Source organism: Dendronephthya gigantea, unplaced genomic scaffold, assembly GCF_004324835.1.
Source record: "Dendronephthya gigantea isolate DGI-Jeju-01 unplaced genomic scaffold, DenGig_1.0 000009F, whole genome shotgun sequence".
NCBI classification, from domain to species: domain Eukaryota; kingdom Metazoa; phylum Cnidaria; class Anthozoa; order Malacalcyonacea; family Nephtheidae; genus Dendronephthya; species Dendronephthya gigantea.
The window spans coordinates 267,852-328,195 of NW_021163019.1; the positions used below are offsets into that span (position 1 = coordinate 267,852).

Consider the following 60,344-nt stretch of genomic DNA (forward strand, 5'->3'; position numbering starts at 1 on the left):
CAAGGTGTCATGTTCGATTCAGTTCTCAATGGGTGATGGTCATGGCCATTCCTGAAAAGGTTGAGGTGTCGATTTATTCTCGGTAGAAATACATAGTGTAAACAAAATATGTGCAACTCATTATCAATCTCCAAATAACCATTTTCTTCAAGAAAGCAGAAGACATAGTAAAATATGAATGTACAACTATGAAAGATGTCGCGCCAGAGTCTTTCAATACGTTGATTATGGCAGCTCTTTCCTGCTATGAAACTGCCACGATCAGGGCCTCGCGCAGGGTTTGACAGCATATACCATGCAACGTCAACATTTTCTACGCCTTGATCCCCTCTTACTCTTTCTGGAAGACCAAACTGGTTAACTGCTTCAAGGAAAAGGTTGAACACTGTGTTTGCTTTGTTGTTTGTACTAGCTTTTAGAAACATAATCTGCCTAGAATATCCATCAACGCATCCGTGGATAATAAACCTCCATCGAATCAGTTTATGGTTGCCATCCAAATGCCATATTGACAAACAGCCAGGAACAAAATATCTTCTTCGGTTAATGAAATTCAACTGCATTGATATCAATATAATTCCCTCAGGGTCAATTCTCCAAAGTGATGATGTGACACGCTCCCATTGCAAATTTATTCCTCTTGCTGTTAAGAATCCCTTCATTCTTCTTATGGCGCAATTTGGAAATTCTCTATAAATATCTGACACTATTTTATCAAGGTCGACATTTGTGATATCAGTGTACTTGGGTAATTCTTCCCTTAAATTAAATTCTTTAATTCTCCGACTTACTGTCTTGGAACTAACGCCTAACATTTCCGCAATTTTAACTAGAGTAAAGCCATAGCTAAGAAGAAGTTTGAGTGTTTCTTTAGGAATTTCAAATGCTGGTCTGCCAGCTGAATCTTTGGATATTGTAGCTGGTTTTATTGTTGACATAGTCGAACACGAATTAGATGCGGCAGTTTCTTCGCTCAATGTATTAAAGGCAAAAATAAGTGTGTCAAGTAGATGCTCAGAGAATACTTGCTGCCATAAACCTTGTTCGTCACTGCTTATTCCAATTTGAATAACTTGCTCCAACTTGTATAATACATGTTCAATGTAACAGCGATCATTATTTAATGATACTCTCTCCAAAAGCCTGACGATTTCAGTCAGGGTACTACAAATAAATTGCCTCAAATTATCACGTGGAGAAACCAGAGAACTAACGGCTGTTGACATACTATTGATTATATTTAATTTTAAGAATAATATAATCAAATATTCACTTTGAATTAACTTTCATACATAAAAAACAAGACGCCGTTCTGGCGTTAACTCCGGCGCACGTGCCAGTCTTCAATATAGAGCTTCTGAACATAAACAATACAGTTCGCGTATTGTTTCGCATACATATTCGCATTTAGATGCCTTGCGAACCTAAATGTTCGATCGCAAAATTCAGAAGCACATCGCAGTATAGAAGTTCAATTGTTCAAAAATGTAAATAAACCGCATGATACATTCGCTTCGTCTTACACTTTGCCTTTGGAATTCGCGCTTATATATAGTTGTATTAAATCTTCGATCCTGTGCAAACTACGCGACGTGTCAACGCGCCCATACACGACCACATCATCTTGTTAAACGGCGAAATAGCAGCGATATTATTAAAATAGGACCGAGTCTACATGTATTAAATATATTCTTACCCCAATTCAATCTAAACTTAATCGAACAGCATAAAAAGAACGGTTTATTTGTTCCTCTTGGAGGAATTGCCATATCATGCGAGCGAAATCGAATCGCGCATTGGAAAATTAGCCAAAGCTGTGCACCACAACTCTTGGGAGATAAGACTGGGACGTAGATAAATACGATCACATACACTATTCAAATACTAGTATATTTCGCGCCATTACAGACTTGCGACGACGAAAAATAATAAAAAAAAAAATAAAAAAAAAAAAAACAAAAACAAAACAAAACCGGGGCGAATTTTCAACTCCGTCGCTGACGCCGGAGTAATAAAACGAAGACTATATCCTTATAGGAGATAAAGTATCACCTCTTAATGAGTAGTTGATCCGCTGACCACGATGTATCGTAAGATTCAACACGACGAAATGAAACCGCTGTACGCGAAATATGAACGTACCGACACGAAGAATTGAAACTTGACACGAGTTTACGATGTGCGACTCGACGAAATGAAACGCGATTCGTCGATGTGACTTACGAAGGGAAGACATGAAACTGCGTGTCGAAGACGTGAAACTACGAGTCGAAGAAGTGAAATGCGGTTCGACAAACGATGATCGAGAACTTGTTCCGCCCTTCAAAACTGAAAACTGGCCCTACAATATGAATACGAATTTTGTCCCTTCCCTAACTCCATAGTGTATCTACATAAATAATATGCAAATATATGTCACATGCGTTGCCATTTGCCTTTGCATTCCGAGCCTATCGGCTTTCTACTTATAAATACTTATGTGCTAAAGCTTGTAATTGCGAATTATCTGACAATATTCTTTAAACTTTAACGTTGGACTATGTTTTATATATATTCACTCCCTGAATGATTTCTATATTAAGCGATTGAATTTTGATACGGCATGTCACAACACAATCTCATAATTTATAATTGTACATGTACAATACAAACATATGGTAGCATACAGGTGAAAATATTTGAAAGTTTCTCATTTGGCTTAGGGTTGTACAAATACTTTCGTTAAATATGATTCAGCTACAACTTTGAACTAAAAAAGACAGGGCTACACAATAGCCCTGAAAATCGTAATGAGCGTGATAACTCTGGATAACTCTAACATTGACCTTATCATGATGCTAATAAGCTTAACATTTGCCTTATCATTTGATAATTTTGAGCAAAGCTCTCTTTATTATTGTATAAATGTGTACCAAATGGCACTGAATAGTTACAATGCATATCGATTAATTATATTTATGATGATTCCTCTGATGTAAAGCCATAATATTTAAAAAATATAGCATCTTAACATTGACCTTATCATTATGCTAATTAGCTTAACATTCACCTTATCATTTGATAATTTTGAACAAAATTCCCATTATTTTTGTAAATGTGTACTAAATGTCACCATATAGTCACAAGACATATCGATGAGCTATATTTATAAAGAATCTTCCAATGCAAAGCCATAATATTTAAAAAATATAACATCTTAACATTGACCTTATCATTATGCTAATTAACTTAACATTCACCTTATCATTTGATAATTTTGAGCAAAACTCTCTTTATTATTGTATAAATGCGTACCAAATGGCACTAAATAGTCACAATGCATATTGATGACTTATATTGATAACGATTCCTCTGATGTAAAGCCAAAGTATAGAAAAAATATAGCATGTTAACATTGACCTTATCATTATATTTTGTTGTATAATGTTCACTCCCCCCTGGTAAATGGTTCTTTTGCAACAAATAGACTCCTTAAGTAGATAAGTTGAAAATAATGGGAAAATAAAAGTGGCATCTTAACATTCTACTTATCATGTAGTGTGGACGCGGACGGGGACGGGGACGGGGACGGGGACGGGGACGGGGACGCGGACGCCAAGACTATAGCAATAGCTCTCTTGCACTAAAGTGCAGGCGAGCTAAAAACAGCATTAGCTAGGTTTTTAATCGAAACCCCAACCTTTGGATCAAAATCCAGTGGATAAGGTAAACCAGATGTGACAACAGCACGACCGTTGATATCACTGAAGTCAACACCTTCGCTGACCTAAATGTGAGAAGCACACGAGTTTCCTGTAAAAAATCTGAGGCTCGTATCAATTCTTTTTACGATCTGCTGTCAGGATGTGTTTGACTACCGGGTGTCCCAAAAAAAAGTACCTATTTTTAATTCAACATAACTTGTAAGCGAACTGAAGAATTGCAATCAAATAATCCATATTAAGTTGAGTAATGTCTAACTTAAAGTTTGATATATTACATATGAAGTTTGAACGAGTAGTGTCTGAGATATATTCGCGTTTAAAGTCGCAGCAACGCTTTGAAACTTGTCAAAAATCAGGAAAAAATGGCCTATTAAACTTGTTTCAACAATACCGGTTCGTAACATGGTGTCTTAAGAACTTACTGACTGAGAGTGAGGTCTGTACGGTAAAATATCAAACCGAGGTCGTGCCGTATCAGACCGAACAATCGAAGTCAGTAAGTTATTTATTGCTGCCGCAGCGAGGTCGCCTGAGCGACCGAGCAAGGCAGCAGTCCCTAATTTATGTAGTAGGGGAAGCAAATTTACGAAATAGCGCACTGCATTGTGGTAAAAGATCTCCTACCACAATGCAATGCGGTCGGGTATACTATAAAACGACTCCATGCTTTATACGGTCAGTGTTTCAAATTCAAATTGTTTTTGGAAGGCAGACCAGTGAGGCAGACACTGAGTTAGCCGTGAGATTGTGCTCGCATGACGCATCACTGTTGTATAAACGGACACCAAAAGCGACGTGGTGAACCATACCGTTACTTGGCAATTGGAGTCTTGTGCTTTTGGTCTTTTACAAATACTTGCGCGTTTGGAATTTGAACTTTAATCTATTGTGATTTTAAGGTGTCGTATAACATTTGACTGTCACTTGTTTTATAGCTTTGTCATTTCGATTTTTTTAAAAGGTTTGAAACATATTTTCTTTTACTTTTATCATTGGGGTAAACCTGTGTGGCGTAACTAAAGCATGTATAAGTATTTAACTTTTAAGTTAGTTCTTTGATTGTTTCATTTAAGGGGCTAAAGCCTTAGGGTTTTAGTTTCACAAATACCTCGCGCATTTGGAATTTGACCTTTGATCTATTGTAATTTGAAGTGTCGTATAACATTTGACTATAATTTGCGTAACCATGGTATGAATTTTTAACAAGCAAGTATTTTGCGCATGCTATTTCTATAAGAGTATAGGCAGCAATACTGCCTTTAGGTAACCTAGTTATATGACTTAATTTGGGAAAACCATAAACACGAATAATAATTCATTTCGAATTGCTGTTGTTTTTCCCGAGGGCAATAAAAATGGAGCGTATTGCCCGTGGGCAATATGGGAAAATCCCGCCTCGTCAGCAGCCAATCAAATTGCAGGATTTACAAAAACAAACACTAGTCATATAATAATGTAACTTATTTTATAGTTGTTTTCTTATTCATCTGCAAATTCATGTTCACCAGCAGCAACACACTTTCTTGCCCGTGTGAGCATGCCATCAAAAGACCTTTGAGTCACGTGGGCGTCCAAATTGCGACATGACCCAAGTTTTGAGGTTGTTGGTCATGAGGAACTTCCCAAATCTACTGCTTTAAATACCCCCAGAGGACGAAATCACACACGGTCAGGTCAGGGGAGCGTGGAGGCCATGGCCAATCGCCGCGTTTACTCATGAGCCGACCAGGAAATTGCCCCTGTAGATATCGGATTGTTGCGTTGCTTGTGTGACACGAGGTGCCGTCCTGTTGCCACCACATTGAGTTTCTGTCAATGTTGTGCACTGGAAATTCTCTCTGAATCACGTTGTAGCGAATTATACGCATGTACTCTCTCGTATCAAGGTTTGCACGCGTAAAATGCGGACCAAGAACAACGCCTTGTCTGGTCAGCCCAACCCAGACCATCGCTTGTTGTGCGCCTTGCATATGACCAACGTACTGGTCGTGTGGGTGCCCTTCACCACGTGCTGCGTATTTCCTCATGTTTCGAGAGTTTATCTCGGAATTCAAGCTGAAGACAGCCTCGTCTGACAATATAAGCTTGTCAAGAAAATCGGGATTTTCGGCAACGGTGTTCAGGATTCGGTTGCAGAAAGCCAGGTGTTGTGCTGGGTCGCCGTGTCTGATTTTTTGCCTTCGAATTATCACGTAAGGGTGAAATTTGATGTCGAAGTGTACAATACGCTGGAATGTGCTACGGCTTAATCCTAGGCCATTTCTTCGACACGACCTATTCCCGTTGTCCAGGAGGGATTCACGTACTAACTCGACGTTTTCTGCAGTTCGTGCCGTCCTTGGTCTGCCACTTCGTCCCTTGTTTAGGTCAAGACAACTACCTTCCTCTAGAAACTTGCGATAAATTTTGACCACACTTCGTCTTGTAGGCCTCGGGTCGTTGTTCCATCGCTCATCCCATCGTTTTAACACTTCATACGCGTTATTCGTTCTTGCATACTCTAGGCAAACCCAAACGCTTTGATCTTTTGTCAAGCCAGGCATGTTTTATTGCGATATCACGTTTGTCGCGATGACTTTAGAAAACTACGCTTCTTGCTTGGGTTCGTAAGTGGTTCTTAAGTTCATCAGGTCCCAAGGGACATAAAATAATGATGCAAAAATGAACAATAACTGGAAACTTACATGTTAAACCTTACAAATTCAGAAAGTCGTATTAAGGACTTAACAAATTTTCTGAAAAAACTAAAGAATAAGTTACAAGAAACCGTGTTACGAACTGGTATTGTTGAAACAAATTTAACAAGCCATTTTTTGCTGATTTTTGACACATTTCAAAACGTTACCGTGTCTTTAAACGCGAATATCAATGAAACTACTCGCTAAAACTTCATATGCAACATATCAATCTTTAAGTTAGACATTACTCACCTTAATATGGATATTTGATTGCAATTCTTCAGTTCGCTTACAAGTTATGTTGAATTAAAAATAGGTACTTTTTTTTGGGACACCCGGTAGTATGTTTCGATCATAGTTTCATGTCCATAGTTCGTTTCATGTCCAAGCTCCACGATATTAATCCTAACTTTTATTTCTAAACCTCACCCTAACCCTAACCCTAACCCTAACCTAACGGTCCTAACCCTATAAACCTAACCGAAAATGTTAAAAAAACTTTAGTTAAAAATTAGGGGAAAATATTGTCGCGGAGCGGATCCGAACCCGTGTTCAAGAACGAGGCGAACGCACACCTTACTTTTTGAGCTAATCTGCAATCGCTGAAATTAGTTCTAAACAACACATTTTATATTTAGCTTATAAAAACTAGACTGCCGGTCAAATAGTATTTTCTAATACCTGACCGGCTGCCGGCCATATAGTCACTATGTATTTTTTATTGCCTTGATTTTAATGCATTATAAAGAAATACTTTTTCTCTTGTTGCATGGTATTTGATAAACTATATGATTATGGCCTACATTTCAATAAACCTATATGTTGCCAGATTTTTACCAGTTAGATTGTTGTTAGATATGTTGCAAGTTTTGAAATTATATACATTAAAATTCTATTTGTCACAATTAAATCACAATAATATCAATAGCATAACCATCTCCCAAACATCCAGAAGGCTTGTCGTAACATGATACATCTCCTAAAGAAGATTTCTATGATATTTCCTGACAAAAGTGGACAAAATTTAGGATAATTAGTTAGTCCATGAATTAACTGCATGTAAATCTATACAGAGGTATTAAGCAATATAACATGTATAAATACTCACAAATGGCTTTCAGGCATAATTTATAATGTGAACTTAAATTGTTGATATGAGCATTCATTTTGTTTGTACTCTATATATAGGTCGACAGTGAAGATCTAAAGTATTTTGGGGAAAATGAGTTCGAAATCTTCCAATCATCCTGATTGACCAGGAAGGTATTTACATTGTTATTGAAAAACATATTTTGATGTGGGCAGCAGTTGAAAAGATAGCTGATGCAGTTGTTGCCTTCCTGGCTTCATTCTATTTGTTGGACATCGACTATCCAAAACATCATGAAATAGAATTGCCAGTCCTGCAAGTTATAATTCTAAAAGACACTCAAGTGCCACAGGACATCAGTTTAGCTTGTATAAGCATGTTAAGGTCATATAAAGAAGTAGGTTGAACTTTTGTTAAGTAAAATATCCATGTATATTATTACTCATATTATAAAAGCATATAAAATTATTACTAGGATTTTCAGCTATTTTTAATAGTCAAAATTGTCTCATTTGAACGTATTTATTCTCAAAACAAGGATGTTTTTCTTGAAATAAAATTTTTTTCTTATATGTAAAAAATATTTTCTCATTTTTTAGGTGTAATTTTATCTAACTTAGACATTATAATTTCTTATGAAAGATGTTTTCTTAAAACAAGAAAATAGGTTTTAAGAAAAATTTTCTCATTCTGAAAAAAATTCTTGCTCAGAAAATATTTCTTGCTATTCTCCCACTTTCTTATAACAAGAATATTTTTCTTAATATAAGTAAATATTTCTCAAATTAAGTTAATTTTTCTTAAAAAATAGTTACTATATTTCTTGTTTTAAGATTATTTTTCTCCAAAATTTCTTGTTTTAAGAAAACATTTTTTCTTAAAACAAGAAAATATTTTCTTGATATGTTTTGTTAGCGAGAAATTATTTCTTGCTATTCTCCCATGAAAATTTTTCTCATTTCAAGATAAAAAATCTTGAAATGAGTTTTTTTTCTCAAAATAAGAAAGCGACTTTTTGCTGTGTATATATACAATACTACACGGTAAACTCTCTATAAGAATAGATTTGCACGGACGCAAGTCTTTTTCTTCCCAATCTTTGTGACATGCAACTTCCTTCATACTAGTGGCTTAATCCTAAAATATTGGGAATGTTATGATATAGATAGAAGGAACATAAAACGTATCTTATTTAGTGAATTTATAAACATAATTCGTGAAATCTTTTCCGACACCAGACCAGCAGTCGTTAGAAGCACAATATTTGTCATATTCAATCATACTTCTCGCTCCCCAACACTCTCCGTAAAACTGCACAGCAAAATACTAAATAATAAAATAATCAATGCTTGCATGTTGATTCGAAAGTGGAAGCGAAATTTATATTTGGTTAACGCAATGCAGTATTATTATTAAGTGTATGAGAGGGATTGGGTCAGAATGCAGGATATCTCTACCATAATATCCATGTTGTGGATGGTCCAGTTATAATTGACTTTATTCAGGCCTGAGACAAACATGAAAGCCTTGCACTGCCACTGGTCTGGTATTTTATAAATACCTTGTATCCTTTGTCATAAGCAACACAGCCGCATTCTCTGACGGTCTTTTGCATGTCATACCAGTCTATTTTATCCCGGAGATTCGCAATCAAGTCTGGCAAAGCTCTTTTATAACGATCGTTAAAGCATCCCAAGTGTTGTACACCTAAATATATACAAAGAGCTGTGTTTAACGTTTGACTTGTGTGTTGATTTCAAGAACCGAAGAATTGTCATTTGAACAAAGAGCTTTTGTAAAGCTCGTTTAAGATAAGCTTACTGTAACAAAGTATCTTTGTTTCAAAACATGAGCCCCTCTTTACTGTAGAAAGTTCACTTAATTAAATATGTATCTTTGTTAATGGACACAAAAGTCATTGATGTGTACTTAATTTTATATTTAAAAAATTACAGTGAGAGTCAGTTGTTTATCTAATGTCCTAAATTCTGATCAATGGCCTGTCAACTCGGTTTAAATCGCATAGAACTCTTGTTGACGTTTGACCAAGCATTGATAGTTCATCAAAAAAATCCCTGATGCAGAAAAATTAACCTTTGTTTGCCAACTCGCATTCTCGTTGATTTAATGTTTCAAATGCAAAACCACTGTTAGCATTAAAAAATGATTCTAATTTCTATCATCGCGAGAATCGTGTTTTATTGAAGGATCAAGGCATTGTTGGTCTTATCAAAGGCCTTCATCTTTCGGAAGAACCAGTCGGGGTCGCTTAAGTAGTTTCAGAGTCAATCAGAGATGTACATTAATTTGAGTACCATTGATGAAAATGATCATATTTAACCCAGAGTGTAGCGACTTACCACAGAGCATTTCCTTGAAATGGATGTCATCCAAAGCCATGTCAGAATAAAAAGATCGGCCACGAATTGCCTCAAATTCCACCTAAATGAAAATTTGTGACGTAATTTTTCAAAAATTTGTCACGTAAGAATGTGAACAAGCAGTAGTTTTTCACAGGAATAATAGAACCGTTTTAAGTAAACATTCGAAGATCAAAGATGCTTGGAAAGTATCGAATGATATTGGATGATTTTGGTCATTGCCCCACATTTACTCCGAAATAAAACTGCTACCTGGGACTACAAGATTGGGTCTTAATTACCGGGGCGGTAGAACAAATTTACTTTTGGGCCAGGGAGGGCCCCCCGCCCTCCTGTGTCTCTCGCTCCTGGTTTAGAATGGTGACCTGTTATTCCTATACCCTCATGCATGGACAAACTAACCAAAGCACAAACTAATCCTACGAAGTTGTATCGATCGATGTATTTCAATACATGGGCAATTTGAAGATTTTAGGGGAATATTTTTATCAGCTTCATTATCAGCTGCTCTTTTACTGGACTGAAATGACTGTATACAAGTAAAAGCAGTTCAATTAGAGCATTTCTTTCAAAATCAGGTGTAAGACAATGCGATACTTCCATGGATGGCCAAAAAGTAATGTTCAAGAGTAAAAAAATTATCAACTAAAACGAAAATATCATACAAACCTGGTAACTAGTCATAGACACGTTAGATATTATTGCGCTATCTAATATCCATCTGTTTCCCTGATCACCTTTCCGATCCCATATTATCCTCTTAGAACCCACAGGGTCTTTAATGTACACGCTGAGTTCTCCCATTGAGCGACCATACATACATGATAATACCAGGAAATGCAATGACATTGCGAGGGTGGAAACTGTTTGCTTGTTAGGAGTGCTGTGTCGTTCTCCTTGGCGGGGAAGCTGAACTTGGTAAAAATGTAATGGCCTGGAAATTTGACGATGATGGAAATTATAGGTAAGGCTGGATAGTCTTGGATAATGGTGGATAATCATGGATATTTGTGGGATAATAGTGGATAGTGAGGATCAGGTGCACCGATTAGTAACAATAGACAATAATGAATAACGTTTGACAATGATGGGTAATGATGGCCGATGATGATGGGTAATGATGGTAGAGATGGCCGATGAGTTGGGATAAAAAAGGGGATGACAAATGATGATGATGGATCCCTGAAATTTCTTACCCGTGCCAGTAGTATGGTCTTGATTTGGATCAGTGCTTCCGGTTGGTGTTGATCCTTTATGTGCTTGCCAGAAGTAATCCATGTTTTTATAACGGGTCCAATGACAGTAACTACCGCGCGTAAAATCACAGTTATCTACAAAGAAATAAAATAATATTCCATCATTAGTTTAACGAGACTTCGCCTGAGCAGCTAAAACGCTCTTCAAATATGATGGGCAGGCAGAGACAAGATGTTGTCTAACCAAGCTGAAATGAACTGATCCAAAAAACAAACCTGGGTTGCATGTACTGTTGGCGTAGCAATCTTTTTCTTCTTTCGCAACCCCTGGGCAGTCTTTTCCCGCCATGCATCTGAAAATTTTCTGGATCGATTATGCTTGCAATTTTCATCGGGATAATATCTATCTAAGAGGACCAGCGACCCAAATGACCACCAACAGGAGCTGAAACGAGAAAATAAACGCGTTTAACGAGGATAGGCGAGCTCAGAGGTTGCATTTCTGGAAGGCTATTGTCAACCTCGCAAGCCATCGTGGGCCGTTGATCGAAGGTAGAAAAGCCTGGCTTGCAGGGTTAGGTCATTGCTTGCGTTCTTGTCAATGACCCATGCAATTATATCTAGCATGTGTCACTGGTTCTCTCATAAGCGTAGAAGTCCCGTGGGGGGTTAAATGAACCGCCGTACCATCGTCTGTTGGTATCATGCTTTCATTCTGCTGGGAAATACTCAATGAAAATGTCAACCTCGAGTCACGTTTAAACTTAACAACGTAACAATAAAAAATTACCTGCAAATTCAGGTAATTCAACCCGTTTGATTTTTCCTGCCTCATGGATAATCATGATGTTGTCACCAGACCCAGTATCAGGGAAAGTAAAAACATCCCCCTGACTGTTCACAGCTGATAGGTCGGGTATTATTTCTTCGTCAAGGAACTGTTCGTAGGGAGGATAAGGCAATTGCTCTCCCATCGACTTTCTTGTTGAAATCTCCTTCCAATTTCTTATTGGGTGAAAACTACGATCATGAAGTTCAATCGTTGGCATGCACTTCCAATGGACACTTGCTGCTGAATTTCCAAACATACCAACGTAGCTTCGCAGCAAAAATTCGATCTTCGATACTAAATGCCTCATTCCTGAAAGCGGTGGTTGCTGTCTCGCGCGCTTTCTCGAATCTTTTTCTCGCAGTTTCAATCTTTCTGTCCGAGTTGATTTTAAGCTTTTCCATGGCGCGAGGAAACTCTATTGCATGCTTTAAGATACCAGACTGAATAACGCTCGAAGGTTCACCCGGTTCATCCTGAGTTTCCTTCGCTTTCTGCTCGGGATTTGATTTATCAATAGAAACACTAAGTAACAAAAAACAATAAACCGCATTGAGATTCGAAGTGTATGTGTAGACTGTATCATCGTCGATAGAATCGGTTTTAGTATCGTCACAATTTCGTTAACATTCCATACAGACACTCGAAGGCCTGTGCTATCTTCTAAATTTGGGCGTCGATGAGCGAATTTAGAGGGCAAATAACAATAACGACACAGGTTATTTAGCTCGATATTCCGTCCTTAGAAACACGCTGTTTTACTGATGTGATTTATGCGCTACTTGTGTCCCACGCATCCCAACACGGGAGAAGCGTGACAAACGAATCACGTAACCAGCCTTAACCAGGGTCTTCGCCACAGCTTTGGCCGTGGAGCGTAGGTAGAAGAGCCTGGCAGGCGAGGTTGTTGTAGGACTGGATCTAGCAATTGAACATGGGGAGCATGGGGCCCAAATCAGTTTCTGTTAGTAAAAATTGAGAGAATAAAGAATATAGTAAAATTGTTTAAAAACTAGGACATTGTACGTGAAAATAGATTTAATTCGATTGCACTTCTGAAATGATAAATTAAACTAATTAACATTTTGTGTTTGTCTTCTCTTGGAATTACAGTAAATATATAGAGTTTTAAACTGTAACATAAAAAAGCCGTTTGACTTCGTATAAGTGTTCCTAATTATTATCTTTGATTCTAAAGGCTCAGTAATGTTTGAAAGATTGTTTTCAAGATCATGTAACATATCTACATTATTTACGTATCAATTATTTGTGCATCCTTTCTCCAAATTCATTCTTCGTATTTACTTACAGGGGTTTAATTACACCAGTTGCGTATCTCCTTTTTTCAATCATCTGTGGCAGTTCTTTCCAACCATCGCCACCAATGGTGAAAGATTCCACTGAATCGAGAAATCCCTGCTCTCTATTGTGTCCACCGAACACAAAAATGACGTCATTCATCATTACAGCAAAGCAGCGGCTCCTTTTGTAAATCATGGGTGGAAGTATCTCACATCGTCCGGTGTCAGTGTCTAACATGAATACATCATTTAATGCCCGATTATTCCTATCACAGCCGCCAACAACTAGAATCATATTACGCCATGTTACTGTTGACATAAAACAAACAGGCCGAGGCAACGATGGACATGGCTTGAACACATTCTCAATCAAATCATACACAACAACGCTGTCACGAGCATCTTTACTATGGCCTGTTGTTGACCCGCCTAAGATATATAGTTTTCCATTAATAAGTTCTGCTCTGTGATCACTTATTGGCACAATCATTCTTGTCAGCAGCTTGGTTGTATAAGGTGGGGTGAGAGCAATCTCGTAAATGGCATTCGATGAAGCTCTTTCATTCCAGTTTAGTCCACCAACTGCATATAGTTTTCCCTCATAAACTATGACGTCGTGACCAGATAATTTGACAGGCAGTTTACCATCAAACATGGTCCATCGCAAAGGATGTTGGTTAGTCTTCAATATTTCGATTAAATCCGTTCCTGTTTTACCAACGTAGCCACCAACGACGAGAACATTGCGGTTGTAAACACACGATACCGATGATGCTCGAGGATGATTTAATTGTGGTAGCTCAGTTGACCTTCCTTCTACTATGCTGTATTTCTCGACTGTATTTAATACCTGGTCACTTCCTGGCCCACACCGACCACCAATAATAATAACATCTTCATTGGTTACTGGACCTGTGTGATCTATAGCGCTAGCACCATTCTTGCTTGTATTATCTGCTTGAAAGCCCTGGTTCATCATCGTAATTATTTTCTCAAACTCTTTTCGCATCTCTTTCATACTTTCCTAGTTTAAAAATAAAGTAATCTAACCACGCTAATTGATGCATAATGTCGTGCCGCCGAACAGCGAGATTTGCTGCATGGATTTTAAATAATCAAAAATTATTAAACAGCCCTTCCGTCTCTATTTTCTCATTAATTAAGGAAAAAAAGGTTAATATCTAAACAAATACTTGTTTGTTTTGAACTTGAACGATATATTTCAGCCTTCGAAAAACCATGGGTGATTAAATTTATTTTCGCGTCCATTTAATTTGCCTTAAATGAGAGCAATGAATAACTTGTCTTACCATCATTTCATCCTGGTTTCTTTCCATTCCAGTCATTTGAACATTCGTTTGATCCTGATATTTCTTAATTTCATCCACATTTTTCTGATTAGAAAAAATTGTTAACAGATATAATATATAGTATGGTACACGTCTTTTGTTTCGACCGCCCATACTTACCGAAAAAACGTTCAAGTAAATACATACCATTGATTTTTTGGCACCAATTCAATGGATCCCACTGATTTAAAGCAGGTAATAAATGAAAAGATTAATCATACCTTAATTTCATCCAGTTTTGTGTTCATTTCATCCTGATATTTTTTCATGTCATCGTGATTTCTCTTAATTTGATTCTGATTTATTTTCATTGCAGACATTTGAACATTCGTTTCATCTTGGCGTGCTTTAAGATCATCCAAATTTTTCTAAACCGAAGTTTAAGTAGTGAAGAAATATCTTAATAATTTAGGTTGGTCTTTTTTGCAATAATTTGTGGAAATTATTAATATTACGTTTCATTAATCGATTTAACTTTCACTCGATCATAATTATCAAAAATATGTTTAAGTAAGTACACAATTAAGTTTTATGATAAAAATTCAGTTTATCATAATTCCAAGCCATTCTTCTCCACAGAGGCTTTTGTGTGAGAAGTTTTAAAATAGGCAGGGGATGGACGAGCAGTATTCGTTGAAAAGCCATATAATGTGCCACATGATATTCGTATTAAAAACCTTTTCCAGGAGACAGTTTTGCGAAATATAAGAGAAAACATACTCCGAAAATAAACATCTTGTAAACTCAAGATATATGAGTTGTTAAAAAACAAGACACAATATTCAAGGTGATATTTCGACTCTATTTCAAAGTCATGCATATAGTGATACAGTCTAAGGAAAAACTATAAGTTCCTTTGATGCCTTTATGCCAAAAAAATCAAAATGACTCTAGTTAAAGGGTTAAAATGACTCTTTACAGGTGTCAACCCAAAATGAGTCAAAATGACTCTCTTCAAGGTGTCGTCCTGGGGTCAAGAAAACGACTCCTTTGAAGGAGTCAAAATGACTCTTTTGAATTAACAGTGCAATCGAGGTTATTGACTATAATGAACGATTTCGATAGCGATAAGAAGGAAATTGAGCGCTCTTCTCATATATGAGTTTCGGTATTAAACTATGATAGTTTTGGTCGAAATTAAACTTCCAAATTTGCATCAAATGTCAAAGGCAAAAATTTATTTACCATGCACGACCGAAGGAAACATTAATTGGAAACCCGAGTTAGGTCGGAGTACCATGAAACATCGCGACATCAGAATTTTTTTAAGTCGCACGTGAACCGCTTTCGACTAATAAAACGCTACGAACATAAAATTTTGACGAGTGGTACATACTGAACTAATGAAGTCTCGCTTTACGTGTAATTAACATATGTTGAAATGTTAATTTAACATCGGAATGGCTATGAAGTTGGTCTTAACCTCTAGAGCTATTGGCTATCAGTTATATAAGTCTGCGCGCATTTGCATATTCTGTTGTAAACAACATCTTTCTTTGGTCGTTAACGGGTGTTCTCCGTTGAATTTAAATATTCATCGTACTGTAGGGCCCCTGTCCTAATTATATTATTACCTAATAATCACGCGTGGGACTCGCGAGACAATGGCGTTGCTTCGAGCACATGGAAAGAAACGTTTGTCATATTTAGTTCACAGTTGATTCGTAATTAAATACATATCTTTTACAATCGTTATGGTCAATCTGTGAAGGGAAGGGCAGTGACAGTATTAGTTGCTTTCACCTAATTATATCTCTCCATAGGAACGCAATATCTTAGAAACATTATTAGAAACATTAAATCAATAATAGAAACATTACATCGCAGAGACTTCTCCAATTTCATTTCTCAACCCGCGCCTGCCCGACCACCGCCGGCCTGCCCGCTATTCAAAGCAATAAATGACTGGAATATTCGTTTTACCTTAATTTCATTTCCTCTTCTCTGCATTTCATCCTGTCTTCCTTTCATTGCAGTCATTTGATCAATCGTTACATCCAGACTTGCTTTAATTTCGTTCACATTGTTCTAAGTGAAAGTAGAATTGTTTTCAAGATTCTGAGATGTTATGTATATCTACTTAGATTTTTTTTCTAGGATCTGACTCACCTTGATATCTTTACAGTCGTGACATTTGGCGATTCTGTAGTGACAAAGATCTTTCTCGTGAGCTTCAATGTCTCTTCTATTGATCTCTGTTTCACATCCTTCGTTACGACACATAGCAGGAGCATATCCACATTCCTTGACATGTCTTGGGAGATTCTCCAGACGGACGTAGTCAGGACATCCTCGATCATGATTATCACACTTGATTTTAAGGTCGTCCAAATAATTCTTCAGAAATCCTGTTGGTCGTCTCAAGGTTTCTTCATTCAGAGGATATCTGCAAACTGGACATGTTTGAGAGTTTTGAACGAGATCACAGTCGAGATGTCGTGATATATGAGCGAAACAGAATATATGATCTTTGTGTTGGCAAAGTCTAGGATCCTTTGGAACTTCCTGACAAATGGAACAAAGTAGATCTTCTCTGACACCTTCTTGAAAACGATTTACGTCATAACCTTGAAAATCTTCTTCCCATTTTTCTGCCATGGATGTGATCTCTGCTCGGTAGAGTCTCTGCGCTTTAGTACCTCTTGACAAACAAAACAAGATGCATCATTTCAGACTTCACGTTGCAGATACTGGTCTCATTACTTTGTAACTCTGTCTTCTTGTGAGTCGGGATTTAATCTGGCGCTAGGATTTCATCAAGATCTTATTCAATTCTATATGATTACATTTAAACTTAATCTAGTTCTAATATTTTAATCAAAGCTTGACTCTGCTCTAAGCTTGATGAAAGACTTCAGGGCTGATGAACCCTGATTTGAGAGAAAACAGTCAAAAATTCTTATCTGCCGAATAAATTTTCCAAATTTTTTTTAATCTGGACATATGTTTAAAAAACCCTTGATCCGCCCATGTGGTCAGCGTTGTTAATTAATGTCTACCTACACCAAAGCCTGATCTTTGTTTAATCGTCGTAAACATGTCAAGTTAGCTAAAGTAATATAAAGTTTCTGTGTGTGTGCAATCAACAATGACCGATATAAACACAGGAAATAAAGACAAATCAGTTGATTCCGGACTAACCCTAATCAGCAAAAATGACTTGTTAACGACAATAACGACGTACCTGTAGGGTTTGATCAAAACCTAATTTAGTTCTATGTTTATTAGAACTTTTCAGGCCTGTATTGTTTAATTTAGAACATTTGGACAGACATACAAGGCAAAATGGTTATATACATCAGATAAGACAGTTTATTTACAACTTGCGTGATAGCGTTTATGGAATGAAAGCAAAAATTCAAACTAGCAACCTTCAGATATCTAGTCCACTAATCTACCTGTTGAACTATCAACCTAGAGATTGATGATTTTTTTTATTACAATGTACACAAGTCTGAGTTGAATTCTCAACCACCTATACGATCATCTAATTTTCTCAACCACCTAGGATCATCTATAGTTTTCTAGGCCGGTTGTTCGAAAGGCGTTTAGCTTAAACGGTGGATAAGTGCAAAATGGAAAGTAGAATTATCTATTTATTGAACAATATTTCGATGTAAATAGTTTAATTTTGAACGGAAGTACATATTATTTTATTGAATGAGGTGTATGTTCAGTCATTTCGTCATTATTGAGAATATTTCAATTTCTAGATTCATCCACTTTAGGCTAAACGCACTTCGAACCACCGGTGCTAGCTCTATATGTTCAACACTCTGATCCGCTAAAATTGGCAGCGAGCTTTAAGATTTATATTATATTTAGTTTGAAGAGTCTACAAGTCTACTGCACTACCTGATTACCTCAGTATCAATCTACAGACATAGCACAACAAACCGCAAACGTTTCAAACGTAATTTAAAAATGAAACTTACCAGTTGGGCTCAACGGTGTCAATGGTATTATTTTTGTTTTTTTAAGACAACTTCTTAACACGTCGTGATGTTTATTATTCAAAATATCGCGTGATTTTGATAGAAATCTTTGACCTTTGTACTCCTTATCAGAGAGTTTTTCCGTTTCACAATATAATTCGCAATTCAAATGAGGTTACGCATTAGTGTTGGAATTTTTTTTATAAAATAACACGTAGCTATATAATAGATCAATGTAAAAAAAAAACAAATGAATGACCAATACATTATTCGCAACATTATTTCGCAACAACAGTACTCTGGTCAGTTCATTGTGAACAAATGTTAATTTTCAGCTAATTGAAAAAAACAAAATTCTAAAAGTCTTATTCCACTAATTGCATGCTATTATATAGGAAAACTAATATTATCATTCAACATAAAATTATAGCGATAATGTTTACACCAAAGTGGTGCTTTATTACACAAGAACGGTGTTTATTTACCGACTTTTGACGTAAATTTACGCCAAAGAAGAATTACTTTAGCTATACACTTAACCGGTGTTGAGAAAACACAATATTGGTGTAATACTAATAATACACCTCGGCGGGTAAATTTGCACTTTGTGGGTGTAATATACTGATTTCCACCAAAATTGTGTGTATTTAAACTTATTCGGTGTTTGTCGGACACTTCGAAATTTAGAGTGCATATATGAAAGTCACTTTTCTTACGTGAAAATCAAATTTCATATATGAAGTTTTTCATTTCATATATGAAAATGATCATTTCATTTTTGAAACTCCTATTTCATATATGAAATGTTATGTGAAATTTTTGTAAGGGGTGATCTGATTGGTCGAAGCCCGTGTTTGGATCAGGCCATCCAAACACGGAAATTTAAAGTTTTAAAGAAAGGCCTTGTTGTTGTTATTTTCGGTTCGTGTTTCGCGCGCTTTTCTTAACTCTCGCAACATTCCCGCGTGTTTGGATCAGGTCATCCAAACACGGAAACATTAAGTAATTGTATAATAAACAAATTTGCATTGCAAGATGTTTTTTAAAGTTGTCTCGTGCGACATCGTCTTTGACATATTTCTGCTTATGAATTCACCATGTTGCGGTAGAAATTATTAGCACCGGAGGGACATAATGAGTCGTAATAAAAAAGATTAAGTTGACGAAGTGAAAAGAAACAGGAAAGAATGTAATACATTATACAGCAAAAACTTGACATGCAAACTTTAGACTTTATGACTATTTTTGTACAGAACAATGGAAATATTATATGACTATATAATACTCGGTAATACATTCCAATAATTTCAGATGTAAGTCATTCCATAATATAATTTTAGGTCGCGCTAGCTCGACAGGAAATTGTGCAGTCTGTAGCGTAGCCAGCCTGTCGATTTGTCCCGCTAAGGCGCTATGCTAATATTTTATTGTTCACTGACTGTGAAAACAATAGATTATTTTCTAAAGACATGAATAGTTATAATAACTCGAAGTTTACATAGCGGGACAAAATCGTAAGGCTGGCTATACGCAACTATAGTGCAGTTATAGTTTGAAATAGCGAGGGGTTATTGATATAAACTAATTTTGGATTTTGATTTGCATTTGGAAAACATGTTCGTATGAAAATGTAATACGAACGACTATTTTGGATCTTTTACAGTTGCACTTCCCCAACGTTTTGTCTCAAGCCAAATTGCATTGTGTTCTCCTTAATGCTGACCCAAACCATCAACACAGTGGTATAAAATTTCTCTGTTGATCAATCGCAATATAAACACCATCTACATCATGCACTTGACTCCCCATCTTGTAAACGACATCTCTTGCTAAGACTGTTTTATTTATTGATTGCCCTAAGTCCGGATGTGGTTGCTGCTCCGTTTTCATTTGCGTAACCCCCTGAACCCACCATCGAAGCATCGCTTACACGACCTGTCAATCCTCCTGCATGTAACACCGCTTATAACCAATTGCAGAAAAAGCAAAACACTAATCATACTGATCAATGTATGGAAACCTTCGAAAATATCTTTTTTTGATAAAAAAAAACTTTAAACCATGCCAAATAACGATTTTTCACGTACAATGAGTACTGGACTGTTTTAGGGAAAAAACAGTTTTAAAAACATAGCGGAAGAAGATTAGAAATTCTGACTTGTCATACCTGTTGTCACCGCGCAAGCCAAATGACCATTGGAATCTGTAGCAACAGCTGATACTGTGTAACAACAGGATCCCAACCAGCCTCGTCAACGAGTAATCCCCGAATTCGAAATTCTACGAATTTGACAAAATCCTGGTAGGAAACTTGCAAGTTTTTGGACCGCGGGGAGATCATTTGTTTCTTGTCATAAAATACGTGGAATCCTTTTTTTAGTTCCGGAAGTTTCAGAACACAAAGTAAAAAATGGTTGAAAAAGAAAATAGGAACTTCATCGCGGCAGTCAAAGCTTTACAAGAGAATGAATTTGAAGGCGAGATAAGCACTTGCAACTGGCAAGATTAGAGATAATGTATGTAGCAATGATCGACATAAATCTCGATTATATTTTTTTTCAATCTTAAGATAAAGCTTACCATATAAATTATTAAAAAATAGTACAAGTTTAATCTGTAGGCATTTACATCCGAAGAAAATAACGATTGTTTCGCATATGCTAATTTATGCACATTGGATACTTGTGACGTCACAACCTGAGTTAAAGTTAAAAGGTTATAACGCGAAAAGCAAATATTTTGCACTGTGCTGATGTACTGTGCTGTTTATGGATGCGCAAACGCCAGCAAAAAAAGGTTGAGAAGAAAATACATTTTTCCTCTTTCCCGAAGTCGGTTAGTGAGGAAGAAAAACGAACCGGCATCTGGATAGAATTTAGCAAGAAAAAGCTTCGTCAAAATTCACGTGTTTGTGTTCTCTACATTTTAGTCCATGCAGATGCATATATTCCATCGCATTCTCCCACATCTTGGAGTTAATAAACTTTTCTGGTAAACGCAAATTAATACCTAAACCAGATGTTCTACCAACTATGAATAGAGCACTTGATGCGGCTAAATCGGACAATCTTGTTCAGCCTTCAGAGTCAAAGATGAGACGGACAGGAATTTTGGGAAGGAAGAAAGTAAGTGTATCATGATATATTCATTTATGGCCAGGTTTATATAAAATCTAAATGAAATTGTGTTTTCTCTGTGAATAATAAATCTTAAGTGGTTAGCTACTTGTTAACTATGGGCTGTTTTGTTTAAATAGGCATGAAAATCACAGAGAAAAAAAGTCAAGAGAACACAGCGGGAGCACCACTGGTCAAAGGTACACAAAGGGGAGAAATCTTTTGCCAGAAAAATATAAGAAAAACCAACTTACAGTAAGTTTAATGAAAACACAGAATACATTAGTAATATAGTCATTTCACCTTATCTGCACAATCTCTTCACAAACAATTTTATGTTTTTATTGTTAATTTGGAATATATAGAGGAAGTGCAGCTTGAGTGTCTGAAACAAGACTTTTGGACAAGACAACGATTGACGATATACAAGGACCTAAACTTCATATGAAGCTCGCTAAAGGGCAATAAATAAGGCTGATAACCCTGTATATATATATGTGTGTCGTAACGAAAATATAAAAACAATCATATTTCACGGGAAAAAACTAATATTGTTTTGAAAAAACAGGGGGAGAATGCTGCTGTAGCGGGCTTACGATTGAGCCTGGACAGTGGAAAATACCATGGCAAAAAGGAACCATGTGTCGTCAGCAGAGCTTCTCCTCACTGCGCAGAAGGCGATGTCCGCCATGTTTTTGCGGAAAAAAAGATGGCGGCGCAGTTGCCAAAAATGACGAGCAAGTCCTCCAGGAATCTGAATATAGCTCAGTGATAAAATCCCTTCTCGCGAGTATAGAATGCAAAAATAGTTAGCCAGACGTAGCCAGTGCAGGCTGTGTAAAATATCAAATATAATTTCATATACGTCATTCTGCAAGTAGACATCATGTTGTAACATCTTAGCTATGTAGTTTCAAAACTTTCAGTCCACTAATTACTCCGGCGCCAGCGACGGAGTTGAAAATTCGCCCCGGTTTTGTTTTGTTTTTGTTTTTGTTTTTTTTGGACCAGGAACTGGTCCCTAACCGCTGCTAATCTTGTTGTTGTTGTTGTTGTTGTTGTTGTTAGGGGGCGACGCGTTTTTGTTTTTGTTTTTTTTGGACCAGGAATTGGTCCCTAACCGCTGCTAATCTTGTTGTTGTTGTTGTTGTTGTTAGGGGGCGACGCTCTTTAAAAAACCCTAAGGCTCTAGCATTACTTGTTTGATCGGAATGAAACTTGGCACAATTATTCTAAGCAATATTCCGCATCGATTGACGGAGTTCGAATTTTTACTTTTGACCTTTGAAGCAAGTTACAAGCAATTCTTGATATATTTGCAGCAAATAATATATACATATCATTAATATTCAGCCTATATATAAGTAAACGGAAACGATTAGAAATACATTGTCCTCTCCATTGTTATAAATACAATGCAGTTCAGAAATTAAACTCGATTACGCAGTTCCTGGTCCCAAAGGGTGTCCCAAAAAACCCGAAAACTATTGAAATCACTCATTGTTAAAATTCGAATGCTGTGTTCACGAATTACAGCCCGTGGGGATTTAATGCAACTTATAAAATGCTAAATGCTTTGTGTTGCTAGAGAAAGGGGAATATGTCGAAGGTCATGGTCCTTGAGATGCACATTTAAATAATGTTATCCATATTTGTAAATTGTAAATATTGTTGATAAATATGATTATGCGAACAAGCAAATTTTACTGCATCATATGCATGCATAAAAATGACTACATGGCAAACATTTATACACCTATGGGTCCCAACAGAGTGCTTAGGCATTCAAACTCTAACAATTGCATTGTTATGGGTGATTTCAATAGTTTTCGTTTTTTTTGGGACACCCTGTAGTACGATCGTTCTTGTTATTTTTCGTCGTCGCAAGTCTGGAATGGCGCCAAATATACTAGTATTGAAAACGTGTATGTGACTGTATTTACGTCCCAGTCTTATCTCCCAAGAGTTGTGGTGCACAGCTTTGACAAATTTTCCGATGCGCGATTCGATTTCGCTCGCATGATACGGCAATTCCTCCAAGAGGAACAAATAAACCGTTCTTTTGATGCTGTTCCATTAAGTTTAGATTGAACTGGGGTAAGAATATATTTAATACATATTCTGGTCCTATTTTAATAATATCTCTGCTATTTCGCGGTTTAACAAGATGATGTGGTCGTGTATGGGCGCGTTGACACGTCGTAGTTTGCACAGGATTGAAGATATAACATATAAGTGCGAATTCCAAAGGCAAAGTGTAAGACAAAGCGAATGTATCATGCGGTTTATTTACATTTTTGAACAATTGCATGAACTTCTTTACTTTTTAAAGTACGATGTGCTTCTGAATTTCGCGATCGAACATTTACGTTCGCAAGGTATCTAAATGCGAATATGAACTGTATTGTTTATGTTCAGAAGCTCTATATTAAAGACTGGTACATGCGCTGGAGTTAACGCCCGAACAGGCGTCTTGTTAATATAAAATCCTGAAATACTACAGCTCTGGTGTTAAAATCTCAATTTTTCTAAGCTACTATTTAGACAAAATGCCAAACCGCTTAGTACGAAAAATGTTAACAAAACGACAAAACAACAACAACGTACGGCTAAAATGTGTGAAAACCTCTCTGGAAAAGGCTAAAAGAATGTTAAAAATAAAAAAAACATACCCGAAAAACTTCTTGGTTTTTTTCTTAATCGATTTGCCGTGATTTAGATGGTAACATTAATATTTGCCATTTCATTGGCTGTTGCCCGACTGTAGGATATCCTTATGAGGAGTTGTTAATTGACGTATTAAAATTATAAAATAGCTTGCAGACTTTATAGTTTTTATAGTTTATTCGTTAAATTTGTTGTATTTTTGGTTTTTGATAAAGTCAATTAAGTCAAGATTAGAGATATACACCTATTTCGTGAACTCAGCGTAGTTTTTTGCTCGCGGTCCTCACGGTAAATTAGCTTTTGTAGGTACACCATGTAAGTATTTAGGATAGATAGATATAGATAGATACTCGAAATCTAATTAGAATTGCATATGTTGTGTAATATGATTGAAATGCCATGCAAATGTAATCATATGCAATTATAATTAGACTTCGAGTATCTATCTATCTATCTATCTGCGGCCAACGTTTTTGCAAATGGGTGTATAAATATATATATATATATATATATATATATATATATATATATATATATATATATATATATATATATATATACAATTAAGTAAAGTATCCAAGAAGAAAGAGTGCTCGATATCAAAATTGAATAGAGCGATTAAAATAAAATCAATGAAATATTACAAAATTTTGATTATATTGTTCGCTACACTCTGTGTTTCACGTTTCTTCTGAAACGATCATCAGGCGATCAGAAGAAACGTGAAACACAGAGTGTTGCGAACAATATAATCAAAATTTTGTAATATTTCATTGATTTTATTTTACATATATATATATATATATATATATATATATATATATATATATATATATATATATATATATAAAGCTTCAAATCATTAAAATCAAAAAGTTAAACATTGAGAAGAAAAAAAAATATATATTACGTTTCGGGGCACAGCCCCTTCATCAGAAACGATATAAGATCCTCTCCATGTCATTAAATACCATAGCCCTAACATTTGCATTTTACAGCAATTAATCATCCTTTGACATAAACTAATACTCCTCCCTTAAATTTAAACCCCTTGGAATATAAGTATTCAATTTCTCAATCCAAAAACTTTCCCTTTCAGTGGGTTTATTAACATCAGTGACGTCAATAATTTGCACTAAAAAGTCACTAAACCCTGAATGCCCTGCCTCAAAAAAATGTTCATACAAATGCTGTCCACAAATACCCCTTTGTCCTTTAGCAAATCTATTAATCGAACTCTTAGGTTATTAAACCTTAACCTAAATGACGTCACTGTGTTGCCCACGTATTGTTTATTACAAGTTTTGCAAGTTACCAGATAAATCACTCCCTTTGAATTGCAGTCAAAGAGATGGTTAATATAGAACTTACGCTGCCGAACCGTACTATAAAATACTTCGCCTATCACAATAGAATCACAAACTTTACACTTTTTACTACCACAATTAACCATCCCCTTAACTGAACATTCAACTTTTTGCAATTTAGCCCTAACCAGATGATCTCTAAGGCTTTTGGATCTGCAATACTTTGCAATATTTTGCAATTCTTTAAAAATACCATACAATTCACGTAAAGCTGGGTGAAAATCTATCACAAAAATACTTCTGCTTTTTTGTTTACTATTTTGTTGTTCCGCCTCCTTATTAAAAAGTGCTGAACGATCCAAAAGCCTCACTCTTTCAAACTGACTTTCAACAAATTCATTACTATACCCCCGTTTGGCCAAAAAGCCTTTCAATTCCACCAATCGTTTCTCCAAACACTCATCTGAACGACAAATACGTTTCAATCGTAACGCTTGTCATAAGGGATGGCATAAGGGATTCCCCTCCTCACATGCGGGGGATAACAAGATTTAAAATTTAAATACTGGTGTGCATCAGTAGGTTTACTGTACACATCAGTACTAATGACCCCATTATCTAGTTCTACCATAACGTCAAGGAAGGGAACTCTCTTATCACTTATATCCCATGTGTACTTAATATCTTCATGAAAAGAATTCAAACGGAGAAGGAAATTATCAAGTTCTTCCCACGAGTGAAGCCAAATCATGAAGATATCATCCAGGAAGCGCCACCATACCCACGGTTTTAATTCACATGTCTCTAGAAAGCTTTCCTCTAAATACCCCATAAAAATGTTGGCAAAACCCCGAGCAAACTTGGTTCCAATGGCTGTCCCTATTTTTTGACGAAAAATTTTTTCGTCAAATTCAAAATAATTATTTGCCAATATCAATCTAGCCAAAGAAACCAAGTCCTTCACAGGCAACTCCCTCTCAGCCTTATAAAATGCTTTCCTAAGCGCTTCCAGTCCCTCATTGTGTGGTATATGAGGATATAGGCCAACCACGTCTATAGTACACAATATAACATTAGATGGAACGTGCCCTAAATTTTCCAATTTTTGAAGAAACTCGGTTGTATCTTTAATCACAGATGGTACATTAATCACTAAAGGTTGTATATGAAAATCTAGAAATTCCGATATCCTTTCCGTGGCCGTGCCGCAATTTGAAATAACAGGCCTACCTGGTACGCTATCCAAACGCTTATGAATTTTAGGTAGCTCTACACTGGGTAGGTAGCTGCAAATACTGATGCACACCAGTATTTAAATTTTAAATCTTGTCATCCCCCGCATGTGAGGAGGGGAATCCCTTATGGACAAGCGTTACGATTGAAACGTATTTGTCGTTCAGATGAGTGTTTGGAGAAACGATTGGTGGAATTGAAAGGCTTTTTGGCCAAACGGGGGTATAGTAATGAATTTGTTGAAAGTCAGTTTGAGAGAGTGAGGCTTTTGGATCGTTCAGCACTTTTTAATAAGGAGGCGGAACAACAAAATAGTGAACAAAAAAGCAGAAGTATTTTTGTGATAGATTTTCACCCAGCTTTGCGTGAATTGTATGGTATTTTTAGGGAATTGCAAAATATTGTAGGTTTGTCGGGGCAGTTTTTGAGCGTTATGTCTGAACAGCCTATGGTATGTTTTCGAAGATCCAAAAGCCTTAGAGATCATCTGGTTAGGGCTAAATTGCAAAAAGTTGAATGTTCATTTAAGGGGATGGTTAATTGTGGTAGTAAAAAGTGTAAAGTTTGTGATTCTATTGTGATAGGCGAAGTATTTTATAGTACGGTTCGGCAGCGTAAGTTCTATATTAACCATCTCTTTGACTGCAATTCAAAGGGAGTGATTTATCTGGTAACTTGCAAAACTTGTAATAAACAATACGTGGGCAACACAGTGACGTCATTTAGGTTAAGGTTTAATAACCATAAGAGTTCGATTAATAGATTTGCTAAAGGACAAAGGGGTATTTGTGGACAGCATTTGTATGAACATTTTTTTGAGGCAGGGCATTCAGGGTTTAGTGACTTTTTAGTGCAAATTATTGACGTCACTGATGTTAATAAACCCACTGAAAGGGAAAGTTTTTGGATTGAGAAATTGAATACTTATATTCCAAGGGGTTTAAATTTAAGGGAGGAGTATTAGTTTATGTCAAAGGATGATTAATTGCTGTAAAATGCAAATGTTAGGGCTATGGTATTTAATGACATGGAGAGGGTCTTATATGGTTGTCTCTATCTATTTGTAGCGAATAAATTGATGGTTCCGTTACAAACGATGCAAAGAAATTCAAGACTTCGAAGGTCCCGAATAGCTTGAAAGTAAAAAGTCTGCTTCATTCTAATAATTCAGAGACCACCGAAGCGCATGGCGACGCGAACAGATTCGACATCACAAGAGAGACTTGGTGAGTGTTACGTTTTATCTTTCAAAATTTAATTGTTCTAGGTGCTTTTAGAATGAGATTTACACGTATATCGGTGTATACATAAGGCTGTTTATGCCATAGTTTATGCTTGGTATAAAGAAAGCATATAATTCGCTAGGTGTAATCTGAATTTTGTGTCTTAATTTATGTTTAATTTTTGTATTCCTTTTGGGGGTTAGTAACATTCCAAAGGACCAATTTTTGTCCTCACTATACTGCATTTGCTTTCTAAATGTTGTAAATATTAGATAGTTGATTTGACTTGAGTGTTCCAGAATGGTTTATGATTTTTAATACTATAGACTTGACTACTTTTCCTGAAAGATAGCTACATATACATATTTAAATAAAACTTTCCCATTTTAAAGAAACTATATAAGAAATGTGCCCAGACCCCAATTTTTCAAATTTCAACAGAAGGTTATAATTCATGTAGTTATACCTGCCTATACCTGACAATACATCCTAAATTCTTTTACCAAAAATAAATCTTAACTCATAAATTGGGTATCATTTAGCATGTTCTATTAATTAACAGATGCTTGTGCACATCTTAAATTGGAAAATTCTAAATGCCAGATCCTCTTATGCATTTATTTTATATTTTCAGGTGACCTTTGTTGATTATGAAGATCATGAATTAAGGCGATGATGTTATTGCAACAGTTGAGCAGGCACCATACACTCCAACAAACAAGAACAAGGGTGACCAACAAGACAAGAAAACACCACCAAGTGTCAAGTCGAGACGACATCAAGTCAATAAACTGTTTATAGAGTAAGACATTATTTTAAACTAAACTGCATGCTTCAAGATATTTATATAATTCATTACTGTGACTTCATGTTAATTCTTAATAGTATTGGAACTTAAAATATATTTATAAATTAATATTGTGTTTGTGTGTTTTCTAGCCCTGTTTATATGTTACTTTTAGGAAAGGTGTGCAACTTTTTACTTAAACAATTTGTGTGTTCTCCAGCACAGCTTTAGCTGTGTAATGAAACACACCATGGTGTGTATGAAAACACACCTTCTTTGAAAATACACTTTAGAACGTGTTAAAATTTGGACAAGCCAAAAACACATCTTTTGATGTGTTTTTTGACACACCTTTTAGTGTGTTCTACACACCTTTTGGTGTGCACAAAAACACACCTTGCTATGTGTTAATACACCTTTAAAGATGCTTTTTGCAAACCTTATGGTGTGTTAAACACACCTTTAGGTGTGTTTCAAAACCCACCTTTAGGTGTGTTAAAATTTGGACAAAAAAGGTGTGTAAATTTAACACACCTTTTTTTAGTGTGTGACAGTAGACCGAGCGATAGCGCGGTCCGTACATAAGACCGAGGTCTGATATTTTTCCAGTACGGACCGAACGTATTCGGTTAATAAGGGATTTATTATATGGCATACAGTATTTAGTTTATTTATTTATACAATGCGCTGCAGTATTCTTGCCGGCTCTTTCGCCAGCCAGTCGCCAAGCAAGCACGGAAGTGGCTTCCAAAAGTTTGTTTTTTACTCGTTAAATAAGAATGATACAGTAATATAAACAAAAATCAAAGATTAATAAACATAATATTCACATGTACCAAAATAATGCTCTTCTTCGTCCGTTCTCCGTCGATATTTTTCGTGTCAAACATAAAAGTGCAAGCTTGTTTTTGTTAAAAAAATATGAGTGTTGGACCGTTACTACCGCAATGGTCTAATACTGGGGGATTCCAGACCGGCAAAGAACCAATCAGCGCACGCCATTTTAGTCACGAGACCGCGTGCCATATAACCATCCATTGTACTGCCCGTAAAATTTGGTTGTCGGGGACATGCTAAAGGCGTCTTCGTCATCAATGGATGTTACGACTACAATTAATAAAATCATGCCATTTATTGATCAATAAACCGAAGATCAGTACAAAAGTACGAATCACTTCATGGAGAGATGTATCAGTTAAACATATTGCACAACAATTGTTGTTCGTTGCCGTTGGGGATGCAAATACGAATTAAGCCTTTAATGTTATATCTGAAAGATTTGACGTTGTCCTCATGACTCAGATCGACGTGGCAAACAATCCCGGTGGAAATCGTGAAGATTTGGTAACTCATGAGTATGAGCTAAGTATATATGAGATCGCAGGCAGAAACAACAGCTGGAGTGGACCACAAACTGATGCCAGGAAAGTTCATTGTAGGTCTGACAGCACTTCATAAATCTATTGGCAAGCTATACTTCCTTAGTAAAGAACTTCAGACCAAAGAAATTGATTGGAAGGATGTTCAATACGAGATGAAAAGAACTCGGGATATAATTAACAACATCAAAGATCCCATGCAAACTAAATTGGGCCTTTGCTCGCTTATATTTGCGCGCAAGGGAGGACGCCTAATATACAGTCGTATGACTCAAAATAATTCCTCGTCAAAATATACCGAATTATTTATGAACGGTGAAAAAGGTAATAAATGGTTAATTTGTGCATTATTCTGATTCATCACCAAAACAATCTACTCGGAGACAACAAAAAATTTAAAAATTTCTAAAAATTTAAAATTATGATAATTTGGGCGAGATAAAACGCCTATGGCAGCACACGTCTATCAGCGTTCTTGCTTCAGTAAAACTGCATTATTAATTATTTACGTTAAAGGTTAAAATTTTGCTGTCTACACTGACGTAACTGCAGCAAGGAGCCATTATCCGTGAAAACACTTATCCGAATTGTCATCTTCTCTAATGTAACCGATCTCCAGCTTCGTATTATCGTTTATTATTTAAATACAGTTTTAAACAAATAAAATGGTAAGAACATAGACAATGATGTAAAGATGGGAAACGTTTTGGTAAAAACTTGATACCACGCTGCACGTGTGTCACAAGTCTAAAAGTTACTACAAATTAGTAAACCTACCAAATATAACAATTACATGAATTGTTCTTCTAGCTATGTCAAAGCAACAAACAAATCACTACATGCTCTTATTCACGCACTTTTAGTTCTCTTAAAAACTAAAAAACGGAACGTCTTCAGTTAAAAAAGGTTACGCCAGAACTTTGAAAATATCATATAGTTTCTTCAAAATTCTCGTCTTTTTTCAAGCCAAATTTCATTTCATTAAATTTGATGCTTGCCCAACCCATCATTTCAGTAGTAAAATACAATCCAAAATTTCCTTTTTTGTCAATCGCAACAACACCACCTACGTCTTTCAATTGTTTCTTCATGTTTTCCAAAGCTTTTTTTGCAGAATCCTGTAGCGGACAATTAGACATTTCATGAACACTCCATTTAATGTGGCTCCTAAACAGTATCTTGAAATTGTCCATTTGAACGGGGATAGTAAGCCATTTAAAATATTTCGCCAGATGACTGGAAATTATAACTTAGGCAAAGTATCTAGAGCCTAAATCTATTTCAAACTTTCGCTCGACAACCATTGCTATAGCAAAAGAGGCATATCGAAATGGCCGCCGAATAAAAACGGTTCGGTTACCCCCCGATTATTGGCATCAAAATTTTACACTTCGAAGTCTTTATCGTTAGAAATAGAAAAGTTTTGAAACAGGGCCATTTTTTTAAAACGATTATAAAAATAATTTTCCAATGGAAATAATCACTCAATACAGAATTTTTTGAGAACTTTTCTATCGTAAAAACGAACGTAATTTAAAATTTTAATGCAAAATTTTTTTGGACATTTTGATATAAAATTTCGTTTAAAATCTGTTTGGCGGCCATTTTGAAGCGTGTCTGTTGTTATAGCAACGGTTGCAAAGCCAGAGTTTAGAACACATTTTGGCTCCAGGTATGTTGTCTAAAAGTTATATTAAAGTTAGTCTCTTAGCCAAACATTTAAATGGCTTAATATCAATAAACTGTATAGTGCCACCTTTATTAAAATACGGACTTACATTAGTTATGTTAATTAGAATTTTTAAACAAACCTGAGCATTCATTCCACCTTCCATCAGGTACACGACCTCTCTCGCTAGATTCATTTTCATCAAAGATTCTCCTAGTCCAGATGTGGTTGCTGCTCCGCGATTATTTGCGTAACCACCACAGCCCACCAGCGATGCATCACTGACACGACCAGACAATCTTCCCGGTACACCACCTAAACATAAGAACAGGCTCCAGTTGTTCAATCTAGTGCCATTTAGATTTTTTCCCTGTTTTTCCCTGGCATTGATTTTATTTTATCAAACAAATCACACAATCTAATACAGATAGAGCCTGATTATAAACAAACACAATTATGAAACTAGTATAAAAAAATAAACAAAAAATGACCCACTTATCGATGCTCGCGGCGCAACTTATATTAGTTCAAATACTGGTAAAATATTGTTGAAAATGAATACTTAAAGTAATGCAATATCTCATACCAACAACTAAAAGAAAATAATCATGGCCAGAAAATTCGGACATAATTAACATTCTACTTCCGCTTAAATTTGCATATGGTGTCAAAATAAAGCTTCGTGAGTAAACTGTAATGTGCACAGTACTAAACGCTAAAAATACACCTTTAGGTAGGTCGATTATAATTTGCCTTAATTGCTCGTTGCAGAGCAAGTTAATCTTAATATTTTTATATAGTATTTCAAAATGTTTTATCAGTATTCGTCCTGCATTTTCAAAACAAAGTTTTGGTCATTTAACACGTTCAATACCATAAAAACGAAAACTGTAATAGCGTAGAAATAAAATAAAAATGCAGAGCCAACATAAAGTTTTACCAGCAAAATATTACCTCAGGATCTTTAATATTACACGAATTACAAGAAACAACCGGAGCAAATTGCAAAGATGCAATGATTTTCTTAAATTTTGCGAAATTTAAGATTGCGCAATATAATTTATAGTTGTGCAAACGAATAATATTTGAACAGATATGCATATTTGCTACGGCAATCTGCATATTCCATGTCCGCAATTTCTGGCCATGGGCGATCAAAAACCACTCCGCAAAATTGATGAAAAATGAATATCGCGATAGTAGATAACCCCGCCCCATGTAGCTAGCAAAGGGTGCGGACACAATAGGTCAAGTGAACAAGAACCACGATTCACGTGGACAAAGACCATGATGTTGCACGTGGCCAATTGATCATGTGAACAAAGAAGTCATGATTCACGTGAAAATAACCACGAGGGTACACGCGTAAAAATGTCATATCTTGTAGCAAGTTTGTTCACAAGCTTGCAACAAGATTTGTTCGCACTGCTTGTCCCAAGCTGTTGACGAGATGGGACAACTTGTTAACAAGTTTTAACAAACATATTGAGTCAAAAGACTTGCTACACTGAGGCTGTTCCAACATGTCTGGTACAAACATGATGTGACAATATCGCTACAATCTTTTGCAGTCAAGTTCGTAGCAATGTTTTTTGTATCATCTCTGATACGACTTGTCAGAACAATCTTGTAACAAGTCTAATAGTGCCATAGACTTGCTAGGAGTTGTTAACAGTTTGTTCCAAACTTGTTACAACAAATTGGAGCAAGCAGTGCGAACAAATCTTGTTGCATCTTGTGAGCAGACTGGTAACAACTCTGCCGCAGACTTGTTACAACTTGTGCGTTTTTACGCGTGTATTTTCCATCACGTGAGCAGGGATCATGAAGGGATTCTGCACGGTTGAGCACATCAAGTGAGATCCTGTTTAGATGACATCAGATTAAGTTGTTTCACGGTTTATCTGTCCTCCAGAACTTTTTTTCATTAGGCAGATCATGGCTAGGCTAGCATTATAATAAAGTTCATAAAGAGGAAAATTGAAGAAAATCAGCAGAAGGAACCCAGATCGCTTGGTTGGTGGATCTGCGTAAATGAGGCAAAAGCAGAGGAAAACAAAACTAAGGTTTGGTAACCCACAAAAACAGAATTTGAAAAATATTCGCGATGCCATACTTGAGGTTGATGGTGATATAATCTAGGCAGAAACGAACTAATTTCTTGACTATATTTTTGGTATTTGTGAACTGAGATATTCTATGTAAGAATAGTCGTTTTTTAAACCATACCATATTAAAATACAAAGTCTTGTTGGCTGGTAGATCTCCGCGAATGAGGGAAAAAAGCAGAAGAAATTTGTGAATTAAAATATTCAAGGTAAGAATAAAAATTTGTCGTATCTTTTAAATCCGGAACCTAATATCAACAATATGTTAGGATAATATATACTTTTAACATAGGATGACCATCATAAGCATCTCGAGTTCCCTCAAATTTCAGTTCAGTGGTTGATCATCGTTAAAATTTATAACGATTCCAATTCCTTTCTTAGAGTGGACCATATTGGATTCCTAAAATTAGCGCTAAATCACGCATGTTTGGCAGCCATGTGGGAATACATTTCGGGAAATGCTGCGAGTTCTGCTATGACTAGCAAAAAAGCTTTAAAATTTGTTGTGCATGCGGCGGTCACGTTGACATAATGCAGCAGATGACTCTGCTTTTAGCTCAATTTTTTAAAAAATATTTTAAACTCCCATAAAATGGTTTCCTATTTTCTGAGAGAATAGCATATATACAAATTACATGATCAGCCTGTTGTTTTATGGGTTTTGTCCAAGATTTTAGTAAGGACACAAAAGGCAGATACCTGTTGACGTCGCGCAAGCCAAATGACCATTTTCATCCATAGCAATAGCCGACACGGTATCACTGGGCTGTGAAGGAAGTCCTTTATAGCGGTTGCGAATATAATCACGAAGTTTCGAATATGGAATTTTTAATTCTTTTACATGATCGGCGATCATTTGAGGCTGATCAAAAATGGGAAATCCTTTCTCTACAGCAAATTTCAGCGCTCCTTCACCACTTAGGGCACAATGGTCGGTATCACTCATGATTAGTTTGGCGAGTGAAACTGGATTTTTGAAATGGCGTCCAGATATCACTGCTCCTGTAGAAGTAGAAATATATCAATATATCACGACAATCTTGGATATGATAATCTTAATGTTTCGTATTATAAGAGCCTTTTAGTATAACATAGCTTCGTAGTATAAGAATATAGTTTAGGATTTTCATTATTCAAAGGTCTTATGAGTTTCACTCTATTAACTGGCAGTTTTGCTTATATCTTGAAGCCAATAAGGCTCAGAATAAGGACCCTAACCCTTTGCAGAATAGACATTCCTCTAATGTTCGCGACAACCATGTCCTTGAAGAATTATACAAAATAACAGTATGGCAATACTGAATTATGATTACCATTAATCATACTTTTGGAAAGAGAGTGGATTATTTTCGTCTATATAGTTTGAAGAAAAGTTATGCAGATTTTTCTTTGTCGATTTTCCTATTCTGTGACAAATAATGAGCATGCCGTATTTCTGAAAGATAATGCGAGCACTAAAATCTTTTTCAATTTAGAGCTAGAGCTATTTTCAATTTATTGATCGAAGGAAAATATGCATAATGTCGGCTAATCTTCGGCAATCTCTTCATGCTATGAATAAACTCGCATGCATGCACAGGAAATTGTGTACCAGTGTTTAACGTGTTTCCATCCATGATCATAGCGTCACATTCAACTTCACCATCGTTGGTCAATAATGATCCGCAACCAGTATTAAAATATTCGCTGTCTTCCAAAATACGAACTGCTGCCTCTACCGCATCAATCGCCGTCCCGTTGTTCTATGAAATATATAATGGTAGCGCGGGGTGAATATAAATTATTTCATGGTTAGCGAGTGCGTACGTACAAACAAGGCAACCATGAAGTAATTCGTTTATTACATACGAATTGAGATAAATTTGACAATGACACGCTTTTAATACGCAAAAACAATCGGCAACAAAAATCGAAATTTCATCATTGTAATCAAAACATCATTGTAATTTTGTTCAATATAAGTTAGATATTCTTTCCAAAAGATTTAATAAGTGCTGAATGTGAATTCGGTTGATAAGTGGTATATAATATATGCGTTTTAGCCCATCTTAGCCGGAGAAAGGAAGAAGCTACCAAAGAAGGTATAGTCACATTTTTTAAAACCTCCGAAAAGTAGATTGTAAGTTTTTAGCTAAACAAATTGCTTAGTTGCGTTCACATTTCTATAATCCGGACCGCCAACGGTCTTTAAGACGGTTTTTACAGTAAATGGAAATTGTAACTCACAGAGAAAGTAAAATATACAGAGCGGGGAGTACGTGGCGTATAGTATTTAAATATGGCGTTCCACAATCTCTGGTACTCATCATAAACCAGTGGCCTATTCAGGATAAGTCAGAATAGATTACGCGGCTGAATTTCCAATTCAAAATACTTTAATAACAACGCTATCGGCTTTTCATTTCTAAGAAAATTTTTACACAAAGATCTACCAATATGATTGCAAGTTAGAGCTGAATAAATTTATTCTGACTTACTCTGGTTCTGCAAATCTCATAAACTGTATTCTAAGCTTATTTTGTTAGATCAGGGACGTAGCCAGGGACCTTAAGGCCTTCAGGCCAGGCTAAAGTTATACTAGATAAATCCCCGCTGGTGAGGGTACTAATTCCGCTCGGATATATAAATCCACGATGTGCAAGTGCAAAATCAAAGTCATCCTCTATTATGCAATGGACTTCAAATCATGACGTCATTCGCATGTGCCATTGTTGGCTCTTGATTGGTTGACACAAAAATTTGCATTTTCAAACGTAAATGCACCACTGCCATTTTGTAAAATTTTGATGAAAAATTTATATTTCATAAATGTGGAAATATATTCATAATTTTTTCAATACATTAGAGGCAAACTCGAATCTGGTCAGGACATTTTACGTTTCAACAAGTTAACAAGACCAAATTTTCGACTGAGTTTATAGTGAATAATAAAGTTGGAAGATTTTACACTTGATATTATTTCAGCCGACACAGCTTTAAAAATCATTCTTTTGTGGATAAACACAACTTCGATTTTCTCACTGATGTATGTCACTATAAATCTGAATGTGTTACGTTATAGACAAGATCATAATTTCATTTACAAGAGAAAATCAAATTAAAATATTCGCGTGCAAAAACTAGTGAACGCTTTTAATACATAAAACTTCGGAAGGTGTATGATGCGTCTGATGTTATATTTCACGGTTATTAATACTGAAAATAATCGTCATGCAAGTTACCTGTAAAATGTTATTCCCTGCTTTTGCCGAGTCCTTTATTATTTCTAGATACTCGTTGTCTTTAATACTAATACACATATGATGAGGTTTCTGAGAATACGCTCCACCCTGGACAATGATCTGTGGAATGAATTCTAAAAAAATAGTCAGGTAATGCAGTTAATATTACGCTAAAAAAGTTGGTACATTAACTTTAGCCTCAGGCCCTTAGGCCTGCGCTCTTTTACCACGTACGGCGACATTGACAAAAAGTGTACTCTAAAGGTTACAAAATCACAAGTCAAGCAAGACCTTCTGCCTAACTTTCCCAGCACACTCTTTTCAATTATGCACCCTTTCCCAATTAATAATGGTAAGTTTGATTTCACGACTGGAAGGGCAATTTCCACATTATTATATTCATTTTGAAATCATACAAAAAATTAAACAAACTCAATCAGTTTGCAAGAAACACCACTGATTTCAAAATGAATACAATAAAGCTCTTAACTATGGCCTATAGGTCATCTCCGACTTTGTTCATCTACACTCTTAACTAGTTTTCTCATCTTTTTACCTGATCTCGAGGCAGTCCCTCCGTCTGCTGGCTCCTGATTTTCTTTTTTCTCTAATCGCCTACGGTGTAATAAAGTAGAATTTAAATATATTTCATGTTACCATGCAGTATTCCCTGGTTGTAATCAAACGATGCTTTTAATGAAACGAATTCGTGAATTCACGGCAAATGCTCTCACATCATTGTAAATAACTTCATAATCAAGTGGAAAATCTAACAGTGTGCATATATATTTTTTTAATTTCATTGCCACCCAAAAATTTTATGTTCCGCAGCCGGCCCTAATGATATAACAACGTCGCTACAAACTCAGCAACACAAGATCAGAGCAATATTTTTATAGATGTTCATGTCTTTATCAGACTAGTTGGACATCATCGTAACAAGTCTGATGATATAAGAAGTTGTTGTAACAACATGTGATACTCTTACGCGCATACGTGGCTGTTTTACTGTACCTCTGTATAGCTGCGTTCGTTGTTTCAACTTCTTCCCTATTTCTAATATTAACCACCAATCTTTCTGTTCTAATTCCATTATTTAAAAGTTCCAGCCGTAATTTTTCCTTCATTTCTCCTGATGTAATATCTTCGAAAACCTGGGAAAATTTTTCGTCCGTAAAACAATGCAGTAGGACAAGAAGACATCCCATTTGAATTTCCCCAAAATGGTGATCCTTTCTTATGCCACCCAGGACTTTTATAATAGCCTGATCAATTTTCTTGCATATTTCGTATGATGCGCCAAGATTTTCTCTGTCTGATGACCGCTCGTTAATAATTGCGCCGTCGATAATGATCTCAAAGTTACCACCAAAACCTGCATCACAGAGATCCTCTTTGACAATACCCTGTTCTGCTTTTTCAACTTGTGGCGATGGTGCTTCTGCCATTATGGATCACCTTTTCTAGTAGCTGAAAATAAATTTAAAATAATGAAATTTCATCACGTCCTCGCCCCCTGGGCGTATTTTTGGTTTATATTAACTACGTAATTTTTGTTTCAAGTTTTGTAATTCTTGTCTGCATGGAGGACAAGCGCGAAGCGACACCGACGGAAAACAGGCAACGCGCTTGGCACAAAATACATTTAAGATGGCGGAACGAAAGAGCCACTCAGAAGAACGTTATGTATTGACCGAAGAATACGAAATGTCTTAAGTGCGATTTCGGGAAAGGAAAGACCAGTACATAGTGCTTTCAGAGCAGGAAGATGGTAGAAAAGGTCACAATTTACTTTCGATAGTCACATTATGAAACGACTTGGTAAATCTTTGATCATTGTTCTTCTTCAAATTTATCACATTCTCTGCCAGGCACGTTCCCCGCCTCGTTGTAAGTCTGAGCACAATGAAAGGCAGCGCAGTTGTTGTTGAACCTTATCCATCACACATTAAAATTAATTTCCGACTGTAAGTAAACACGTAATACTTAAAGAATAGTGGGCCAGAGTTTACTAAAAGACGTTCTTATTGTTAAAAAACTCCGCCTACCTAGACCACTTGTTTTTAATTCGTTGACTTTAAGCTACAGCTGTATTCTGGTGCTGCAATTTTCTTCTGTAAAAGAATAGAAAATCAAATCAGTTAATCTCGAAAAACTTTCTAAAGCCACTGCAACAGATAATCACTGAAAGTGAGTGATACTACGGGGTTGACAGATAGTATTAACACATTTTGATAATCGGATATATTTCATATACAATCGTGTCATTATAGCTAAAGGCACATTCGAAAAATCTCTTTCTGCTCAGTTGCTGAATTTATTTACTCATTTGATCAATTTCTTGCAGTATGCAAAGGTTTTTTCAAATTTATTGATAAAAACGTCTTTTGAGCAATTCAATTACTGCGACTAACTTTTTGTTGAAATCAAATAAGCTCAAAGTTGTTTTGAAGAAGTATTTAAAAGTTGTATCAGCCAGTAACTGATGTTGTTATATAGATGCTGTGTACTTTAAATCTGATTGGTTCACATGACTTTAAATAAATACAATGTTTCCCGCGAGGAAAACAAGTGAAAAATTGTTGGCCGCTTCTTGTCATAACAAAGTGAGTTTCTTTTTTAAATGAAATTGTTGTGTAACATGTATGTTTTCGTTATAAGTGTGTAAAATGCACACCACCTCGGGGAATAGTGAGTTTTGTTTTCCCTCGAGTCTCAATGTTCCTCTCGACTTCGTCTCGGGAAACATTCAGGCTCTTAGGAAAACAATTTTTTCACCTCTTTTGCGCATTTTTTATTTTCAAAAGAAAATTAATCACAATACTAAAACTTCACAAAATATTTCACAAATATTAATTCATGGGCATATTACAGATCAAATTACACCACAGCATGCGACAAACTATGCTTTTATAAGCTTTAAGCTGCGACTTGTTTTAGCAAAGAAATTTGTAAATCTGTGTGCTAAACTGGCAGAGTTGCAAAAAGAGTTCAACCTTCCTCCGGTAGGATTTCAAGTTTTGAAAACTTTCCTCAAAATTACGTTACGACACTGAGTCAAATGGCAGCCAGCATAACGAAATATTTGGTTTTTTGGTACATGCATGTGATCAATTAGAGTGTTCAACTTTGAACCTTCCTCACAAACTTCATTCAAAGCAAACCTTCCTCCGGGTGTCACCCGCGTACCCGCAGCTTTTTTGCAACTCTGTAAACTGGCTAGTTAGATAAAAATTCTGACAGGAAAGCTTCGGCTGATGTAAATATTACATAATATGAGATTCTAGGAACCGCAAATATATCCAAATACAATGACAAACCTAGCTCATATATTTATTGTACCACAACACATATTGAGTTCATTATTATTGTACCAGAAATACATGCATGCAAAATCCCCTAGCCTGAAGAAATAGACATATAATTTATTTCCATCACTGAAATTCTATAATACTCGTTTCCGCTAAAATTCAGATCGAATCGTAGATTGGCATTATCAATTCGTATGAGCGATGGATATTGGATACAAAATCTTCAACAAATTTGAAACTTTGCGAACTAAAATGCCATTATTATTCCTATATATTGATTGAGGTTGACTAGATTACCCCACGCAGCGAAATAGTCAAACGCATCAAGCCAGTGAGAAGCCAGAGGTTTTCTTTAGACAGCCAAACAGAACGCGAGAATTTTACGCCAAAATTTAGTCAAAATTCACGCAGACATTTCACGCAGCCGCTTTTTTGACCAATCTGCACGCTGGCTCAAGCGATGCATGAGATATATAACTGGACTTAATCGGGAGAGCATTTGAAAATTAATACGCACACGTCTGACACTGTATGGAATATTTTTAACTAGAATACTTGGAAATGTTTTGAATTAGTATATCAGTGCAATTGTTACCTTAGTCGCGTGACTAAGTTTCACTACCTCTAGATCCGCCCCTGGTATAGAAACTACCTAAAACCAGGGGCGTGCTGGCCAGGGTCGAGACAATGGGAACTCGTTGTGGGCCCCTGGCATAATGGGCCCCTGGCATAATGGGCCGTTTAGACTATAAATTGAAATTTGAAAAAGTGTTAAATACACAACAGTTTATAAAAGCAACCTTTATAGAAGAGTTGTGTATTAGCTAAATCATGATGTCCTAGACCTGTATTATTAAGAGCTATTTTATTTGCATATCAAGTACGTGGCCAAAGTTAGCGTCTCGTTACAGAATCGCCTCACCGTGTAAGGTTACTTGAAGTACTAGTATCCCTGCAACCTTAGCGTCATACAGTATAATAAAGTGGAGACAGTTTGTCTAGTTTGTTTTTGTTTGGATCGCGCCCTTGGGCCCCTAAAATGTTACTCATTCGTTGTTCTTCTTGAAGACCCAGCACGCCCCTGCCTAAAACAGACAAAAACACGAAAGTTTTTGTCAAAAGTTTATTCCGGTGTTAACCCGCGCATGGCCCGAAGAATTATAATCTCTGATACATGATATATGTAGAGGGAACTTTACTGCAATTTTACTCATAAAATCCCTCTTCTTAGGTATTTTATAGTTCGTCGCTTCGTCTATTACAATTACTCAAAAGGAATCAAATAAATTTCTCAAATGCAGAATTGCATTTCAATGTAATTTTGCAAGAAAAATGACATCGTGTGATACGGCCTTAAGACTAATTAAATAAATTATTGTAGCAAATATCAAGTCAAATTAGCTATCTGAACAAACGATACCATTGCTTCTTTAAGGTATTTTAAATTTAAATTTAAGCCGTTTAATTTATTCTGACAAACCCTACTGTAGCTCAACCGATGATTTAAAGGCACTTTAAAGTTTAAAATTTTAATGTATAGAGTGTAAGCTGGTTTAATCTATTTTAAGTAACCGTAAATTCACTGTAAGTAAATACTATTTACGTGTCGCCCTGTGGTTAAAAAAAAGCACCATTACCAACCATTTGACGTTCTGTAAGCCATGTTTAAAATTCTTGAAATTTTAAACGCTCAGTTTATCCGTAAAATTTCGATCTGTCTTTGATGATTCAGAAACATATAATATTATGGTAAATCATAAACAAGGAGATTCAGCTGCTGAAAATATTGCTTTTGTTTGCATTACGGACTTCACATCCAGATTATGTGAGAGTAATTTGCGTCGCAGACAGAGAATAATCTTGTTATTATGTTTGGTTTCAAGGACTCTCAATTGAAAACAAACCAAGCATTACCAATTTAAAAGTTATTCAATTTAGCCCTTCAGCATCAGCAGACAGGCGGCGTATCATGATATTGAGTACATTTTGACACATATATTTAGCTTATAATCGGCTTGAACATAATTGACTCAGTAACATACTCTATATGAAGAAAAAATCGCAGACATAAATCGTCCGTGTGGATGCGGCTTTAATAATTCAAGGACATTCACGTCCTGCGTTTTATTCATTTTTTATGGCAATTACTACAATGGTTAGTGACATCTCATTTGAATTACAAAGATTAGTTCTTTTTTATGCACTCTGCGGGTGTTTTACCAAAAGATATGATCACATAGTACTGTTGTGATTAACAGCTGTGTTGTCTTCTTCCTGCATGGAGACAATTATTCATTATTTTTAGTCACATTTTTACAGTTCTCAAATCGATGCTGCAGATGAGATCGAGAAGAAGAGATTTCAACAGCCACGTTCACGAAAGCTAGCTACAGTAGCATAAAAAACATTTAAATACTCTTGATTGAAACCTTTACACGTAAAAAGTCATTTAATACCTTTAAGGGCTTTGATAACTTTCACTGTCGATTCCCTAAATGCTCAATTTATGACAACATAATTTCACTAATACTCGCATTTGCTAAACTACACTTGAATTTGGCATTAAGGGATTCACTGAAGTGTTTGCTACACAGACACATTAAAAATAGACAATTTCGTAAGTAAATTATCTTTAAGAGTTGATATCTTGTTCAATTTACAAATTTCCTGACGTGAGTCTGATTGTGAGAGATTGCTACTAAGATTCCGCTTATTGTATAAGTGTTGAAATGCCAGAAGTATTGGGATATTATCGTCACTGATTTCACTTTAGCAATCGTGAAAGCTTTTCTCTTTTATATCTTCTGCATTGTTATGGCGAGTATCGCAGACCGCAATTTGCTCTGTTAAACCTCGTGATCAAAGTGCTGAAAGACTCAGTCTTGAACGCGCAAGAATTAGCGAATTAGCGGATTACAAGAATTAGCATTGGTAAAATATACCGAAAGCCTCCCGGCCCCGCAATTTGCTTCAAAAATACAATAAATTATTATTACTTACGATATAGATCTATATCTCCGACACTTCTGGATGGTCAAACGATGTTTGGATCGTTAAGTTGCCGTGGAAATAGCATTTGAGCACTTCTTAATAGCTTCTTAGATACACTTTCGATATCCTTCTCACGCAACTGCAAGGACTTGCTTTTGTTTTGAGCAATCATCTGCAACCAGCTAGAACAAATTGTCTTAAAGGAATTTTTGAAAACTATGTATGCATGGAATGAAGGAAAGCAAAAAATAACTACGGCGCTATACGTTTTAATAAAGCCCTGTCAGTTAACACTATAATTATAAGCGAATCAACCCGGGTTGAACATGGTTTAACACAGTTAGTTTTAATGCCAGTTTAAAACTATAACGAAAACTCACCGCGGTGCTCAATTTCGGAGTAAACCGAATCTAATCTGCAGTATCGCCGGCATAATATATGTATTTCAAAATTGAACAATGGCGACGAGGATAGAAATTTAAATAAACGACAATGGCTTCGTTGGTGACTCCAATGCCACCATTCAATCCTGACGAAGAAATCAGAGGAAATCAAGCGCTTCGATGGCGAACATGGCTAGGAGATTTTGAGATTGAAGTTAATGAGTTCACGGCAACCAGGTATATAATCCATCGTAATTATCGCTACTCTGGTTTTAATAAATAAAAGTAATCACCACACAAATATTAACTTTCACGACCCAAAGTTTCAACACTCCGTCTAGTGTCTTCATCAGGGGTGATCTGATGTTTAAACTCGGTTCCTTATATACTCTTAAAATGACGTCATCTATAAATCAGATGTAAATATCCTTTTGGCAAAGAGCTTCCGTCATCCTTATTAAGGGCACAAAGACTCGCATTAATATGCCAGGCTTCCAAACAACGCCTTCGTCCATAACGATCATTAGTGGTATATTTGTCCATAACGATCATTACTTTTGAATCGTTCCACCCAACGTTATGGTTAGTTTGACACACGTGTTCCGCCAAGGCTGATTTTGAACTGTCTAAGTTCGAAACGGCCTTTTGATGTTCTTTTAAACGTGTCCCGAACTGGCGTTTTGTTTGACCTAGATATTCTTTCTCGTAATCACCACATGGTATAGAGTATACAGCATGAGTTTTTTGTCTAGTCGCTACGCGATCCTAGGGTTTCGCGAAAATCTGTCCCAGTGTCTGAAAGGGTCTTAAGGCAACTTTTATACCACAATTATTCAGGATCCTCATGATTGGTTCTGCAATTCCCTGATTGTTTGGGACAATAGCAAAATCTGTTTTTGAGGAATCACCCTCTGAGGAATTGAATCTAGTCGAGACAGGGATTTTAGACAATCATTTAAAAAGTTTCGTGGATTTTAGACAATCATTAAAAAAGTTTCGTGGATAATTGTTCTCTCTCAGTACACTGAGAACATAATCACGCTCGTTGTCCCAAGCAGCGCGATTGGATGTTAACGATTCAGCTCTTTGAAACAAAGTTTTTGCAACGACTTTTTATGACTTTTTGGATGGTGTGAGTAGAAGGATAGATATTTGTCCGTATGTGTAGGTTTACGGTAAACGTCAGTTTCTAACTGCCCTTCATATTTCTATGAACATAAGTATCCAAAAAAGCCAACTTTCCCTCACTCTCGCGCTCTACAGTGAATTGAATGGTGATGGCTCAATAGAATTCAAATGTTTCAACAAATTATTGATCTCATTTTTGTTAACCGCAGAGGCCACATCGTCAACATATCGTTTCCAAAACAAAGGTTTGACCGGACTAGAGGCCAAAGCTCTTTGCTCGACATCTTCCATTACTAGGTTAGCAATAACTGCCGAGACCGGGGATCCCATCGCTGTCCCAAAAACCTGCTGGTAATAGTTGCCTTCGAACGAAAAATAAGTCGTATTGAGACAAAAGCATAAAAGATGGATTGTATCCTCCGCAGGCAACGATGCTCTTTGTGATAAAGAAACATCTTCTGTGAGTCTTTTTTTCAGCAACTTCGATGGCAAGATTGACAGGGATTTTGGTAAACAAGGAACGACCTCAAACGACACGAGCACTTGGTCTGCGTTTAGAGTTTCACCTCTAATAAATTCCGCGAAATGAGTGGAGTTTTTTACTGTGTAGACAGTATTCCCAAGAGTAGGAGACAATATTCTAGCCAAATACCTCGAAAGATTATAAGTGGGGGAATTGACAAAAGTCACGATAGGTCTCAAAGGTATTCCCGACTTATGAATCGTCGGCAATCATAGAATCGCAGAGATAAACGATCGCTACTACGCAACAATTTATAAGTGACCTCGCTAATTTTGTTAGCTTTCTTAAAGAGTAATAGGCGTTTGTTCAATTCTCTTACCAGTCTTACCAGTTGGGTCAGACTTAAGGACACTATAGGTGTTTTTGTCATTGAGCACTCGCTTTCTCGCGATAGTTTTCTCTGTCCATTACAACAATTGCCTTTATCTGCTGAGAGCACAACCCTGTCCGGATCTTTCTTTAAAGAAAGCAAAGCTTTAAATACGTTACTGTCAATATTTCTCGGGGGAGCCTTAGCACGTCTGAGGATGCTACTGACTTCAGCTCTTACCGTCAGCTTAGTTTCGTCGTTAAGGAGAAAAATTCCTTCTTCAACCGAAGCGACAATTTCAGCTATTGGAATTCGCCTCGCTGCAATAGCAAACTTAAGAACATGTTCTAGTCCTTTCCTTTCAATATCCGTTAGCTCCTTAGTAGATAGGTTTTTAACCCATATTTTCTTAAGAGCCGAATCTGAGTGTTACGGTGGTTTATGTTCCAACAAACGTAACAATTTTTTGTCATGTTTCTCTTTCTGTTTGAGGGAAAGTATGCGTTCCTTAGAACGACAAAAATCTTCAACCCAAGGGGCTTCAGAACTATCCAACGTTTCAGAAAGTTCGCCAAAAAAACGCAACCATTCAGAGCCCAAACGCTGTATAGAATGGTGACAATCATCTATACGTAATCTCAAGAAGGAAAAACCAGTATTTTCCATGAGTTTGTATCCCTTTCTACTCCGAATTAGATGTTTGAATCTTAAACTATAAGGCAATACTTTTCGTTCTTTACACCGATGATTACACTTTCGAAAGCAACTATTACCAGCAGGTTTTTGGGACAGCGATGGGATCCCCAGTCTCGCCAGTAATTGCTAACCTAGTAATGGAAGATGTCGAGCAAAGAGCTTTGTCCTCTAGTCCGGTCAAACTTTTGTTTTGGAAACGATATGTTGACGATGTGGCCTGAAGCAAGTTAAATTATCCATCGACGAAAGTATAACCCCGGTGGCACAACATCAGCGACGGGTACCATTCCATCTACGCCAAAAAGTGGAAAATGAAATAAGAAAGTTAGAGCATGATGATATAATTGAGAAAGTGCCTGAAAATACACCAACAGAATGGGTTTCCCCAGTGGTTATTGTTCAAAAAACAAGACAACAACATTCGACTATGTGTCGAGATGCGTGTCACGAACACAGCCATCAAGCGAACGAGACATCCAATACCATCTCCTGAATCGGTCTCCATGAAACTCAACGGAGCTTCGTTCTTCTCAAAACTTGACCTGTGCCAAGCATACCACCAACTAGAACTCAGTCCTGAGTCACGAAATATCACGACCTTTTGCACGCATCTGGGACTGTTTCGGTATAAGCGATTAAACTATGGCACCAACGCAGCGGCCGAGCTTTTCCAACATTCCTTACAGGAAGTACTCCAGGACATCAAAGAAATAAAGAACATTGCGGATGACATCATTGTATTTGGTAACACCAGGGAAGACCACGACCGTGCTCTGGAGTGTCTCACCCGACTACAACAACACAACTTTACCTTAAATCTCGAGAAATGGAAGTTCCTTAAAAAGAACCTCGAATTCTTCGGACTTATCTTTACCGAAAAGGGTGTCAGCCCAGACCCTAAGAAAATCGAAGCCTTTGCAAACACACAACAACCGAAAACAGTCAGTGAAGTAAGAATTTTGTTGGGAATGGCCAACATAAGCTCTAAATTTATAAACTATATGCAACTATCACTGAACCACTCCGCGAATTAACACGAAAGAATGCACATTTTACATGGACACATAAACACCAAACAGCTTACGACAAACTGAAGCAGGCTCTACTCAATAGTCCTGTCATGAGCCATTTTGACACCTCTAAAGAGACCTCGATATTAGTCGACGCCGGCCCCGCGGGATTATCCGCGATATTAACTCAGAAGGATCCACAGCAAAATGCTTCCAATATTGTTACCTATGCCTGTCGCGCTCTCTCTCAGGTGGAAAAACGTTACTTCCAAACGGAGAAGGAAGCTCTTGCTATCGTGTGGGGAATCAAGCATTTTCATCTGTACCTATTCAGGGCTCCCTTCACGCTGATAACAGATCACAAACCCAGCCTCGTACCCAGGCGCTTTAATACTAAAATATATAACGTTGCAAACAGGTATTGTATAGAGTTCAGCTAAAAAAAGCAAGCGCGCAAGGGTGCTTGGGACGGTTTGTTTTAGCGAGTTCGATGATGAATTCAACGCGATATGGCGACAAATGAATTGAAAAGTAAATTGATTCCATACGTGATACTTATCGGATATAATTTGTAACATAATATTAATCAACCTAAAACATTTTTAAAAACCGGTATATCTGTAAAAACCTGGATCTAATTCAAGTAATTATAGTATATAATTATATTGTATTGTATTAGCTATATTGTTTATTCATTTGATTGTTTCCATGTTGAATTCATTTTCTGCCAGGCGCTAAATTTGGCAAAACCACCCCAAGCACCCCCGTGCGCTCGCGTTTTTTTTAGCAGACCTCTATACAATAACTGAATGCAACAATTTTTTTTACTACTAAAGCGCCTGGGTACGAGGCTGTCACAAACCACTACAGCTGATCTATAACAATCCTCTGTCTCGACTCCCTGCCAGAATCGAACGATGGCTCTTAAGGTTACAACAATATGACTTTCAGGTAATCTACAAGAAGGGTTGCGACAACCCAGCAGATTTCCTATCCCGACATCTACAGTCACACGTGCCAAAGCATAGTATTGCCGAAGAATATGAGAACGCTGAAGCGGCAATACCTTTAAAGGTTATAAAAGAACACGCTTCCAAAGATCCCAGTCTCGTGGCAGTACACCAGGCAGTTTTGTCCGGTGATTGGACTGCTAAACTAGTAAAACCCTTCGTAAACATCAAAGACGAAATCACAATAGACAACACCAACGGGGTAATTCTGAGAGGCACACGGATCATCATACCAGCAGCTCTACAAATGCAGGTGGTTAGACTGGCTCATACCGGCCATCAAGGACTAGCAAAAACAAAAGCCTTGCTACGCCAATATGCCTGGTTTCCAAGTATGGACACAGCAGTACTAAAGGAGATTGACGGATGTTTGCCATGCCAAGCCAATGGACCTCCCAACCGACCAGAACCCTTGCTTACACTAGAAATGCCGGAAGGTCCGTGGCAAACCATCCACGCCGACTTTTACGGACCAATTCCCGTGGGACAATACATAATCGTTTTGATTGACGAATACTCCCGATACCCGGAGGCAGAGATAATCAACAGCACGTCAGCTAAAGCACTAATTCCAAAATTAGATGCGATTTGTGCACGACATGGAATCCCTCATACCTTCAAATCAGACAATGGACCGCCATTTAATGGAAATGATTTTAAAACATAGCTAATAAAACTGGGTATAAAGCACGAGACATCGACGCCAGAGTGGCCACAAGGAAATTCCGAAGCTGAGGCCTTTATGAAACCCCTCAGCAAAGCAATAAGAACGGCCCGAGCAGAGAATCGCAACTGGGTACAAGAACTCTCCAGGTTTTTGCTGAGTTATCGGACCACACCTCATTGCTCAACGAACATTCCACCAGCTCAACTCCTTTTCAACTGACCTGTGCGAGGAACGTTGCCGATGTTAAACCCGAAAGATAAAGTAGTAAACCGACACAAGGAAGCTAAGGCGAACGATGCAAAAGCAAAAACAAAAGGAAGAAAATACGCAAATGAAAGGAGACATGCAAAACCATCGGCACCAAAAGTGGGGGACAAAGTCATACTTAAACAGAGAAAGAGAAACAAATTCATAACAAAATTCGAACTGGGACCAAATATAATAATCGAACGGAAAGGAACTCAGATAACAGCTGAAAATCGGAGACACCAACACTGCGAAGATCGACAAGAAATCGCATTCAAACCGAACAGTATGGAAATCCTATAAATCCGAACTTAATAAACTTTTAGATTATCGAACATACATTAGGGTATACATGAACAGTAAAAGTAATTAAGGTTGATATTGGACAGATTGCATGTACGTTTAAAGGAAAGTAGGGATGTAGTGTTGTAGACACACCTCCTGATTGACAATCGGACAAGGCCAAGGGGGCTAAATATAGAAGGACAGAAAGAGAGAAGTATTGTATTAAGGGGAGCGTTAGAAGCGGAGAATATACATGTATTTCAAAATTCAACAAGAGCTAAGTCGTTCGTCCCGATATCGAGAACGACGATGTCAGGGAATATTCTCGCGATTACCCCCATATCGAACATCCTTAATGCACCACCAGTTTGATCTAAAATGAAGAAGATTTCCTTAAATCATGTATGTATTTCATTTCCCAGTTTTAACACTATATTTTGCTGCAATTCTGGCATATTGACTGATACAGAGCTAGCTCCAGCTCAATAATCGCCTAAAATCCTTTGCACATCCTTCGCAATTTAACAAATGAAATGTTGAAACAAGATCGGAAACCACTACATAAACTCACTTGCAACGGAAAATGAAATCACTTTCTCGATTAGTTCGACCACTTAGCTATCCGTGTCACGAGTGATTTTGACTTTGCTCAGAAGTTCGAAAATGACATTTCTAACGAGGCGACAGGATTTTTGGCTTTCCGATCTGGATTATCCCACAGCCTTTGTTTCCTGAGGAAATTGCGGGTTCGGGGAACGAGATTGATATGTTTCGTATCCCTCGCCCCTCGAGCCATTCCGCTCGAACAAGGAAAGAGTATGACAGATTCACCAATTACACTGATGAAAATACAGCTTGCATGTGAACAATCGAGGGGACTGCATGATTTTTTAGGGCAAAGTTTCTTTGTCCTAAGTGGCGAAAATTCAGACGAGTCAGACAGTTAGTCAGTCAGTCATAGTATAAACTTTCTGGGGGGTAGTTTGATTTACCCTTATAGTATTTTTTTGTACATGATCAGAAATGTAACGTTTTTAAATCAGTTCAACTTGTTTTATTTATTTATTTATCATCCATCCCTTTTCCTTTGGTCGTATACAGTATTGATTAATAAGTATATTGCTTTGTATTCACATCATAGACAAAATATTTACCACGCTTTTTATTTCCATTATTTACAACGCAACTATTTTGGCTATTCTTTGGAAATGACGGATCAGTTGTTGCCATCATATACATGTAGTTCATGTAGTCAAAGTTGTTTGACGAAAAGATGAGACATGGTGTTTTTGCCGAACCCTATGATACTAAACTGAGAAAATAGCGCCCGCTTTGCATGAGCAACTAAAATTATAATCTAGTATTACAATATCGCGGCTAACGTAATTTAAGTACTTTGAGTAATCTCCTGTTTGATAAAGCGTAATGTTTAACCTAGTTCTTTATATTTTTACTGGCATAAGTCAAAAACGTTTATGTTGGGACAAATGTCTGGTTGCTTAGCACTATCTATATAACTTTGAACTATCCTTGGATACCTAGTTTCACTTTCAGTTTGGTTCACACTTAGAACATGCAATAAAAATTTGTTGGCAGCAAATGATACTAACAACATACCAGTTGTATTTTAGAAGATGAATTCCGAATACATGTTGAAATTGGCCAGATCAAACGGTTCTCTTTCTTTTTGAACTAAAAACAAAAAATGCACATGCATTAAATAAATGTATAAGCAGAACTAGAGAACGAAGCCGAATAGTGCAAAGTTTCGAGGTTAAGCACTGGACGTGTGTCCTGATATAACCCATGCAACCTGCAGATACTCTAGGACAGGGTAGTCACATCTGCTACGTACCCAAATCTTTAAAAATCTAGAAATCTAAAAATCTAGTAATCGCGAGTGCTAGGATAGACATAACTCGGAATCAATTATATACGAGCGAGGCCAGTTGACGAAGCATAGTTCTACTTCAATTACAACTAAGAGCTGAATCACGAATCGAGTAAAATTTTAACTGATATTGTTTTTCATTTTACTCAAAAGTACTCAAATTATATTTGCCGCGATTTTTTCAGTATTAAATTATATTATAGCTCATGGCAGCTGGAACAATTTCACAGTAACACGTTTCAACAAAATACACCGTTTATGTGTTTCTTCGGTTCGTAGAAAGGTGTTACTTTATGATGTCAACATTTAAAAGTTTAATACTTTCTGAAAAGGATCGGGCAAAACACTCGTAGTGTAAAGTAATGTACATAAACCGCGGCGCGCTGCTCAGTTCATGCATATCATCTGACAGAAATATTTGTATATTTCACGCCTAACCTCTCCCTAGGCTTTTAACCTATATTTCCTATCACTGAATATGTACAATAAATAATTACGAAAATAATTCGAAAGACGCCCGGAGATTACGCTATGACTAACTTACTGACTAGAACTAATTGACTAACTGATGTGAATTTTCGTCACTGAAAATTACGTTGACGTAAATTTGATTAAATTTAGGTTTCAGCGCTCCCTAAGGAATAACGCTGGCAAAAATTGGAAACATCCCTCTGCTGATTCATAGATGTCTCACCCCACTGTTCATAAAATTACAACTGTAAAAATCTCTCATCCTGATTAATTAGATATCCCATCCTGATAAACACCCCAACTGTCCCGCTACTGTGCATAGATATGGTCAAATCGGAAAAAAATATTGTGCTGATATAGGCATCCCATGCTATGCTATGCTATGCTATGTAATCATATTCAATTCTAATTAGAATTCGAATATTTTATTACATATATATATATATATATATTAATATATATATATATATATATATATATATTTATATATAGTGCATGTCAAATAGTATAATAGGCATATATATCAGACACATGACCACATATGTAGAATAATTCTTGAATTTTTGATTCATATTTGACTGTTTACCACAAGGAATGTACAAAATTATAATAAATCCTGTAGTCCTGGTTTATTTATCCCATATTTATATATTTGTTTAACTATTCTATATTAAATTGCCAAAGTCTATTGTACTAAAAAAAATTTTAATCTCCTATGTAAAATGACATATAAATTCATGAACACAATTTAGGTGGAGATGCCTTTTTCCATGCATACTATTAAACTATTAAATAAATATTGAGTAAGAAAGTACAGAAAACTTCAAGCAGACGTACCACATCATTGAGATTATTACAATATCAGATTGCATTCTTAGAAAAATATATTCCAAATAACACATATGCTTTTTTTTCTATCCGAATTGAATTCGAGGGCCGGTTAAATAAAATTCTTAATCATGCATCCTAAAGGGCATCGTTAACTTTCCAAATCATAGTTAAAAATGGAATCTTGAACTTTTGAGGAGTAAAAAAACATTAAAATTAACACTTACCAAGCTTTTCAACCGTTATCCACCAGAATTATTAAGTCCGCTCTTTATCATAATATTATCCAACTCCAATCTCCACTTTCATCTGCAACCTTTAGTTTTACTCAAGAGGGTCTTTTTTATTATAGAATATATATTTTAGAATCTTTTTGGTTGAATTATTTTTATGTTTTTGCATTATCTTTGCATTTTTTTATCCAAATACCAACAATTTTTGTAAATACGAATCCTCAGTCTGGTTCAAAATCTATAGCAACAGAATACCTTACAGAAGTGGAACTCCTGTACTTTTTTCGTAAGTGTGATTCGTCATGATTCGTCACTTAGCAAGTGCATTTTTTTGAGGTAGTCACCCCCCTGCCACTGTCTAAAATCAAGCCAATTTTTAGTATTGGCAGGGGGGTGACTACCTCAAAAAAATGCACTTGCTAAGTGACGAATCACACTTACGAAAAAATAGTATAGAGTTCCACTTCTGGTAGGTATTCTGTGCTATAGCGGTGGTTTATGATTTTTGAATACTTCATGTTATTGCTCTGTTTGATAACCACACCGCCAGTCCACGCAAGTCACTGGGGGAGGCATTTGCCCATCCAGTGCAGCTTAATGCCACCCTGACCCCCTCCACCAACCCCGAGTAGCCCATTTTCTCTATTTCATGAAAAGTCTTTCAAGTAAAGAAGGTTTGAAACAAATTCAGATGCATTCCAGTATTCAAACCGAACATAGAGTTTTATAGAATATAGAGTTACGTTTTAGCTGCCATCTTAAGTATAAAAGAATTCTTGGCACGATCAGTATGAAAGTGTGGTATGTTAAATTTACGTTCATTTCTAAGGTCATGATGCGGTTGATGTAACGGTGGAAGCAAATTATGAAGTTTATGCTCCGGATCTTTGACTATATTCTTGAACAAATTCTCGCATAAAAGGTTATGATATTCTTCCATTGGTCTTACATTCAAAGTTTCACAAGCTGAACCATAATCCACTCCTGGCTTTAAAATTGCTATCGCTCTTTTTTCCAAAAATACAAGGTCATTCATTAAATATCTCTGAAGAGCGCGATAGAAGACTGGTACAGCATAATATATGACTGACCAGGCCGCCCAGAGGAAGGCAAAAGGGGCAATTAGCCCCGTTCATGACTTCATGTGTCAAAAGTCCCAAACTAAATAAGAAGATTGTTATGACAAAACGAGACTATCGTCAATCAGAGCTGAATTTGGTAGATATTTAAGTTCTATAAAATGGCAATCAATTATTCCCAACCTCCAATCAGAACAACTGTGAAGAAATGTGGAATACATCAGTTTTACAACGTGGTTTTTACCGGCCTTGAATTTTCGATGCCAAGTAAAGAAATCAAACGGTGTCCGCCACAGATGCACCATGGATGAACAATAAATTGAAATCGCTCATTAAGAAAAGACAACAAGCCTTTGCTACTCATGGAATTAAATCGGCGATATTTAAAAGTACAGGGATTTAGTTAACAGCTAGGGAGCGAAAATAATGTAGAGCAAAATATTATCAACTAAATATGCATAAGTTGAAAGGAAAAAACCCCGAAGAAATGGTGGTCTGAAATTAAACGTATCTCAAACCTTGTAACCAAACGGAAACTGATAAGTTTAGCCAATGTTGAAACGTTTTCCAACCTTACACCAAGAGATCAAACAAATGAAATGAATAAAACATTTTTAGACTAGAATGTCCGTTACCAAAATTTCCGTTGGAGGAAATGGCAACTTTTCTAAACATATCAAAGCCTATTAAAGACTATTCACATATCCCAGCCCTTGCAATCTCAATTATCCTCAACAACTCATACGGAGAGCAACGTGTTCCTACCACTTGGAAAATGGCCAATAATACACCCTTGCCAAACACAAAAATTGTAAAAGATCCAAAGAAAGATTTAAGATCTATTTCACTTACCGCTGCATGGTATCTCTAAAGTCGCTGAGGAATTTATTGTCGTTGATTATGTGAAACCAGCAATCTTCAAAGTCATCGACCCAAATCAGTATGGTGCAGTTCCTATATAGAAGTTCCACTACTATTGTATTAATCAGCATGATCCATCGCTGGTCCACCACCACTGACGGTAATGGTGCCGTTGTAAGAAAAATCCTCTTCGATTACCGAAAAGCATTTGATGTTGTCAATCATTCAATTTTGATCCAAAAACTATCAGAGTTGAAATTACCACACTGTTAATTTTAGAGTGTTGCAATAGCACCTTCATAGGTGTTAGTTTGACTCGTTGCTGAGGTGTTAAATAAGAAGTGCTAATCTAACACCGATTTAGGTGTTAATTTAGCACCATAAATTGGGGAGTTTATTTAGAAGAGCTACTTTAACACCCTTGACATTTAACACCTTTTAAAAGTGTTGAAATAACACTGCTACATCGCTGGATAGAGTGTCAAAAAAGCACTACTTTCTGTGGGTGTTATATTGGCACGACATGCACTTTTTCGCATTCAAAATGGCGGATAACGAAGGAGTGATATAGGTTGATACAGAGGAAAATGTAGACGAAATATCACAATTTCTAAGTATCTCATCACTATTTATGTTATCGCTGAGCAGATTCGGCCGAATATAAAATGATGAGTAGCAATTGTAAGAAGCAAAGTCTAAGATGCCTTTATATAACTATGCAAAAGAAAGGGTGCAATTTAGTCTTACATTTTTTTATTCTCGCCTTTTACAAAGCTTTTAATCCCAAACATAGAGATTCGATACTTCGCCTCAAATTTTTAAGGAATAAAATGTAGACTTTTGGGTAAATGAGGTTATACAAAAAATTAGAATATGATAGAACGCAGATTTATTAATACTCAGTCTAATCTCAAGGCTTTGAATTTATATTACCGGTATTTACAAAATTCAAATACATTATTCATCATCAATTTCAAATCTTAAACAAACAAAATTTGCCTCAGATCTAAATGGCTTGATTCTATTTAAGGGTAAATAACATGTGAAGTCACTAATGTAAAAAATTCTGGTGGTTTTCTCCCTGGCAGTAGCAATTTCATATGCTTGGTAATGTTCAGAAAATTGCGATGTATCTATTCTTGTAGTAATGAACATTGCCTTGGCAACATTGTTGTCAACAATGCAAATCATTTTCACTTCCCAGAACTGTGGGAACTCATCTTCGTCAAATCCAATGTGAACAATGGCTCCAGGTTTATATTTTGTCCCATTAACTGATAACCACTTGGCACTACAAAACAAAATCAGTTATTAAATAAGAGACCCCTTCAAGCAAAAATTTGTTGAAAACTAAATAAATTGCTAAATACAGTGAATCAAAAAAGTATTCAACCCACGTTCTCAAAATAAACAATATAAGCTTGATATCTTGTACACCAAGCAACTAGCAACTTACTTATACAATGAAGTTTGTCTGCCAACACCCAGGATTTCATTTTCTATAAGTTTGTGGTATTCCAAATCACCAACATAGGATGTCTTACCTATGCAATAAGTACAGTGTGTTAGTGGGGTGATAAAATGATTAAAAATAACTAGCAACAAAGTTACTAAATTTATGCACATCATACCTGGTCCAACCTCAATTCCTTTGTCAATAAAGGAACTGCATCCTCCTTCACCAGATTGCAGCCGATAAGAAACACCTTCTTGGTGCCGTTTTGACAAAGAATATGGCAAGTTGATGAAGTTACCCAATGCAACAGCCAGCTTCTTAAAATAGCGATGTTTGGCTTCATATCGCATACACCAGCTTCGCACAAGTGGGCCTAGTCTGATAAAACAAGATAATAAATGTAAGGAAGATTTAATTAACCTGGGTTTTTATAACAAGCCATAATTAAGCAAGTAAGCAAGTGCGTGGAACATAGTGCATGCAATTAAGCATTATATACATAGATTCCAGAGCCAGTAGCAGATTATTTTTTTCTAACTCACTGAAGCATTGTTGTTGGCATATGAACCATGTAATGCATCTTGGGGATGATACTGCAGTCTGGAAACAGCTCTTTGAAGTTTTCTAATAGCTTCTGTGTTAGCACTTTTAGATATGCCACTTGATTTTTGCTAACAACTGGAGAAAAGATTATACGCACAATTTGAAGTAGGGTACACAACAATTCCCAGTGTTCGAACCAAGCAAAGAGGGTTGAAGAAATTCTGGACGAATACCCTGCTCTTCAGTTAATTTCTGAGGTAATATTGTTAACTTAGCAAATCGTTTTCTTTTTAGTTAGCTGGCTATACTATTTTGTGCTCACAATGCTAAACTTGGCAGTAATTTCATGTTGACAAGTTGGAATGAAAGATTGAAGTTAACTTTCATTCTTCTGTGTGAAGATACTTGGTCTTTAAACATTATCATGTTTATTAATTATTGATCACTCTTTTATAGGTAAAGGCAGAGTTTGGAAGGGTTTTGTCTGACCAAAAATTAGTGCGGGAAATGGCAAGCCACTTAAAGTTGTTGGAAGGAAAGGTAATCGAGTATGCTTCAAAGTGTTACAGCAAGAGAAGCATAAAAACCCTTAAGGAGAGAGTGGAGAGGGCACTGGTGGATGACCCAGATAAAGAATCGGGTATGTATGTTGGTCAATTAACCCTAAGTTTCTGGTTTACATGTAGTTGGCAATTTCCATTTTCTCAAATTTTCCTCCAGCTTATTCTCAACTTGCACTGAAACACTTTCTTTAGTAGTCTTGACTTGTATGGTTTACAAGTGATTATTCACTGTATTAGTGTTTTTAAAGGGCAGAGAGTTTATCAGTATTTTAATTTCATCTGGCAGAAATAAAGAGCACTGTGGCAGCTTTGATGTTGCAAGATATGTTGAAAGAGAAGGCAGCAGACATGTTATTTTTCAAAGTTTGTACTGTAAGTATTTTCTAAAATATATATGTATTTTTAATATGTTACAGCATACTGGCTATAAGCTATGTTTTAATGCTTCAAAAAGTCATGTTCAGTTGTCATTTCCAGACAGAATGTTGGTTATTACTTTGAAGTATGGGCAAAAATTGACAGTCTTAATCACTTGTCTTGTTTTCAATTATATACCTTGAAATACAAGATGATTGCATTCTTCATTTCGGTGTTTTAAACAAGACATTTTTCCTACTGTGAAATGAACTTGTAGTATCAACAAGGCTAGAAAAACACGGTACTATAGCTGGGGTGTCTTATATTTGCAGGACGATGACATGATTGACGCAGAGATAAAGAAGACAACATTCCCAAGGCTGATTGGTTCCGGGGATCTTGCGCAATTGGATCCGCTATTTATTGCAGTTGAAGGGCAAATATGGCTGCAATTATCAGTTGGAAACCGCGACCGGATAACCATGGCATTGGTGCTCCTGCTCGGTAGTTTTTACGTCTTTAACATGGAGTATCCAGCTGGCGTCTCGAATGTGTACGCTCTGTTTGAGGTCATCTTATTGAGGAAAACGCAGGAGGCGAAGAAGCGTATTTCAGTACAGAGGATTATGAAAGATATGAACATTTGTATATTTAAACGAAAGAAATAGATGTAAATAAGCGAAAACGAAATAAATATTTATGATGTGATACTGATTTGTGTGCCTTTTGTGATGCAGAATTTAGAAGAATACCTGTACAATTTTAGAATAGGGGTGCTTTATAAGCAAAACTAGTACCCAAAGAGCTTTTTAGCACAAAATGAAAGTGTTAAAACAACTCCAAAATTCACCCAATTTGACCCCAAATGTAGTGCTATTTTAGCACTTATTTCTTTGTATTCGTGTTATTATGACGCCAAAAAGTGGTGCTATTTTAGCACCTACCGAAGTGCTGAATTGACACCTCAAAGGGCGGTGTTAAAATGACACTCGAAACCGTGTCATTTTGTACCTTTTTGTTTAGCACCATTTTTGGTGCTAAATCAACACCATAAAATTAACAGTGCATATAGCGTCATCAATTGGATATCAGAGACCTTTCGATCCAATTGTATTCAATGGAAAAGAGTTAGAAGTTGTTAATAAAATCAAACTCTTGGGTCTCACCATTAATAATACTTTAACATGGAAACCTCACATAGACGAAGTCGTCAAAAAGGTTAATAAAAGACCCTATTTACTTGTGATTTACTTGAGCAACTTAAAGGCGCAAGTGTTCCGTGTAAAGCTCTGGCTTCCTTCTACATATCATGCATTAGATCAGTCATTGACTATGTCCCGGTTTTTTACAATGCGCTACCTCAATACTTGAAAAACAATTTGGAACGGCTGGAGAAGAGCTATATAGTTATTATTATACCTGAAGAAATTAAACTCAATAGTTATAGCCTCTCTGTTCGATTTTATTTTATAAATGAAATTATTTCATTAACTTATATCAATAATCTTAATGTTTCTCAGCAATAGTTATATAGCTATAATTTTAATGATTGATTAACTGTAAAAATTACGTAATTCAGCCTTTAATTTAGCCTTAAAGTAATTTTATTACTCCGGCGTCATTGACGGAGTTGAAAATTCGCCTCGGTTTTTGTTTTGTTTTTGTTTTTTTTATTATTTTTCGTCGTCGCAATGTGTAATGGTGCAAAATATACAAGTATTTGAAATGTGTATGTGATCGGATTTATCTACGTCCCAGTTGTAGTTCAAGCTTTGGCAGACTTTTTACTCAACTTCTTCGTTTCATTTTTTTTCTTATGTCTTTTTTTCTTATTTGTTGTTCCTGGAGTTTTAAAATGAAACATTAATTATTTTTGCTCATGGTTATTAATTGTTTTCTTCGAATTTGAAAACTTAACGTTTACCTATTCACTGGATGAAAATTATAGTCTGTATTTGCCCCTCTTAGCTTTAACTGTACCAACAAATAAGTAATGAGGTCGCGACTGAGTAAAGACATTTAAGTCATAAACATGAGTTATCCAGTGATTTTCAGATCAGTGGACCTTTGTCTTAACTGAGAGTTCTGTTGCCAAGCCTGTGCTGTTTTAAAGATTTCTGCGGAAGGCAAAATGTTTCACTGTTGAGTCTGTAAGAATCTCAAAGCTTCGCAAGGTTTATTTAAAGAAAATTCAAAAAAAGCGTGACGCAAAAAAGCACTAGACGTCGATTTTGCGAAAGGTATAGTTTTCATATGCATAAAGGTTTTTAATTTACATATGAGAATAATGAGATTAAATAAGTTTAATAAAAATATGACATTTTCC

General features: G+C 36.4%; 3 protein-coding genes and 1 long non-coding RNA gene across 7 annotated transcripts; all 4 read right to left on the bottom strand.

The window, feature by feature from the left end:
- Positions 1–11,096: 11,096 nt before the first annotated feature.
- LOC114517886 lies at positions 11,097–12,272 on the bottom strand. The gene is made up of 3 exons (XR_003686443.1): positions 11,840–12,272; positions 11,326–11,494; positions 11,097–11,184 (listed from the first exon to the last, which is right to left on the bottom strand). It is a non-coding gene; the product is annotated as an uncharacterized LOC114517886 (long non-coding RNA).
- A 46-nt stretch (positions 12,273–12,318) lies between these two features.
- LOC114517760 (E3 ubiquitin-protein ligase PDZRN3-B-like) lies at positions 12,319–18,541 on the bottom strand. Of its 2 annotated transcripts, none has more exons than XM_028537574.1 (6): positions 18,464–18,541; positions 16,638–17,169; positions 16,452–16,556; positions 14,750–14,896; positions 14,490–14,573; positions 12,319–12,403 (listed from the first exon to the last, which is right to left on the bottom strand). In XM_028537574.1, the coding sequence occupies exons 2-6, from the start codon at positions 17,124–17,126 to the stop codon at positions 12,392–12,394; spliced, it is 837 nt and encodes a 278-aa protein (XP_028393375.1). In that variant the 5' UTR covers positions 17,127–17,169; positions 18,464–18,541; the 3' UTR covers positions 12,319–12,391. The 2 variants fall into 2 exon arrangements, with proteins under 2 accessions (XP_028393375.1, XP_028393374.1); XM_028537573.1 differs by lacking the exon at positions 12,319–12,403 and adding an exon at positions 13,034–14,203.
- Positions 18,542–30,540: 11,999 nt separating this feature from the next.
- On the bottom strand, positions 30,541–43,730 carry LOC114517728 (isoaspartyl peptidase/L-asparaginase-like). 3 transcript variants are annotated; one of them, XM_028537539.1, is made up of 9 exons: positions 43,488–43,730; positions 39,225–39,287; positions 38,191–38,646; positions 37,733–37,791; positions 37,177–37,310; positions 35,547–35,697; positions 34,655–34,957; positions 31,987–32,159; positions 30,541–31,293 (listed from the first exon to the last, which is right to left on the bottom strand). In XM_028537539.1, the coding sequence occupies exons 3-9, from the start codon at positions 38,622–38,624 to the stop codon at positions 31,105–31,107; spliced, it is 1,443 nt and encodes a 480-aa protein (XP_028393340.1). In that variant the 5' UTR covers positions 38,625–38,646; positions 39,225–39,287; positions 43,488–43,730; the 3' UTR covers positions 30,541–31,104. The 3 variants fall into 3 exon arrangements, with proteins under 3 accessions (XP_028393340.1, XP_028393339.1, XP_028393341.1); XM_028537538.1 differs by having other exon boundaries at positions 39,225–39,290; XM_028537540.1 differs by lacking the exon at positions 39,225–39,287.
- A 12,821-nt stretch (positions 43,731–56,551) lies between these two features.
- On the bottom strand, positions 56,552–57,446 carry LOC114517604. The gene is made up of 4 exons (XM_028537392.1): positions 57,421–57,446; positions 57,098–57,319; positions 56,731–56,933; positions 56,552–56,643 (listed from the first exon to the last, which is right to left on the bottom strand). The coding sequence occupies exons 1-4, from the start codon at positions 57,444–57,446 to the stop codon at positions 56,552–56,554; spliced, it is 543 nt and encodes a 180-aa protein (XP_028393193.1).
- Between the last annotated feature and the right edge of the window lie 2,898 nt (positions 57,447–60,344).

Excerpts from the sequence above, each read along its gene's own strand:
- LOC114517760 (XM_028537573.1), bottom strand. The coding sequence starts at position 17,126 with ATGGCAGAAAAATGGGAAGAAGATTTTCAAGGTTATGACGTAAATCGT. Across the intron at positions 16,557-16,637 it reads ACGACTGTAAAGATATCAAG|AACAATGTGAACGAAATTAA; the intron begins GTGAGTCAGATC and ends ACTTTCACTTAG. Across the intron at positions 14,574-14,749 it reads CAAAACTGGATGAAATTAAG|AAAAATGTGGATGAAATTAA; the intron begins GTATGATTAATC and ends TTTTCTAATCAG.
- LOC114517728 (XM_028537540.1), bottom strand. The coding sequence starts at position 38,624 with ATGGCAGAAGCACCATCGCCACAAGTTGAAAAAGCAGAACAGGGTATT. Across the intron at positions 37,792-38,190 it reads ACGAACGCAGCTATACAGAG|GCGATTAGAGAAAAAAGAAA; the intron begins GTACAGTAAAAC and ends ATTACACCGTAG. Across the intron at positions 31,294-31,986 it reads AAGGTGGAATGAATGCTCAG|GATTCTGCAAAAAAAGCTTT; the intron begins GTTTGTTTAAAA and ends TGTCCGCTACAG.
- LOC114517604 (XM_028537392.1), bottom strand. The coding sequence starts at position 57,446 with ATGAAATTACTGCCAAGTTTAGCATT. Across the intron at positions 56,934-57,097 it reads ATGCCAACAACAATGCTTCA|ACTAGGCCCACTTGTGCGAA; the intron begins GTGAGTTAGAAA and ends TTGTTTTATCAG. Across the intron at positions 56,644-56,730 it reads AGGAATTGAGGTTGGACCAG|GTAAGACATCCTATGTTGGT; the intron begins GTATGATGTGCA and ends CTTATTGCATAG.